Source organism: Salvelinus sp. IW2-2015, linkage group LG23 (assembly GCF_002910315.2).
Source record: "Salvelinus sp. IW2-2015 linkage group LG23, ASM291031v2, whole genome shotgun sequence".
Lineage (NCBI taxonomy): Eukaryota > Metazoa > Chordata > Actinopteri > Salmoniformes > Salmonidae > Salvelinus > Salvelinus sp. IW2-2015.
The window spans coordinates 10707346-10778633 of record NC_036863.1 but is presented as its reverse complement, the minus strand read 5'-3'; the positions used below and the strand labels follow the sequence as shown (position 1 = coordinate 10778633).

Here is a 71288-nt window from a genome sequence, read left to right as displayed (position 1 = left end):
TGCTTCACGGAAACATGGCTAACTCAAGGGACGCTAACGGAGTCGGTGCAGCCAGCTGGTTTCTTCATGCATCGCGCCGACAGAAACAAACATCTTTCCGGTAAGAAGAGGGGCGGGGGGTATGCCTTATGATTAACGGAAAGTGTTGATCATCATAACAACACACAGGAACTCAAGTCATCTGTTCACCTGATCTAGAACTCCTCACAATCAAATGTCGACCGCATTATCTACCAAGGGAATTCTCTTCAATCATAATCACAGCCGTATATATTCCCCCCAAGCAGACACATCGATGGCCCTGAACGAACTTTATCTGACTCTTTGTAAACTGAAACCACACACCCTGAGGCTGCATTCATCGTAGCTGGGGATTTTAACAAGGCTAATCTAAAACAAAACTCCCTAAATTCTATCAGCATATCGATTGTGCTACCAGGGCTGGAAAAACACTAGATCATTGTTATACTAATTTCCGCGACGCATATAAGGCCCTCCCCCGCCCCCCTTTCGGAAAAGCTGACCACGACTCCATTTGTTGATTCCAGCCTACAAACAGAAACTCAAACAAGCTCCCGCGCTCAGGTCTGTTCAACGCTGGTCCGACCAATCTGAATCCACGCTTCAAGACTGCTTCGATCACGCGGATTGGAATATGTTCCGCATCGCGTCCAACAACAATATTGACGAATATGCTGATTCGGTGAGCGAGTTCATTAGGAAGTGCATTGACGATGTCGTACCACAGCAACGATAAAAACATTCCCAAACCAGAAACCGTGGATTGACGGCAGCATTCGCGTGAAACTGAAAGCGCGAACCACTGCTTTTAACCAGGGCAAGGTGACCCGAAGCATGACCGAATACAAACAGTGTAGCTATCTCTCCGCAAGGCAATCAAACAGGCTAAGTCCCAGTACAGAGACAAAATCGAGTCGCAATTCAACAGCTCAGACACAAGAGGTATGTGGCAGGTCTACAGTCAATCACGGATTACAAAAGAAAACCAGCCCCGTCGCGGACCAGGATGTCTTGCTCCCAGACAGGCAAACAACTTTTTGCCCGCTTTGAGGACAATACAGTGCCACTGACACGCCCCCTACCAAAACCTGCGGGCTCTCCTTCACTGCAGCCGAGGTGAGTAAAACATTTAAACGTGTTAACCCTCGCAAGGCTGCAGGCCAGACGGCATTCCCAGCCGCGTCCTCAGAGCATGCGCAGACCAGCTGGCTGGTGGTTTACGGACATATTCAATCAATCCTTATCCCAGTCTGCTGTTCCCACATGCTTCAAGGGCCACCATTGTTCCTGTTCCCAAGAAAGCTAAGGTAACTGAGCTAAACGACTACCGCCCCGTAGCACTCACTTCCGTCATCATGAAGTGCTTTGAGAGACTAGTCAAGGACCATATCACCTCCACCCTACCGGACACCCTAGACCCACTCCAATTTGCTTACCGACCAATAGGTCCACAGACGACGCAATCGCAACCACATGCACACATGCCCTAACCCATCTGGACAAGAGGAATACCCATGTGAGAATGCTGTTCATCGATTACAGCTCAGCATTTAACACCATAGTACCCTCCAAACTCGTCATCAAGCTGAGACCCTGGGTCTCGACCCCGCCCTGTGCAACTGGGTACTGGACTTCCTGACGGCCGCCCCCAGGTGGTGAGGGTAGGTAACAACATCTCCACCCCGCTGATCCTCAACACTGGGCCCCACAAAGGTGCGTTCTGAGCCCTCTCCTGTACTCCCTGTTCACCCACGACTGCGTGCCATGCACGCCTCCAACTCAATCATCAAGTTTGCGGATGACACTACAGTGGTAGGCTTGATTACCAACAACGACGAGACGGCCTACAGGGAGGAGGTGAGGGCCCTCGGAGTGTGGTGTCAGGAAAATACCTCACACTCAACGTCAACAAAACAAAGGAAGTGATTGTGGACTTCAGGAAACAGCAGAGGGAGCACCCCCCTATCCACATCGACGGGTCAGTAGTGGAGAAGGTGGAAAGTTTTAAGTTCCTCGGTGTACACATCACGGACAAACTGAATTGGTCCACCCACACCAGACAGCGTTGTGAAGAAGGCGCAGCAGCGCCTCTTCAACCTCAGGAGGCTGAAGAAATTCGGCTTGTCACCAAAAGCACTCACAAACTTCTACAGATGCACAATCGAGAGCATCCTGTCGGGCTGTATCACCGCCTGGTACGGCAACTGCTCCGCCCACAACCGTAAGGCTCTCTAGAGGGTAGTGAGGTCTGCAGAACGCATCACCAGGGGCAAACTACCTGCCCTCCAGGACACCTACACCACCCGATGTCACAGGAAGCCATAAAGATCATCAAGGACAACAACCACCCAAGCCACTGCCTGTTCACCCCGCTATCATCCAGAAGGCGAGGTCAGTACAGGTGCATCAAAGCAGGACCGAGAGACTGAAAAACAGCTTCTATCTCAAGGCCATCAGACTGTTAAACAGCCACCACTAACATTTAGCGGCCGCTGCCAACATACTGACTCAACTCCAGCCACTTTAAAAATGGGAATGATGGAAATTATGTAAAAATGTACCACTAGCCACTTTAAACAATGCCACTTAATATAATGTTTACATACCCTACATTACCCATCTCATATGTATATACTGTACTCTATATCATCTACTGCATCTTGCCATCTTTATGTAATACATGTACCACTAGCCACTTTAAACTATGCCACTTTATGTTTACATACCCTACAGTACTCATCTCATATGTATATACCGTACTCTAACCATCTACTGCCATCTGCCATGCCGTTCTGCACCACCACTCATTCATATATCTTTATGTACATATTCTTTATCCCTTTACACTTGTGTGTGTGTGTAAGGTAGTAGTTGTGGAATTGTTAGGTTAGATTACTTGTTGGTTATTACTGCATTGTCGGAACTAGAAGCACAAGCATTTCGCTACACTCGCATTAACATCTGCTAACCATGTGTATGTGACTAATAAAATTTGATTTGATTTGTATAATACTGTACATGGTGTCCAGGTCAGGATAACGAAAAAAATTCTTTATTAAAGACCAACAGAAAAAAAGTTGGAAAGTTGGAGCCATGACCAATATATATTGTCCTGCTAATAACAGGGTTAATATCTGTGAGAATGTCCAAGGGGATTTTATGTAATTCTAAATTAATAAATCACTTTGTTAAAAAAACAAAAAAACATTTTGGAGATGATTTTGTTTTCAAATAATGTAAATTGAGCAAGGAAAAAGGCCATTCTTGAACATGGGGTGAGACATTGTTACTAATTTGTAAATAAAGCCAGTTTGTTATTTAGAATGAATTATTTCTGTTTTTAGAGGGAGAGAAACCAAAAACCTAGTTCTCATGGGTCTCCCAGTCAAGCCGGCACAGGTATTGAACCAGCATCTGTAGCAACACAGCTTGCACTGCTATGCAGTGTCTTAGACCGTTGCGCAACTCAGGCGCTGTACAACGTGACCGGTCGGGAGCAGGCTACAGTAAGAGCAAACAAAATAAAAACCTTAGTGTAACAGTTTTAGTAAGTAATACTGAAGTCGTGTACAATTATCAGTTTCTATTTAGGTTTATATCACCCATCAGTTAGAGACACAGTAAGACCCTAAAGCATAATCAGTGCTCTAACTCCCCCTTGCGCTGAACTGGAGCAATGAAGTGGTGACGCAGGGTACTAAACCACAAATTACCTCAAGTACCGCAGCATAATCACAAAACTTTAAGTGGAGCAACCACAGTAGGATGGGGTTTAGGGGTCGATTTGGGATTGGGTAATCGACAAACAGGAAGGGACTACCTGGACTTGTCCAATAAACAATTTTTTTGTTCACTGCTTCAAAACATTATGCTACGGTGTCCTACTGAACAAACCCCAGTATATCATTAGAACTACAGTACAATAACATTAACACCCTCTTATAGAAGGACAACACAACTTCTTACCTGGAAGCCTCATCCACTGAGTTGCAAGGGCCCTCTGTGTTCGATAGCTCCAGCTCTGCCTTAGGCTGAGGTTGATTCAGGAAAAGCCAACAGTGGTTCATACACCAGTCTCCAACAACATGACGTAACTTTACCTCATAGCTTTCAATAATGTGACCTTACATCAGAGCATCTATACTTAATAAAAATAAACGCAACATGTAACAATTTTACTGAGTTACTATAAGGAAATCAGTCAATCGAAATAAATGAATTAAGCACTAATCTATGGATTTCGCATGACTGGGAATACAGATACGCATCTGTTGGTCACAGATACCTTAAAAATGAGCCTCAGGATCTCATCACACCGATGCATTCATCGGTAAAATGCAATTGTGTTTGTTGTCCCTAGGTTATGCCTGCCCATACCATAACCCCACCACCACAGGGCACTCTTTTCACAACGTTGACATCAGCAAACCGCCCACCCATATGACGCCATACACGTGGTCTGTGGTTGTGAGGCCGGTTGGACGTACTGCCAAATTCTCAAAAACTATGTTGGATGCGGCTTATGGTAGAGAAATTAACAAAATAATCTGGCAACAGCTCTGGTATACATTCCTGCAGTCAGCATGTCAATTGCACACTCCCTCAAAACTTGAGACATCTGTGGCATTGTGCAGTTGTCACAACACAATTGGCCTTATTATTGTCCTAAGCACAAGGTGCACCCGTGTAATGGTCATGCTGTTTAATCAGCTTCTTGATATGCCACACCCATCATGTGGATGGATTATCTTGACAAAGGAGAAATGCTCACTAACAGGGTTTTAAACAAATTTGTGCACAACATTTTAGAGAAATAAGCTTTTTGTGCGTATGGAAAATGTCTGGGATCTTTGATTTCAACTCATGAAACATGGGACCAACTTTACATGTTGCGTTTATATTTTTGTTCAGTGTATGTACAAAACATTATTTAATATAAAAAGTGTATCAGATTGTGTCCCAAATGGTACCCTATACATATAGCGCTGGTCAAAAGTAGTGCACTATGAGCCCTAGTCAAAAGTAGTGCACCATGTAGGGAATACAGTGCAATTTTGATACCATCGCACTACAAATATCACACTTGATCAAACTAAGGAGGTCACAGCGATATGGATACTGTTGTTGCATCCTGGGTAAACAAACCTCTATGAGAGACTGAAGGACCTCCTGGCGATGCTGTTCCTGAGCTCGGATATGAGTGGCTTGCTAGGGGACAAACACCGACAGTCAGATGTCACCATGGCTAGAACAGAGTTCTCACATTCAGTCTGGACCAGTATTAATAACACATCTCAGAGTCACTAAAAGTGCTTTACATGTCTTCTATAGGAAAAGGTCAGGGCCCGTATTCACAAAGCGTCTCAGTCGGAGTGCCTTTCCAGGATCAGTTTGGCCTTTTAAATCAATGAATAAGAGGCGAGACCTGATCCTAGGTCATTATACCTACTTTGAGACGCTTTGTGAATGTGGCCCTTACTTTTTCCTCTAGAAAGTCATACAATGCAATTATATCACTCTTTAAAAGTAATTCATAGCTATTTCATGTCCTACCTGCTTGATAAGCTCATCCTCCTTCTCCTCAAATGAGCCTAAAGCTTTTGCCACCTCTGTTTTAAATCTAAAATGAAAACAAAAAGGTTGAGGCATATTACACATTTTCCAAGGCGAACTTGTAGGCTAAAACAACTTTTTAGCAAACGGTAGAGGAGTTCTTACCTCTCCATTTCATTTTCTGTGATTATAAACTTGTCCCTCAGTTTGGGGTCAGCTTTGTTCTCCCACCAGAATGTGTGGGTGCTTTTCCTGTGGTCAGGCCTGAAATGACAATTGACATTGATCCCTGAGAAATATGCCAAACCTCATTTTTACAAGCACATTGGTCAATAATAATGCCAGCCATCAGAAAAGTATGTTAGGCCATTAATTAATAGAGGAAAGCTAATAAACTGCGTGAAAGCGTTCCATCTTTATATTAACATGAAAATTAATTACATTAGTTAGTACTGTATCTTACCTGGCCATGTGTTCCAACAAGCCCCCGAACAACACAGTGATGTCGCCATCAGTGACGTCTCTCTCCACCTCGAGGCCGCAGCAGTAACACCAACATTTGCGTTTGTGCTGAGTGCAATCGAACCTCTCCACCTGGGGATTTTTTATCGTTCGACGCGCTTCTTTCACCTGTAAAACACAGGCATGTCTTTCAGGAATAGTTCATATGATTTGCATCTCATTGAGCAGGATACAAACATTTGTAGTAGCTAGGCGTAGCTAACGTTAGCTAGCTGGCTATGCTGGTATTGATGAGGCAGGCAGTTGCCAATTTTACCTTCTCAAGGAATTTAACAAGGACCACTTTGAGTTTGCTCTGGTGACTTTTCCCGAAGATGTGTGCTTTTCCGGAGAAAGATGTTTGCCTACATATCGCACAGTAAAATGCACCCATTTTCGACACGTCCCTTTGTTTTCTAGACGTTAGACCAACTCCATCCCCAAAATATGCATTGATCTGATGATGCAGGGTTGTTTATCTGGCTGGCTAGCTAGCTAGATTACGTTACCGTAGCTTATTTGCTAACCGAGTTCTCCCTGCACTGTCTCGTGCAAGATATTGCGTCTATTTATCATACATTGATCGATAAGGTTTAATTGCACACCATGCTCTTACTAAAATATCTAGTTACAATAGCTTTAGTAAGAACTAGTGTGTACACAAAATGCTAATTTAGACCGTTGTATCACTTCCGGGTCAAGTTGTCGTTGAACTTCATTCTTATTCGATAAGGTTTAACGGCGGTTGGCATGCATTACCGCCACTTACTAGACTGGAGTATACCTCCCTTTATACTTTGGAAAAAATTTAACAAACACCCTACCATCTAATCCTACACTCACAAAAAACCCACCACCCTACTCCACTTTTTAAATATATCTAGTCCTACCTGCATACGTTTCACACCTAGGAACCTCTCTTCTACACACTGCTGCCATATGCCCATAAGCTTGACACCTGTAACAACATAATGTATTCGTCACCAAAGCTTGTACAGTATAACTTATATACCCAAACATCACTTTCTTGGACAAAGACTCAACATCAAAAGAACAGATAATGACTCGTGTTTCACCACTCACGCCCATTGAACTTAAAAATAAAGGTCCCCCATGTTATAGCAGAAAATCATCAAAACACATTCATCATTATATGCAAAAAAAATCTTCATATTTCTGATTAAACAGCATGATCATTACACAGGTGCACCTTGTGCTGGAGAAAAAAAGGCCACTCTAAAATGTGCAGTTTCGTCACACAACATAATGCCACAGATGTCTCAAGTTTTGAGGGCGCGTGAAATTGGCATGCTGACTGCAGTAATGTCCACTAGACCTGTTGCCAGATAATTTAATGTTAGTTTCTCTACCATTAGACACCTTCAATGTGATTTTTAGAGAATTTTGCCAGTATGTCCAACCGGCCTCTCAACCGCAGACCATGTGTAACCACACTAGCTTAGGACCTCCACATCCGGCTTCTTCACCAGCGGGAGCATCTGAAACCAGCCACCCGGATAGCTGATGAAACTGAGGACTATTTCTGTATGAATAATGCACTTTTGTGGGGGAAAACGATTTCTGATTGTCTGGGCCTGGCTCCCAAGTGGGTGGGCCTATGCCCTGGCTGCACCCCTGCCCAGTCGTGAAATCCATAGATTAGGGCCTAATGAATTTATTTAAATTGGCTGATTTCCTTATATGAACTGTACCTCGTTAAAATCTTTGAAATAGTTGCATCTTGTGTTTATATTTTTGGTCAGTGTATATATTGTGTTTAATGTGCATTTTATATTTGTCACATATACTCCCACTCCTCCCCTCCGGCGTTCGACGTTGCCGGTATACTAACCACCATTCCTGGGATTCATCATTACACACACTTGGCATCTATCATTACGTGCACCTGCACATCATCATGAGGCACACCTGGACTCCATTACCTCACTTATTACCTCCCCTATATCTGGCACTCCCTTAGGTTCCTTCCCCAGTCAGTATTGATCCTGTGTTTATGGGAAGATGCTACTGTTATGTTGTTTCGGTCCATGTTTGTTGTTTTATTAAATGTTTCAGCTGCTTCTCGACACAGTGTCTTTGTTACAATATTGTGTTATACAGTGCACATTTGGAAAAGAGACTTAGGTCCTAATATGTCTTCCCTGTCAAAATAAAGGTTAAACAAGAAAATTATTTCAATTGTTTTACAACCAATATATTTGCTATGGCTTTGAGATATGGAGTGGCGGTCACACTGAATGACAACAATGATGTTTGTTTCCAACATTAGGGTTGTTTTCCTAAAGAAGTTCAATCTGCTTCATGTTTGTTTCCTTGCCAGGATACTAACGAGTACCGCAATACTGGTATTGTCCCGACCCAAACCAGCAGTGTGTATTATTTAGAGTTGGCGATCTAGTTAGTGTTTTGAGTTTCTACTTCCTCAGGTGTTGAACCACAAGTTAATTATGGGTTAGTGCACATAAATATTAGATAGTGAACATAAAGATGTATGAAAATGTTATGTCAGCACTGTTTCCTGTGTCTAAGAAGGGTGTGTAGTGTGTGTGTGGTGATGGGGTGTTGGCGGCGCGCGCAGTGATGTGAGCTGTTGTGGATAAAATACCAGGGCCAAATTCTTGTCCCAGTCTGTCCTTGTCAACAGTGTTGCCATATTTGTGGTTTTCCTGCCAAATTGGGCTACTTTGAAAACGATGTTGCAGGTGAACATGTATTGAACGACGGGATGCAGGTTTTTGAGCTACTTCTAAGTTAATAATAATTTGTTCTTAACTGACTTGCCTAGTTAAATAAAGGTTAAATAAAAATAAAAACAATAGCAAGGGAAGGCATTTACTTCAAGTACAGAGGAAAGTCATGGAGAGGACGACGGCAGGAAGGGACAGAAGAAAGGAGGCTATTTTTACAAGATTACGGGTGGGACACAGCCAGTAGTCCTTAAATGTGATAGGAAAGCATCCAACAGGAAAGTGTTATTATTGCCAGGAAACAGAGACCATGGAGATTGTATTGCTACAGAGTCGGCAGTATCAGAGGGAAAGAGAGAGGCTGAGATCTAGTATGAAGGAGGAGGGGATAGAGGAAATTAGTTTAAAGAGTATATTGAGTAGAACGTCATTAGATAAGCGCCATGGGGCTGGCAGGTAGGATTTAGTTTCTCCCTGTCTCTGGCCCTCACCCAGTACAGTAGGTGGCGGTAATGCACCATGGCATTTCTCGTAAATATATATGTCACTGTTACCTGCAGCGAGACAGGCTCTCTCTCTCTCTCTGTGTGTGTGTGTGTGTGTGTGTGTGTGTGTGTGTGTGTGTGTGTGTGTGTGTGTGTGTGGTGTGTGTGTGTGTGTGTGTGTGTGTGTGTGTTCTTCTTCGGTGGGGTTTATCTACGGTTGTAATCCAACCTTATGGTGCATTACCGCCACCTACTGTACTGGAAGGTAGAGACAACAATACATCACACAAAGCAGCCACAACTGTCAGTAAGAGTGTCCATGATTGAGTCTTTGAATGAAGAGATTGAGATAAAACTGTCGAGTTTGAGTATTTGTTGCAGCTCATTCCAGTCGCTAGCTGTAGCAAACTGAAAAGAGGAGCGACCCAGGGGCGTGTGTGCTTAGGGGACCTTTAACAGAATGTGACTGCAGAACGGGTGTTGTATGTGGAGAATGAGGGCTGCAGTAGATATCTCAGATAGGGGGGAGTGAGGCCTAAGAGGGTTTTTAAATAAGCATCAACCAGTGGTCTTGCGACGGGTATACAGAGATGACCAGTTTACATGCATGTTAACATTAGAAGCCTCCTCCCTAAGTTTGTTTGTTCACTGCTTAGCACACTCTACCAACCCGATGTTTTAGCCGTGTCTGAATCCTGGCTTAGAAAGACCACCAAAATTCTGACATTTTCATCCCCAACTACAAGATTTTCAGACAAGATAGAACGGCCAAAGGGGCGGTGTTGCAATCTACTGCAAAGATTGCCTGCAGAGTTGGTTTTACTATCCAGGTCTGTTCCCAAACAATTTGAACTTCTACTTTTAAAAATCCACCTCTCTAAAAACAAGTCTCTCACCGTTTCCGCCTGCTATAGACCACCCTCTGCCCCCAGCTGTGCTCTGGACACCATATGTGAACTGATTGCCCCCCATCTATCTTCAGAGCCCCGTGCTGCTAGGCGACCTAAATTTGAACATGCTTAACACCCCAGCCATCCTACAATCTAAGCTTGATGCCCTCAATCTCACACAATTTATCAATGAACCTACCAGGTACCACCCCAATTCCGTAAACACGGGTACCCTCATAGATATCATCCTAACCAACTTGCCCTCCAAATACACCTCTGCTGTTTTCAACCAAGATCTCAGCGATCACTGCCTCATTGCCTGCATCCGTAATGGGTCAGCGGTCAAACGACCTCCACTCATCACTGTCAAACGCTCCCTGAAACACTTCAGCGAGCAGGCCTTTCTAATCCACCTGGCCGAGGTATCCTGGAATGATATTGATCTCATCCCGTCAGTAGAGGATGCCTGGATATTTTTTTTAAATGCCTTCCTCACCATCTTGAATAAGCATGCCCCATTCAAGAAATTTAGAACCAGGAACAGATATAGCCCTTGGTTCTCTCCTGACTGACTGCCCTTAACCAACAGAAAAACATCCTATGGCGTTCTGCATTAGCATCGAACAGCCCCCGTGATATGCAACTTTTCAGGGAAGCTAGAAACCAATATACACAGGCAGTTAGAAAAGCCAAGGCTAGCTTTTTCAAGCAGAAATTTGCTTCCTGCAACACAAATTCAAAAAAGTTCTGGGACACTGTAAAGTCCATGGAGAATAAGAACACCTCCTCCCAGCTTCCAACTGCACTGAAGATAGGAAACACTGTCACCACCGACAAATCCACTATCATTGAGAATTTCAATAAGCATTTTTCTACGGCTGGCCATGCTTTCCACCTGGCTACCCCTACCCCGGTCAACAGCACTGCCCTCCCCTCTGCTACTCGCCCAAGCCTTCCCATTTCTCTTTCTCCCAAATACAGTCAGCTGATGTTCTGAAAGCTGCAAAATCTGGACCCTTACAAATCAGCCGGGCTAGACAATCTGGGCCCTTTCTTTCTAAAACTATCTGATGAAATTGTTGCCACCCCTATTACTAGCCTTTTCAACCTCTCTTTCGTGTCGTCTGAGATTCCCAAAGATTGAAAAGCAGCTGCGGTTATCCCCCTCTTCAAAGGGGGGGACACTCTTGACCCTAACAGCTACAGACCTATATCCTATCCTACCCTGCCTTTCTAAGGTCTTCGAAAGCCAAGTCAACAAACAGAATACCGACCATTTCGAATCCCACCATACCTTCTCCGCTATGCAATCTGGTTTCAGAGCTGGTCATGGGTGCACCTCAGCCACGCTCAAGGTCATAAACGATATCTTAACCGCCATCGATAGGAAACAATACTGTGCAGCCGTATTCATTGACCTGGCCAAGGCTTTTGACTCTGTCAATCACCACATCCTCATCGGCAGACTCGAACAGCCTTGGTTTCTCTAATGATTGCCTCGCCTGGTTCACCAACTACTTCTCTGATCGAGTTCAGTGTGTCAAATCGGAGGGTCTGTTGTCCGGGCCTCTGGCAGTCTCTATGGGGTGCCACAGGGTTCAATTCTTGGACACGACTCCTTCTCTGTATAGATCATGATGTCGCTCTTGCTGCTGGTGATTCTCTGATCCACCTCTACGCAGACGACACTATTCTGTATACTTCTGGCCCTTTCTTTTGACACTGTGTTAACAACCCTCCAGGCGAGCTTCAATGCCATACAACTCTCCTTCCGTGGCCTCCAATTGCTCTTAAATACAAGTAAACTAAATGCATGCTCTTCAACCGATCGCTGCCTGCACCTGGCCGCCTGTCCAACATCACTACTCTGGACGGCTCTGACTTAGAATATGTGGACAACTACAAATACCTAGGTGTCTGGTTAGACTGTAAACTCTCCTTCCAGACTCACATCAAAACATCTCCAATCCAAAGTTAATCTAGAATTGGCTTCCTATTCCGCAACAAAGCATCCTTCACTCATGCTGCCAAACATACCCTTGTAAAACTGACCATCCTACCAATCCTCGACTTCGGTGATGTCATTTACAAAATAGCCTCCAAAACCCTACTCAATAAATTGGATGCAGTCTATCACAGTCCATCCGTTTTGTCACCAAAGCCCCATATACTACCCACCACTGCGACCTGTACACTCTCGTTGGCTGGCCCTCGCTTCATACTCGTCGCCAAACCCACTGGCTCCAGGTCATCTACAAGACCCTGCTAGGTAAAGTCCCCCTTATCTCAGCTCGCTGCACCATAGCAGCACCTACCTGTAGCACGCGCTCCAGCAGGTATATCTCTCTTGTCACCCCCAAAACCAATTCTTCCTTTGCCCCTCTCCTTCCAGTTCTCTGCTGCCAATGACTGGAACGAACTACAAAATCTCTGAAACTGGAAACACTATCTCCCTCACTAGCTTTAAGCACCAAGCTGTCAGAGCAGCTCATAGATTACTGCACCTGTACATAGCCCATCTATAATTTAGCCCAAACAACTACCTCTTTTACCTACTGTATTATTTATTTATTTTGCTCCTTTGCACCCCATTATTCTATCTCTACTTTACACTTTCTTCCACTGCAAACCAACCATTCCAGTGTTTTTTTTTTTTACTTGCTATATTGTATTTACTTCGCCACCATGGACTTTTTATATTTTTATTTATATAATATAATTTGTTTGCCTTCACCTCCCTTATCTCACCTCACTTGCTCACATTGTATATAGACTTATTTTTCACTGTATTATTGACTGTATGTTTGTTTTACTCCATGTGTAACTATGTGTTGTTGTATGTGTCGAACTGCTTTGCTTTATTTTGGCCAGGTCGCAATTGTAAATGAGAACGTGTTCTCAATTTGCCTACCTGGTTAAATAAAGGTGAAATAAATCAATTTAAAAAACATAGGAGTATAGAGTGCAGTGATGTGTCCTATAAGGAGCATTGGTGGCAAATCCGAATGGTAAAGAACGTCTAGCCGCTCGAGAGCACCCTTACCTGCCGATCTATAAATTATGTCTCCGTAATCTAGCATGGGTAGGATGGTCATCTGAATCAGGGTTAGTTTGGCAGCTGGGGTGAAATAGGAGCGATTTCGATAGAGGAAACCAAGTCTAGATTTAACTTCAGCCTGCAGCTTTGATATGTGCTGAGAGAAGGACAGTGCACCGTCTAGCCATACTCCCAAGTGACTCTCAAGCTTCCATACAGTCCCATCTCCTTCGCCTGGGTATTACCCACCCACCCAAAGCTTGTGTTCTGTCTTCGCTCATGTTCCCAGCATGCCTGTAAAATCCCTTTTGCAGGATGAGACACCCCATGTCCCTGTAGGTTGACCCAATAATTCATTGCCAGCTGCTTTCTCCTAATCTGCAATTGCATATCCCCCATCTCCATGTATGTGTGTTGAGAGAGCACTACAGTTATTGGCTGAGTCACGTGAACGAGAGGTGAGAGAGCAGCACGTGTGTACGTTGTGACAACTTTTTACCAGTTGTATGTAGGCTATTTAGATTGTCATTATGGAGACACCTATTTCCAACCCCTTTTTCCATAAAGCATGATAATATGCTAGAACTGATGCACATCAAGAAAGAATGGATACAAAGCCCTGGAAAAACAACTTTGAGCGCACTAGAGCACATTACATAAATTCATTTGGAGGTGGTATAAACTGCATTCTAATATTTACTGCTTAAAGAAAACGGTATCAAGCAAAGTGTTCAGTTCTTGGGTCTCCGGGGCTGCCCGAGTGGACATTTGAAATGGAAGTAATGGAACTCCCTCTGCATGGTTCTTTTTATGGGGAAAAGTCCTCAATGAAACTGACATTAGGCTAAATGTGGAGGATTATACATTTGCCTCTGTTGGCCATCAGGTAGCCTATTAATGTGTATGCCAAATTGTGCCTGTCCTTGTGCTTGTCTCCACCCCCCAGGTGTCGCCCATCTTCCCCATTATCCCCTGTGTATTTATACCTGTGTTTTCTGTCTGTCTGTTGCCAGTTCGTCTTGTTTGTTCAAGCCTACCAGCGGGTTGGCTCAGCTCTTGGGTTTCCCCTAGTCTCGCTTTTCTCGACCTCCTGGTTTTTGACCTTTGCCTGTCCTGACCCTGTACCCACCCGCCTGACCACTGCCTGTCTCTGAGCCTGCCTGCCATCCTGTACCTTTGCTCCACCTCTGGATTACCGACCTCTGCCTGACCTGAGCCTGCCTGCCGTCCTGTACCTTGGCCTCTGCTCTGGATTATCGTCCCCTGCCTGCCTTGACCTGTTGTCTGCCTGCCCTGTGGTTACAATAAACATTGTTACTTCACACAGTCTGCACTTGGGTCTTACTTTGACTCATGATAGTTAATATTTAATTCAGTGATTTAAATTATGACCCCATCCTCAGTAGCCTATTTCAGCAGGCTATTGTAGGCCTATCAGGGGCTATAGGCTACATGCCTTTAGCTAAGCAAACTATGGCAAAATGTAATTACAATCACAAACCCAGATTTTAGTCTGTAGCCTATGCCTATTGACATGATAAATTAATGTCGCAAATGGGTTGTAGTCTTACCATCTGGCACATAATAACAGCACAATTGCCAGAAAATAGACCAACATTTGTTTTTTTATGTTCATCCAAGTGTTTCTTGTTCAGATATTTCGAGATCCTCAGTCCAACTTTCATCACTCAAACTCTACTGTCAGATTTATATATAGTTATGCACATGCGCAAAGGGGATTTAAAATGTATAAACCTGGTTTGATCCCTGAATGCTGATTGGCTGAAAGCTGTGATATACTTTTTACTGTTCTAATTACAGTGGTAACCAGTTTATAATAGCAACAAGGCACCCCAGGGGTATGTTGTATTTAAGTGATAATGCCCTCGAAGCCGGTGTTTGGAGGATATATTGGCACAGGTCGGCAAACCATGCCAATATATCCTCCAAACACCGGCTTCGAGGGCAACGGGTTACCAACATATTCAAAAAATGATTTGACATATTTGAATTAAAAACGTTATTTTTATTAATCTATTCATAGGACTACTATTTCATCCTTCCACAAGATATAGTCCCGAAACAAATCTAGGGTTGCTAGAGATGCGACCCAGTCGTTCAGTCTTTATCTATGGACGTGACCCAGTCGTTTGTTTGTTTTTTCCAATTTTTCCAATTTTTTAAAACTTTATTAGAGTAATATCTAAAGTAAGTCAAGCCTTTGTTTATAGGGAAAATACAAGCAGGCTATTATATTGCGGCAAACACAACATTACAGAACAGGAACTTAATTTGGCCAAAGAAAATGGCTCAACAGAATCTCAGAAACCTTCACAAAAGTTTTGAATAGGCAATTAACAACAAAGGCTAGTGCCTACCATACCCAACAAATGACAGCAATAGGCTAATGAAATTTATTTTACAACAGGCCTACTGATAAATCTTAAACTAAATACAGTGACAGTTCAAACTTAATTTATCCAACAAAAATGGCTGAACAGAATTAAACCAAACAAAATTAGCATATTTAAAGAACTGGTTTAGATTAATAAATGCCATACTTCCGTTCAAATATTTTTTTATCGTACACACACAAGAATGGTGTATAGGTATAAAAGACAAGTATACAATTCTTATCTAAACATAAGAGAGCAGACATAAACAACAAGACCCAGAGTTCTGGGTACAAAACAAATAATACAAAACACAACATACAAAACAAGGACAGGTAGAAAGAAAGAGGGTAGATGTCACCCCCCCACTTATTCCCCCCCCCTATTCCCCCCTATTCCCCTCCTGACTGCTCGGGTGGCGGGGCCAGCACATGCTGCCCAAAGGTAGATTCAAATATTACAATTGAGAGTGCGTTAAGATGTACAAATTCACAGCGCCGACTGGTCCAAGTAAGAGAGGAAAGGCTGCCAGATTTTATCAAATGTTGATCATTTATTGTTCAGAATATATCTAATTATTTCTAAGTGTACAGTGTTTGCTAATTCGCTGAGCCATAATTTGGTAGAGGGCGCTTCCCTCCTCTTCCAAAACAACAAGATTATTTTTTTGGCCGAAATGAAACTGTAAGAGATTAGTTGTTTTGGGGGGTTGGTTAATCCGTTTAGGGAATCAGACACTCCCAGGATTATCAGAAGCGGGTCTGGGTCTATTGAAGTCTACAGAACTTCAGAGAGGATCCTAAAAATTCCACACCAATAACCATACAAGCTAGAGCATAGGGCAAAGCAGTGGAGTAGTGTACCCTGCGCAGCCTGACATTTATCACACATAGGGGATGTATCAGGAAATATCCTATGCAGTTTGGTTTTGGAATAGTGTAATCCGTGTAATACCTTGAATTGTATGAAACGATGTCTGGAGTTAATGGAGCATGTGTGGATATACTCCAAGCTATCTTCCCAGTCTGCCACAGAAATGTCAGTCCCTAGTTCTTCCTCCCATTTTGCCTTAATGGCATCTGTAGAAGGTGTGCTAARAGATTGAAAAGCGTCATATAGACGAGATATCAGTTTGTCTGAGGTGGGGCATATTTTTATGCATCCGTCAAACATGGAAGGTTTAGCATTCCCAAATGTTGGGAGGTGTTTTCTAACATAGTCTCTATATTGTAGGTATCTGAAAAGGTTACTTATGGGAAGATTATAAGTTTCCCTCAGCAACTCAAAGGAAGCAAAGGTCCCTTCTATATATAAATCCCCTATGGTACTTATCCCTAACTCTCCCCATCGCTCAAAGGTTTTATCAAGGTTAGAGGGGGCAAAGGAGGGATTCCTGGCAACAGAGAGCATGAATGATATTGGTCTAAGCTCAAAGTGGACTTTAATTTGATTCCAGATCCGGATTGTGCTATGTATAATAGGATTGTTACGATAAAGTAACATCTCCAGATTGACAGGCGACAAAATCACAGTGCCAATAGAGAAGGGGTGACACTCCTCCCGCTCCAGACTAAGCCAGCTGGATGATGGAGGTGCGTCATCCAGCAAAAACGGCCCAATAGTAAAATCTAAAATTTGGGAGAGACAATCCTCCTTCCATCTTGGATTTACAGAGGTGTTTTTTACCTATCCTGTGTGTTTTATAATCCCAGATGAAAGGATTGATAATTGAGTCCAGTTGTTCATGAAAGGATTTAGGTATGAATACTGGGATGTTCTGGTATAGGTAGAGCAGTTGTGGGAGGAAGACCATTTTAATGGCATTAATTCTTCCGAGCAGAGAAATTGGGAGAGTTCTCCAAAATGTTATGTTTGCCTTGAGTATTTGAATCAGAGAGGGGAAATTCTCTTTAAATAATGAGGAGTATTGTTTGGTAACTACAATTCCTAGGTAGGTAAATTTTTCTGGAAGATGTTCTAGCCAAGAAGTGTTTTGCAACCGTATGGGCATTAATTCGCTCTTGCTCCAATTTATTCTGTATCCCGAGAAGGTACCAAACAAATTAATCACATCAAGAAAAGCTGGAATACTAGCCTGGGGTTCTGTTAAATAGAGGAGAATGTCATCTGCGTATAGGGAAATCTTATTTAGAGTATCTTTAGTATTATAGCCGTGTATTGCTGCATGAGATCTGATCGCCTGAGCGAGAGGTTCCATAATTAGGGCGAAGAGCATAGGCGACAGCGCACAACCGTGCCTTGTTCCTCTGTAAAGGTTAAATCGGGGCGACAATGATTGGTTAGTGAGTATTCTCGCACAGGGGTTCCTATATAAAAGCCGGATCCAATTTATGAACCCATCTCAACTTGGTCAAAGGCCTTTTCGGCGTCAAGAGATATAACGGCAAGGTTCACGTTAGGTAACCTCTGAGAATACATAATGTTGAAGAGGCGCCTGAGATTGAAGAATGAGTTTCTGTTAGGGATAAAGCCGGTCTGGTCCGAATGGACCAATTTGCCAATTAAAGTGCTAAGCCTGTTAGCCAGAGTTTTTGCTAAAATCTTTTTGTCTGTATTAAGGAGGGATATTGGTCTGTATGATCCTACCTCTTCCGGATCTTTACCCTTCTTATGTATAACTGTAATGAACGCCTCATCCAAAGTAGATGGGAGAGCACCATCCTCATTGGCCTGAACCAACATTTTGTGCAGGTAGGGAGAGAGCATGTTGCTGAATGTTTTATAGAATTCACCAGGGTATCCATCTGGGCCCAGGGTCTTGCCACTCTTTAGAGATTTAATTGTTTCTCGAATTTCTTCAAGAGATATTTCCTTATTCAGGAAGTTAGAATCTTCCTGGTTCAGGGCAGGAAGATTACAGTCCTCCAAAAAGTTTTGCATAATTAAGGGGTTAGGATCCGCTTTAGATGTATATAGAGTCTCATAAAACTGACGGAATCTGTCATTGATGTCTTTGGGGGGAAGAGAGTAATTCCCCCGATGCAGATTTAACTTTGTGAATCATTCGGTCACTCACATTTTTTCGAAGTTGTCTGGCGAGTAATTTGTGTGGTTTGTCACCAAACTCAAAATATTTTTGCTTGGCATAGAGAAAAGATTTGCAATTTTAGCTGAGAGAATCTGATTATATTCAAATTTTAAAGAGGTATTTTTAAAAATGTTTCTCCATAGATGGATGGCTAGCATTCTCCCTATCCAGTAAGTGAATTTGTCCCTCCAGTTCTGCCAATTTTCCTCTGTTTGGCTACTCCTGGCAGCCTGAAAGGAGATGATACAGCCTCTCAAATAAGCCTTCAGTGTTTCCCACAATAATGCTGGGGAAGTCTCTGTGTTGTCGTTGGTATCAAAGAAAAATGTAATTTGGTCTTTAAGATGTTCACAGAATGTTGGTTCTGTGAGGAGCTGATGATTCAAACTCCAGACGCTGCCGTTTGGTACGATGTCACCCAATCTCAGGGAGAAGGTGAGTGGACTGTGGTCAGAAATTAAAATGTCATGATACCTCACATTACAGGTATAGGGGAGTAATTTCGCATCAACCAAAAAGTAGTCAATTCGAGTATAAACATTGTGAACATGAGAGTAAAAGGAGTATTCCCTACCCGTAGGGTTAGAGATCCACCATATATCAAATAAGTTAGAATTTTTTATGTAGGTATTCAAGAATTCGCTTGAATAGGAGGTAGGGGTTCGCCGGGTAGAGGATCTATCCAAATATTGGTCTAGCACACAGTTAAGGTCCCCTCCAATGACCAGGTTAGTATGGGAGATATCTGGAATCAGGGCAAGGACTCTTTTGAAAAAAGAGGGGTTATCAATGTTTGGCCCATAGATATTTAGTAGAGTTACAGAAGTAGAGTGGATCTCTCCTATTACGATCACATAACGACCCACTTTATCCGCAAAAGTGGTTTTATGTAGAAAGGGAATTCCTTTCCGTACCAGAATCGCTGTGCCTCTCGTTTTGGCAGAGAAGTTAGAGTGATACACTTGCCCCACCCACCTACATTTAAGTTTGCTATGAGAATTGTTTTTCAGATGGGTTTCTTGCAAAAATATAATATCAGACGAGAGTGCTTTCAAGTGGGCTAGGACCTTGCCTCTCTTAATTGGTTTGTTTAAACCCTTGACATTCCAGGAAGTGAATGTAAGCCCCGCCCTCCTCTCGTTTGTAGTTCCTATGGTGGCCTGCATAACATGTAACTCAATAAAAAGGTAAGAAAGCGCACCAAACCATCACGATCAGCATATGTAGCACCTACACCCTAAGCACCTTTACTCTCCACCCTGTCCCCCTACTTTCCCCAACATTTACCCCCCCCATCAACAGGCATACACAAATAGGAAAGAAAAAAATAGAAAAATAAAAATAATAAACACATTGTCTGGCCGATGCCAAAAAAGCACAGCGCGACCTCGAACAAGAGGTAACACAAAAATAAAATCCCAACTATACGTTCACCTCTCACTATCCTAGAACTTCTACTAACATATGAACTGAGGAGGCTCCCACGAATAAAGTGTTCAATTAGCATCTAATAAACCTAAACAGAATAAGTTGCAACTTAAACATATTACGCACTTAAGCGTCATCTTGGGTCAATCCCTGAGATAAGCAAGATATAGCATCACAAGATTATATTGCTAAGCAATGCCAGTCTAAACATAAACCATCAGCAACCGATATAGACAGCAGTACATTTACATATTGTGGGATAGGAGATTGGAACAAGGATTTTGCTAAATTAAACGTACCCCCAATCAAAAAATATATAAATATATAAATATATAAATATATATATATATATATACAACTTTCCCTTAAATATATACATATATATAGATACATACGCACACACACACACACACACACACACACACACATGCACACACATGGCTGGATTGTGGCTCGGCTGCCGGTTGTTCGTTACCCTTGCCCACACACTGCCCATCACACACACACACACACACACACACACACACATCACACACACACACACACCACACGTGGCGACATAAATACACTGCCCAAAAAAATTAAAGGGAACACTAAAATAACACATCCTAGATCTGAAATGAATGAAATATTCTTATTATACTTTTTTCTTTACCATAGTTTGAATGTGCCTGAAACAAAAGTCACACAAAAATATCAATGGAAATCAAATTTATCAACCCAATGGAAGCGTCTTTGGATTTGGATCACACTCAAAATTAAAGTAGAAAACCAACGTACAGGCCTGATCCAACTTTGATTAATGTCCTTTACAACAAGTCCCCAAAATGAGGCTCAGTAGTGGTGTGTGGCCTACACGTGGCCTGTGATGACTCTCCTGACAACGCCTGGGCATGCGTCCTGACTGAGGTGGGGGATGGTTCCTGAGCGGATCTCCGTCCCAGACCTGGACTATAAAGCATCCACCAGCCAACTCTGGACAGTCTGTGCCGATCGCCAAACGTGCAGGCTCGTTGGGTGGGTACCTGAGACGAGCTACATGATGTTACCCAGAGTGTCTCTAATTCGGATTCTATGTGTAATATGCGCGCGAACCGGGTCGGCCAGTCCTACGGCTACCAATCGCCCCTTCCTCTTCAGGAACTCCGCTTTGACACACTCCAGCCACATTGAGACGTCATAGCATTGGTCTTTGCATTTATAAGGAAGGAACCCAGGGCCAACCGCACCAGCATAATGCGTTCTACACAAGGGTTTGAGGATCTCATCTCGCAGGTACCTAATGTGCAGTACTCAGGCTGCCTCTGGCCGAGCACATGGAGGGCTATGCGGGCCCCATCTAATAGATCACTAATTGAAAGTGCCACCGAATCCGACCAACCATGACTGACCATCCGCCCAAACCGTCATGCTGGAGGATGTTTGCACAGGCAGCATGCAGTAAGTCTCGGCCAAACGGCGTTCCAGCTCTGTCACGTCTGTCACGATGTGCTCAGTGTGTCAAGGGCTGCTTTCATCTGTGAAGAGCACAGGGCGCCAGTGGCGAATTTGCCAATCTTGTGTTTCTCTGGCAATGCCAACACGTCCTGGCACGGTGTTGGGCTGTAAGCACACCCTCACCTGTGGGACGTCGGGCCCTCATACCACCTCATCGCGATGTGACAGTCTGTTTCTGACGATTCCGTTTGAGCAGAAACATGCACATTTGTGGCCTGCTAGGGTCATTTGACAGGGCTTTGGCAGTGCCCTCCTTGCACAAAGGCGGAGGTAGCGGTCCCTGCTGCTGGGTTGTTGCCCCCTTCTACGGCTCCTCCAGTCTCCTGATGTACTGGCCTGTCTCCTGGTAGCGCCTCCATGCTCTGGACACTACGCTGAAGACAGCAGCAAACCTTCTTGCCACAAGCTCGCATTGATGTGCCATCCTGGATGAGCTGCACTACCTGAGCCACTTGTGTGGGGTTGTAGACTTCCGTCTACATGCTACCACTAGAGTGAAAGCACCACCAGCATTCAAAAGTGACCAAAACATCAGCCAGGAAGCATATATGAACTGAGAGATGGTTCTGTGGTCCACCTGCAGAACCACCCCTTTATTGGGGGTGTCTTGCTAATTGCCTATAATTTTCCACCTGTTGTCTATTCCATTTGCACAACAGCATGTGAAATTTATTGTCAATCAGTGTTGCTTCCTAAGTGGACAGTTTGATTTCAACAGAAGTGTGGATTGACTTGGAGTTAAATTGTGTTGTTTAAGTGTTCCCTTTATTTTTTGAGCAGTGTATATACACACTCCATAACAACACAAAATTCATTACCCCAGATAATAATCTACACTAATTTAAAATATATACATACATAAATAAATACAAAATGCTAAGAGATAAAATAATATAAAGTACAAATAATGAATTATATGCACGCACACCTACACAGAACACAAGCACCACAGAGGGCTGGTGGGAATCTACTCGGGGAGCGGCCCACGGCTATGACAAAGGCAGACGGCAGGACACACCACCACCTTGCTATCCACGCTGTGTCCGCCCCCTATCCAACCCAATGCCCTCAGATCCCTTCAAGCAATACAATAAATGGTATGGTAAGTTAAAAGAATAAATATTATCGAATAACGAATACAAAAATGGGGGGAATATAACAGTATAATCCAATACCGAAAGTGTCAATGATCAAACCTGGAAGGCCACCCAAACAGGCATCGCTCTGAACCCAGCCGGAATGAAAGTGAAACTAACGTTAAATGAGAGCTCTGACTGCCCTCCATTGGTCGGCTCAGCGTCTTACATGTTCGGTAGCCCTTGCTGAGACAGTTTAATAAGGTTTCACCCGTTATGGTATAGTATGGATTCGAGTCTATGAGCAGACCCTAACACACAATGACAAGGGACTCTAACCCGTATGGGGTATTGGTGTATGTTCCCGGATAAACTTCTCTGCGTCCAAAACCGAGGAGAGACAAATCTTCTCACCGGAAGGCAGGGTAATTCTGAGTCTTGCAGGGAAGAGCAAGGCTGGGCGAAGATGGAGTTTGTAGAGTTTGGTCATGACATCTCTGTAGCCGGCGCGATGCTTTGCCACATCGGGCGCATAATCCTCATAGACACGGAAGGGCTGCCCTTTATGTAACAGGTTACCCCTCATTCGAGCCTCACGCAGGATAAGATCCTTGGTCTTGAAACTGTGACAACAGATGATTACTGGACGAGGACGTTGGACCGTGCGATGTGCACGGTCCAGCTGGGGATCCGAAGCCAAAACATCCGATCCCATTACGTCCCTCAATAGCTTGGCGAAGAAGTCAGTGGGGCGAGAGCCAGCCTCCACCACCTCTGCCAGACCAACAACGCGAAGGTTATGACGTCTGGATCGGCCCTCCAGGTCGACCACTTTCACAGAAAGCCTCTGCACCCTATCCTGCAGTGACGTGCATAGCTTCTCTAGCTCGTCGATCCTACCAGCGTTGAACTCAGAAGCTTTCTCAAGGTCCACAATAATCTGGCCCTGCGAAGCAACCATTCGAATGGTTCTCTCGATTTTGGTGTCCTGCCGCCATGTCAGATTTCAAAAAGGCTTTACGGCGAAAGCACACCATGCGATTATCTGAGGACAGCCCCTCGCATACAAAAACATGAAAATAATTTTTCAACCAGGCAGGTGCGACACAAATGTCAGAAATAACGATATAATAAATGCCTTACCTTTGAAGATCTTCATCTTTTTGCAATCCCAAATGTTTCAGTGACACAATGAATGGTCGTTTTGTTCGATAAATTCTTTTTTTATATCCCCAAAATGTCAATTTATTTGGCGCGTTTGATTCAGAAATACACCGATTCCAACTCGCCTAACATGACTACAAAGTATCTAATAAGTTACCTGTAAACTTGGTCCAAACATTTCAATCAACATTTTTAATACAACCTCAGGAACCGTAAAATGTAAATAATCGATAACATTTAAGACGGGATAAACAGTTTCCAATACCGAAGAAAAACAACACGGAGCGCGCTTTTGTTCAAGCTCACCAAAAGACTAGAGACCTTCTGAGTGACACATAGAAAGAATAGGACTACTTCTTAATTTCTCAAAAGAAAAACATCAAACGATTTCTAAAGACTGTTGACATCTAGTGGAAGCTATAGGAACTGCAATCTGGGACCTAATAAATTAGGTTTCCCATAGAAACCATTGGAAAACACAATGACCTCAACAACAAAAAATTCCCTGGATGGATTGTGCTCGGGGTTTCACCTGCCAAATCAGTTCTGTTATACTCAGACATTATTTTAACAGTTTTAGAAACTTTAGAGTGTTTTCTATCCAATACTACCATGCATATGCATATCCTAGCTTCTGGGCCTGAGTAACAGGCAGTTTACTTTGGGCACGCTTTTCATCCGGATGTGAAAATACTGCCCCCTATCCCGAAGAAGTTTAAACTGTTTTCTAGTGACATTTATTTTAATACATCCATAACATTAAGCTGATGAGGCACGATTTCACCTGGCATAGAAAATGTGCTCACTCATCAGGACACTGTCATTCAGAGCAGCTAGCCAACAACACAGCTACAATAACACAATCACTTCAAATGACTGCAGAACTTCATCTTTTTGCAATCCCAAATGTCTCAGTGACACAATGAATGGTCGTTTTGTTCGATAAATTCCTTCTTTATATCCCCAAAATGTCCATTTATTTGGCGCGTTTGATTCAGAAATACACCGGTTCCAACTCGCCCAACATGACTACAAAGTATCTATTAAGTTACCTGTAAACTTGGTCCAAACATTTCAATCAACGTTTTTAATCCAACCTCAGGTACCCTAAAATGTAAATAATCGATAAAATTTAAGACGGGATAAACAGTTTCCAATACCGAAGAAAAACAACACGGAGAGCGCTCTTGTTCGAACCTACGTTTCGTTTGACCTTTTTTCAATTGGTTGGATTGTGCAGTCAGATGGAACAGAGTAAATATGCATTTTAACTTCATAGATTTAGCCGGTGGCAACTTGTGCAATAGACACCGGCTGGAATGCGGTTTTAACCAATCAGCATTCAGGATTAGACCCACCCGTTGTATAAACGGCCAATATACCACAGCTAATGGCTGTATTCAGGCGCTCTACGTTGAGTCGTGCAGAAGAACAGCCCTTAGCCGTGATATATTGGCCATATACTATACTGCCCTACCAAGAAAAAAGGCAGTAACTGCTCATAGCGTGGAAGTGAGAAAAATGGCTTTTATTTACCTTGGTTTCACAGTAACTTTATGCAGATACTTTTTGTACATTTCCACAAACTTCAAAGTGTTTCCTTTCAAATGGTATCAAGAATATGCATATCCTTGCTTCAGGTCCTGAGCTACTGGCAGTAGGATTTTGAAAAATTTTGCTAGTTTTCAGACATAAGGTTTTGAGTGGTCACCGGCCAAGAAYTTGTGCTTGACCTGGCAACCCTGCTTGCCAATGACTGTATAGAATGAGCTGTGCAATGGTGTATTGAGAAGCTTCCCACTGTTGCTGCGTCACATGTCGCTGGCGGTAGCTAACGTGCCAATTTGTTCCGTCCCACTTGATTATATTTTGAATAGGATAGCCGCCTACACGAGAAATAACTTGTAATATTGATAGTAGCCATCTGGATGTCACTGATACCACAGCAAGATATTTCACTGGATGTATAAATGTGAAGCATCCGTTTGGTGTTTCCACTCACTACCAAATATGGTGATGAGAGGAAGCCCAGTAGCAGGCAGTGTGATTTTCTCATCGATTAAACATTTGATCTCAATAATGTTTTCTGTTCCATATTTTTTTTAAAGTTACGAACAGAGTGGGCTAAGTTTTGTAGACTTTACCCTTTGCCAAAAATTGTGTTGTTTAGAAGGAGTGCACGCGCGAATTTAGTTATTGCACACGCTCACTTCACAGAGTAGGCGTTCCCTAACGGAAATATGCTTGGCTCTGCCAACCACCTTGCTTGTTCTGCCCACTATGATTAATTTGCTCCCATTGGAAAGGACAGGCTGTGGTCTATCTTGGGTTAGTTATACGAAGCTTTGACGAAAGTGTCTGTTCTGAATAGTAACTTATATTATAGCTATCCTTCGGTTTTTCGAAATCTATTTACGGTAAGACCTTCATGAGTAATAAGACATTTTTATTAAATGTAACAATTTCTGGACCAAAATACTTGCCATTGTTTAAACTTGTAATCTTTGGCATGCATAACAATGTTGTCTAAAAAAACACACAGCTTTACTTTACTGTATAATCTATGGAATTCATTAAAAGTATGGTAGGCTGCATTTCAGCATAACATTTTAACTAATGTACTATAATGTACCTTTTTTCTGCTCTGTCTCTGTGTGTTCAGAGAACAGGAATCGATCAGTTGTCCGATCTGTCTGGATCCACTAAGGGATCCGGTGACCATTCCTTGTGGACACAGCTATTGTATGGGCTGCATTATAGGCTACTGGGATCAGAATGATCTGAAGATGAGCCACAGCTGCCCCCAGTGCAGACAGAGCTTCATTCCACAGCCTATTTTGAGGAAAAGCACCATGCTAGCCGAATTGGTGGAGCAATTGAAGAAGACAGGACTTCAAGCTGTTCCTCTTGTTCACTGTTATGCTGGACCTGGAGATGTGGAGTGTGATGTCTGCACTGGTAGAAAATGTAAAGCTTTCAAGTCCTGTTTGGTGTGTCTGGCCTCTTACTGTGAGACACCTCCAGCCTCACTATGAATCTCCTGCTTTTAAGAAGCACAGGCTGGTCAAAGCCTCCACACAACTACAGGAGAGGATCTGCTCTCGTCATGACAAGCAGCTGGAGATTTACTGCCATTCCGATCAGCACTGTATCTGTCTGCTGTGTCTGATGGATGAACATAAAGGCCATGAGACAGTCTCAGCTGCATCAGAAAGTACTGAGAAACAGAAGCTGCTGGATCTGAAACAGACAACGTACCAGCAGATGATCCAGGAGAGAGAAAGGGAGCTGCGAGATATTAAACTGGGTGTGTTCCACATCACACACTTTACAGATGAAGCAGTGGAGAACAGTGAGAGGATCTTTACTGAGATGATCCATTGAGAGAAGGTGCTCTGAGGTGAAGGAGCTGATCAGACCCCAGGAGAGGGCAGCAGTGAGTGGGTCTGAAGGACTCCAGGAGCGACTGAAGCAGAAGGTTGCTGAGCTGGGGAGCAGAGGCGCTGAGCTGGAGCAGCTCTCACACACAGAGGATCACATCCACTTTCTCCAGATTGTCCAGTCTCTCATTGCCCAGCTGGACTCGAAGGGTGTACATAGCCCCTCCTGTTGCCCACGTCTATGGTTCAAGGATGTGACGAGGAGTGTGTCTGAGCTGAAGGAGAGACTGGAGAAAATCTGTCAGTCTCCGTCCTTGGGTCTTGACTCTGTGGACGTCACTATGAGCAGCAATCAGTACAAGCATCTGAAGGTGACCCTGTACAAGTCAGATACAGACACCTGCTTTGGATTTAGACTCTTAAGGCGAACTAACCAATTAGAACCTATGGTAATATCAACTATACTAGACAACTCACCAGCCCATGGGTGTTTGCAAGAAGGAGATGAGGTGGTGACTGTGAACAACGTGCCAGTGGGATATTATGATTTGTTTGAGCTCCAAGACGTGCTTGAAAGGGCTGATCATTGTGGTCTGCTGACCCTGACCGTGTGGAGAAAGGACTAGATAGCAAGTCCTGCTATAGTCTGTAGTCTCCACCTGGGCTGGCTCTATACTCTGACTCTTTTGACTATGTGGGAGCGTCTGCTCAGTGCACTTCGCAAGGCGATAGAGTTGAACAAGGGCTCGGATATGACAAATCATAAGAATTTGAAAGTTTGTTTATTTTTATCAAACGTTTTACAATGCTATGAAGTTGATGTAGGCTGACTAATGATGTTTGTTGCTATTAATAATAATGAAATGTTTTTGCTTCCACATAGATATCATATATAATTTGTCAAAACTAAGCGGCGCAGTAAAACAAAAACATTTCATATTCAACATGTGAATGGTGTTATAATAATCCATCAGCATTTGTAATTTCTGACAATCAATTAACAATTAAGTGGCATCCTTAGTATGATTAACAAAAATACAATTCACTTTAAAAAACATTTTAATTCAGTCATACTCCAAATAAGCGAACGCAATAGTCAGCAGTTGAAACTGCATTAAACACTATAATGCAAGGTTTTAAATGTAGTATAAAGTTCTGGAAACAGATTCCTCATAGAATATTGTTCAAATGTACTGTATCATTAAATCATGTGCAATGTGCAGTACTGATGCGTGTTTGCATGTGAAGTATAGATGTATCCATATAAAATCTATAGTAAATGTGAAATTCAGACTTTAGAAATGTGTTTTAATCCCCACCAAGGGAATGGGCAACAGTGACAATGAGGGCTACCAGCAAAATGAACATGGAAACAGACAGTATGACAGTGATGACCACCATGGCTCCACTGCGTGCTGGCAGGCCAGAGTCTATTTGGTTGTGGTCTTTGACTGAAATAAAGAGCATACAAAAACTACGTTTCAGGTTTTGTTTACTTGCAACTGGAGTCAGAAACCTGTATGTGACGGTGGTGAATATAGACTCCAGATATAAAGGTTAGTAGAATGACATAGAAAGACAATGGGTACTACTGTCTTCAAATACCTTGTCTTGTAGATACCTCCAGAATGTTGCTCTTCTCTGCCCCTACCACATACTGAAGCCTTGAAATAAATAGAACAGCTATTTAATTGTGGTCAAAAATCTTGAGAAAAAATAGATAAATACAGGACGATGAAAATGTAAGGGGAAAATAGCTCTATCTACCTGTATGTTGAGCCAGTGGTGAGATTTGTCACTTGATAACCCAGATTTCTGCTGGTAGTGAACTGGGCATTATTCTCAATGGTTGAGATGATGTCCCTTCTGAACCAACAGGGGAGCACTTTGAATATATTGACCAAAGTTTCTGTGGAAGGAGACATTCATACCCCGGTACTATAAATATTACTAATGACAACAATAAAAAATATCATTGGTTTAGTATTTTTGAAATTACAATTGTTACCATTGTCTTGTCAGAATAAAATTATTGGTTTTAGCAATTGAATGGAGAGTTATGCAAGATTCCTCCCATAATCACATTGATATTAGGAGACAAAAGGCCAAAAGGAACACTCACTGCTCTCATTGGTGTCAGTGTTGTTGTACTCCAAAGTCACACTCTGTGTTGCCAAAGCACATGGAGGCAGGCTCAAAAGTAAAGAGTCAGCAAACCTGCCTGTTACAACTCCATCTGACTCTTTCAGAAGGCTCACTTGGAATTCTAGAGTAAAGCAACAATTTGGAAAAGGAATAACCACATGTTATGAATAATGAATCATCAGTGTTACTTAAAAAAACGTATCTCAAAAGATACAGTAATGCACTGTGTTTTTCAAATGTTTAAGATGAGGATATGTTCGATCAAATTCTGACATAATTGTGACTTTGTGTGTTACAATTTCTAGATCAGAAAGGTTTTGACAAACTGAATATGCAATCTTATAGAAATGTAAATGTGTTTATTAGATCTGTGGCTCCCAAGTGGCGCAGTGGTCTAAGGCACTGCATCTCAGTGCTGGAGATGTCACTACAGACCCTGGTTCAATTCCAGGCTGTATCACAAACGGCTGTGATGGGGCGGCGCACAATTGGCCCACCATTGTTAGGGTTTGGTTGGGGTAGGTCGTCATTGTAAATAAGAAATTGTTTTTCACTGACTTGCCTAGTTAAATAAAGGTTAATTTAAAAAAATATCAAAATCATAACATACCTGCATTTGAAAGGGTGAAAAGCATTCCAAAGAAGATGAACATTGTCCTCATTGTTGTTGATAGATATTAAGCCGTGCTGAGTAGGTGAGACTCGTGTGAACACAACATTATATGGAATGGGAGCGCTGGAATAACTAGAATTGACCTGGATATCCGCGAATCAGGGACAAGGTGCTGCCTGGGAACAATAGAGGGAAACCAGTTTGACCAGGTTTATCTGTGTACTGTCACAACTATTGTTTATCCTATCGCATTTTCTTCAGCCTAATGGTCCACATAGTGTTAAACGTCCCAGTCTTATATATAGTATAGTCCACAGGAGATTGGTGGAACCTTAATTGGGGAGTTCATGGTAATGGCTGGAATGGTATCAAAAACATCAAACACATGGTTTCCATGTGTTTGATGCCATTCCATTGCCTCCAATTCAGTCATTATTATGAGCCGTCCTCCCCTCAGCAGCCTCCACTGGTATAGTCAGGTACTAATGAAGGGCCAATGGCTCCTGCCTTATTCCTATTAGATGAAGGTTGAATCTGACAATTTGTTGAATCTGTTGAATCTGACAATTAATCTTGATGGTTGTACAGTCGTCTCAAATAAAACTGTGAAGGACCTCGGCGTTACTCTGGACCCTGATCTCTCTTTTGATGAACACATCAAGACTGTTTCAAGGACAGCTTTTTTCCATCTACGTAACATTGCAAATATCAGAAACTTTCTGTCCAAAAATGACGCTGAAAAATTAATTCATGCTTTTGTCACTTCTAGGTTAGACTACTGCAATGCTCTACTTTCCGGCTACCCGGATAAAGCACTAAATAAACTTCAGTTAGTGCTAAACATGGCTGCTAGAATCTTGACTACAACCCAAAAATTTGATCATATTACTCCAGTGCTAGCCTCTCTACACCGGCTTCCTGTTAAGGCAAGGGCTGATTTCAAGGTTTTACTGCTAACCTAGAAAGCATTACATGGGCTTGCTCCTACCTATCTTTCCGATTTGGTCCTGCCGTACATAGCTACACGTACGCTACGGTCACAAGACGCAGGCCTCCTTATTGTCCCTAGAATTTCTAAGCAAACAGCTGGAGGCAGGGCTTTCTCCTAAAGAGCTCCATTATTATGGAATGGTCTGCCTACCCATGTGAGAGACGCAGACTCGGTCTCAACCTTTAAGTCTTTATTGAAGACTCATCTCTTCAGTAGGTCCTATGATTGAGTGTAGTCTGGCCCAGGAGTGTGAAGGTGAACGGAAAGGCACTGGCGCAACGAACCGCCCTTGCTGTCTCTGCCTGGCCGGTTCCCTCTCTCCACTGGATTCTCTGCCTCAACCCTATTACAGGGCTGAGTCACTGGCTTACTGGTGCTCTTCCATGCCGTCCCTAGGAGGGGTGCGTCACTTGAGTGGGTTGAGTCACTGACGTGGTCTTCCTGTCTGGGTTGCGCCCCCCCTTGGGTTGTGCCGTGGCGGAGATCTTTGTGGGCTATACTCTGCCTTGTCTCAGGATGGTAAGTTGGTGGTTGAAGAATCCCTCTAGTGGTGTGGGGGCTGTGCTTTGGCAAAGTGGGTGGGGTTATCCTGCCTGTTTGGCCCTGTCTGGGGTATCATCGGATGGGCACAGTGTTCTCCTGACCCCTCCTGTCTCAGCCTCCAGTATTTATGCTGCGGTAGTTTATGTGTCGGGGCTAGTCAGTCTGTTATATCTGTAGTATTTCCCTGTCTTATCCGGTGTCCTGTGTGAATTTAAGTATGCTCTCTCTAATTCTCTCTTTCTTTCTTTCTCTCTCTCTCGGAGGACCTGAGCCCTGGGACCATGCCTCAGGACTACCTGGCATGATGACTTCTTGCTGTCCCCAGTCCACCTGGCCGTGCTGCTGCTCCAGTTTCAACTGTTCTGCCTGCGGCTATGGAACCCTGACCTGTTCACCGGACGTGCTACCTGTCCCAGACATGCTGTTCTCAACTCTCTAGAGACAGCAGGAGTGGTAGAGATACTCTGAATGATCGGCTATGAAAAGCCAACTGACATTTACTCCTGAGGTGCTGACCTGTTGCACCCTTGACAACCACTGTGATTATTATTATTTGACCCTGCTGGTCATCTATGAACATTTGAACATCTTGGCCATGTTCTGTTATAATCTCCACCCGGCACAGCCAGAAGAGGACTGGCCACCCCTCATAGCCTGGTTCCTCTCTATGTTTCTTCCTAGGTTCTGGCCTTTCTATGGAGTTTTTCCTAGCCACCGTGCTTCTACACCTGCATTGCTTGCTGTTTGGGGTTTTAGGCTGGGTTTCTGTACAGCACTTTGAGATAACAGCTGATGTAAGAAGGGTTTTATAAATACATTTGATTTGATTTGATGCTTGATCCAACATGTTAGCCCAACACATGATACTGTACATTTCTGAAATCCTCAAGATGTTTCCTCATCAAACAAAAAACGAATGTGGCATCTTTCTAGAGCTCCGACTTTCCGACCTGGATATCACTGACATCATGATTTGACCTTGTTTAAAAAAAAAAAATCCCAGTTGTCTTGAAAGCACCATTAGTTACAATAGTTTAGATTTTCTCTTGTCAGACCAATAAATAAAAGTGTCAGGACATAGCCATGGGACATAGGGGTGCTGCGGGTCCTGCAGCACCCCCTAAAATAATTATTCACAAAAGTAGTGTGCTGGGCCTTTACTAGTTCTGTATTAGCAGACCGATATAGCTGTCTGTAGGGCACACAAAAAAACAACAACAAAAAAACACCCCTAAACATCTTCCGTGGCTATGCATCAGGATTAAGCTGTCCCAGTTTATATGATGTCCCACTCTTGCCGAATTCACGCTATAGTGACCTTAAACCAACTCCTAGTAACCTTGTAAAGTGGTTTGGCTATCTTGGCAAAACACCTACTGTTGAGCCAGTAACAAGGGGGCTCAGTCGGCCCCTGAGGTTGCTACAAGACATTGTTCACAAAAATTGTAGTAAAATATCCTTTCATTTTGGGTTATGATGGGGTTAGGTTAGTTGAACTAAGCACCGCAGTCATGGTTTAATATTCAATCAATGGGTAGGCCTATATTATTTAATATCAGAGTGGGTAATTATACAACACATCTTTATGCTCTTAAAAGTTTATTTGAATACCGTTAGCCAGTAATGATTAATTTAAGTTTCAATAATATTATCAGGACTTTTATTTTGACGTTCAGAAGAACATTTCGGACCGGAAGTTCTCCAACCAACACGGATACGGAACGGAAGCGGAATGTGCGGGTTTATGGAGGGTGTTGGTAGATGTTTAGGTTCTATTTAGACGTGCGATTGATTACTCATAGGTGTACCTAATTTTAATTTAACGTTGGTGAAACACGTTCACCTAGCTAGTATGCAAAACCCCGACAATGTATTATGTGAGTAACTAGGCAATCTGGCTAAATTAAACAACAAAATGACCGTTTAGCTAACATTAGCTAAACATATTTGTTAACGTACTGCTACAGAGTGATTTTCAAAGAATTAATCCCAAGCCCTTTAGGTACTTATGGAGATCTGAGTTGGTATAGTTATGGCAACAATTCCACCTGGCATAGTAGAGCAAGATGAAACTAGTTAGCTAGCTCCCACATTACATCGATCCAATCCACACAAAAGCAATGCTAGGCGTAACTGTAGGGGTTAGCTCGCTAACTAGGTAACGTTAGCTGGCGCAGAAATTATTATCGAAGTTAATTATCAGACTAGCATAATTTTCACACAGAGTGAGACATGCCTTGTTTGATTTTCATACCAGGTCAACTCCTGTGGTCCTGACAGCGACGGTGCAGCCCAGGGCGTACTGACGAAAGAATCTTTGACACTAGTGGACTGTTGCAAAATCCAAAGGGGGTGCATTGAGGCTCTGCATGCCCTTAACATGGGGACTGTGGGGCCGGAAGACTGCCCCCAAACAGAATCAACAAACATGACTGTCAAACAAGTGGAGACTATTGAACCAGTGCATGATGCGTTTATTGTCATATTTCCACGTAAGTGCCAGTTTTGAGAAAAACACTGCTGTACACTTTTCAACTCTTAAGTTACTTTGTCCAGTCAGTTGATGTGTTGTTCCATTTCTACTCGCTGTAGTTGTTGTGGAGGTTGGAGACACGGCCACTTTTGGTAAGTTACTACTGAGTGTTTCATCATCTATTGTTGTGCCACATCAAGGCTGTGTTTATTCCAGAAACCAATAATTGGACAACTTTGTGTATAGCTGTAGCCTACATGTTTTCTCTAGTGTCAGTGATAGCATGTTTGATTGTGTCTAAACAGCACAAATGATCAGTGGGTGCCAGGCTCCATTTTTGCATGAAGTTGGTTACACTTTGTCCAGTTAATTTGAACACAATCTTGTACTTCTTACACAGGAGAACACCTATCCAATATTTACATGGGGGATTATGCCTCAGCGTCAATTGACTTCATACAAGAGATTTCTGAAGAAGTTTCTGAAGCAACAATGTTAATATCTGATTGTGGAAAGTATTCTGTTCAGTCAAATGACTTGGAACCACAACAGGAAGAACAGACTGGAGAGGGCCCTTACTCAGACGGAAAGATTTCTTCTCAGCCTGTGGCACGGGGAAATTGTGGACGAGGAAGAGGTCGTCCAAATGGGCCTCCCGGCCCTCATCCGTGCATGAACTGTCCAATGACTTTCACTCAGTTGGCACACTTGAGGGCCCATGAGAGAACACACACTGGGGAGAGGCCTTATGACTGCTCTGAGTGTGGGAAGCGGTTCACTCAGATAGCTCACCTAAAAGTACACCAGAGAATCCATACCGGTGAGAAGCCGTACAGCTGCTCCACGTGTGGAAAAAGGTTTGCTCAATTGGCATCCTTGCAAGTTCACCAAAGGCGGCACACCGGAGAGAAACCTTTCCAGTGCAATCAATGTGACGCCAGTTTCTCTCAGTTAGCAAACTTACTAGCTCATAAGGCAAAACATATTGGCGGAGTGCCTTACCCGTGCTCTGACTGTGGGAAGGTTTTCTCTACTGCAGGGAGTCTGAAGGTGCACCGGAGAGTACACACTGGTGACAAACCTTTCCAGTGCGGTGTCTGTTGTAAATGTTTTACTCAATTGGGAAACTTGAAAGCTCACATAAAAAGACATGAAAGAAAGGGCGAGACTTTGGCTCAGTCTGACTGAGAAAGGAGTAGAAATCCTGAAAATACACCAGTAGAAAATACTAGATAGATACTTAAAAGCTTGTGTGGACAGAAGTCTGAATTAGGACACCTAAATTATGTCCATAGAAAAACATAAAGGGTCCCTTTAAATACTTGTGCGGCACTTATACATTTATTTGTAGATCATTTTGGATTGCAACAGTCACACAACTGATTAAGTCATCTTGTATCAGCAAATCGCTGCATTATCAAATCTGCATTCTATAAATGTAATACAAATAGATTTTGAAATAAATTCCACTTCAAATAACAGTATTCAAATATTTATTGGAGGCAAGATTGGACAGATCTTGGGAGAACCAGAACACGGCATAGTCCGTTATTGGAAAGATTAGAAAAGACATTAAGAAAAGGATTTGCAGTTTATTTTAGCAGCAGTGGAGCTCACGGTGATGTTGTTGGATGGCCACCAGGGGGCTCTTGTCGCTCTGGTCAAAGGGAATCCCAAGGCCCCAGAGCAGTGACAGGGACACTGCATTGTCTTAAGTTAGATATGGCTCCTGGAGACACTTATCACATTAGAATAACACCATCTGACGGAAGACAATGTGTTAAAGGGTTGTAATTAATTTTCTGCACTTCAATATTCATGCATCAATTTATAGACCCCTCAAACTCAACTCTGGACCTCGAAGCCAGTGCTCCCCCCGGGGACTGATTTAGACCTGGGACACCAGGTGTGTGCTTTTAAGTATCAGGTAGAACAGAAAACCAGCAGGCTCTGGTCCTCGTAGAGTAAGAGTTGAATACCCCTGCTATAGACTAAACACTGAGTGTAGAAAACAGAGGAACACTTTTCTGATATTGAGTTGCACCCTGTTTTTCCCTCAGAACAGCCTCAATTTGTCGGGGCATGGACTACAAGGTGTCGAAAGCGTTCCACAGGGATGCTGGCCAATGTTGACTCCAATACTTCCACAGTTGTGTCAAGTTGGCTGGATGTCCTTTGGATGGTGGACCATTCTTGATACACACAGGAAACTGTTGAGTGTGAAAAACCCAGCAGGGTTGAAGTTCTTGACACTCAAACTGGTGCCCCTGGCACCTACTACCAAGGCTCTTAAATCTTTTGTCTTGCACATTCACCCTCTGAATGGCATACAAACCGTGTCGCAAGGCTTAAAAATCCTTCTTTAACCTGCCTCATTCCCATCATCTATGCTGATTTGAAGTGGATTTAACAGGTGACGTCAATAAATAAAGGATTTAAAGCATTCACCTGTGTCAAACTCGTTCCACGGAGGGCCGACTGTGTTTTTTCCCCTGCCACCCTTTTACTTGATTGATTGAAATAAGGTCACTGATTAGTAAGGAACTCCCCTCACCTGGTTGTCTGTTTTAATTCAAAGGAAAAAACTAAAACTAGCAGATACTAGGCCCTCCATGGAATGCGTTTGACACCCCTTGTTTAGGTCAAGGAAAGAGCAGGTGTTCCTAATGTTTTGTATACTCAGTGTAGATTAGATGTTTCACATTTTACTTAACTCTAAACTGGCACACCTGATTCAATTAGTCAACTAATCATCAAGACTTTGAGTAATTGCATCAGGTGTGCCTGTTCAGGGTTAAAACCAAAATGTTAAACGTCTCTGGGGGGTGCCCAAAGAGAGTATTGGGAAACCCTGGATTAGACCAGGGATCGGCAACTCCAGTCCTCGGGGGCCTGATTGACACACTTTTGCCAAAGCTAACACACCTGACTCCAATAATCAACTAATCATGCTATTTAGTTTAGAATGCAATTAGTTTAATCAAATGTGTTTGCTCGGAATATGGAAAAAGTGTCACCATTCCGGTCCACGAGGACTGGAATTGCCCATCCCTGGATTAGACAATATATTCAATGATATAGAGCAGTGGTTCCCAAACTTTTTGTAGTCCCGTACCTCTTCAAACATTCAACCTCCAGCTGCGTACCACCTCTAGCACCAGGGTCAGCGCACTCTCAAATGTTGTTTTTTGTCATCATTGTAAGCCTGCCACACACACACACACTATACAATATATTTATTAAACATAAGAATGAGTGAGAGTTTGTCACAACCCGGCTCGTGGGAAGTGACAGAGCTCTTATAGGACCAGGGCACAAATAATATAAACAATCATTCTGCTCTTTTATTTAGCCATCTTACATATAAAACTTTATTTGTTCATTGAAAATTGTGAATAACTCACCACAGGTTAATGAGAAGGGTGTGCTTGAAATGGTGCACATAACTGCAATGTTGGGTTGTATTGGAGAGAGTCTTAAATAATTTTCCACACAGTCTGTGCCTGTATTTAGTTTTCATGCTAGTGAGGGCCGAGAATCCGCTCTCACATAGGTATGTGGTTGCAAAGGGCATCAGCGTCTTAACAGCGCGATTGGCCAAGCCAGGATACTCTGAGCGCAGCCCAATAAAGAAATCAGGTAGTGGCTTCTGATTTAAATTCAATTTTCACAGAACCGCTTGTTGCAATTTCAACGAGGCTCTCTTGTTCAGATATCGATAATTGGACTGGAGGCAGGGCATGAAAGGGATAACGAATCCAGTTGTTTGTGTCATCCGTTTTGGGAAAGTACCTGCGTAATGGCGCACCCAACTCACACAGGTGCTTCGCTATATCACATTTGACATTGTCCGTAAGCTTGAGTTCATTGGCACACAAGAAAAGCATACAATGATGGAAAGACCTGTGTGTTGTCCTTGATAATGGTCGTGAAGAGGACACGATAATGCCTATTCCTCAGGAGACTGAAAAGATTTGGCATGGGTCGTCAGATCCTCAAAAGGTTCAACAGCTGCACTATCGGCAGACAGAGAAGAGCTCCAACTTCTTAATCATAGTCTCAATTTTGTTCCACACATTGAATATTGTTGCGGAGAGTCCCTGTAATCCTAGATTCAGATCATTCAGGCGAGAAAACACATCACCCAGATAGGCCAGTCGTGTGAGAAACTCGGCATCATGCAAGCGGTCAGACAAGTGAAAATTATGGTCAGTAAAGAACCTTAAGCTCGTCTCTCAATTCAAGAAAACGTGTCAATACTTTGCCCCTTGATAACCAGCGCACTTCTGTATGTTGTAAAAGCGTTACATTGTCGCTGCCCATATTGCATAGTGCAGAAAATACATGAGTTCAGGGGCCTTACATTAACAAAGTTAACCGTTTTCACTGTAGTGTCCAAAACGTCTTTCAAGCGGTCAGGCATTCCTTTGGCAGCAAGAGCCTCTCGGTGGATGCTGCAGTGTACCCAACTGGCATCGGGAGCAACTGCTTGCACGCGCGTTACCACTCCACTATGTCTCCCTGTTTTGGCTTTTGCGCCATCAGTACAGATACCAACACATCTTGACCACCAAAGACCATTTGATGTCACAAAGCTGTCCAGTACTTTAAAAATATAATCTCCTGTTGTCCTGGTTTGCAGAAGAGGATGTCTTCCTTAATTGACATCCCCCATAAACTTAATGGACATATACCAGGAGCTGTGCCAGGCCCGCCACATCTGTTGACTCATCCAGCTATAACACATAAAATTCACTGGCTTGTATGCATAGCAGTAATTGTTTCAAAACATCTCCTGCCATGTCACTGATGCATCGTGAAACAGTGTTGTTTGATGAAGGCGTTGTCTGTACAGTTTTATTGGCTTTTTCCCCCAGCATTGTCCGAGCCATATCCGTATCAGCAGAAATAATTAAGTCCTCCACAATAGTATGGGGCTTGCCTGTCCTAGCCACTCGGTAGCTCATCATATAAGCCCCTTCTTATTAATGGAATCTGTTTCTTTTATACATGTCTTACTACTCGCTCCACAAACTCCTGTGGTTTATTTTTCAAATTGGCATGTTTTGTTTCTAAATGTCTGCGCAAGACATTGTGTCATCGACAGGTGTAGTCCTGCTGGTAGTAGCAGACATTTAGAAACAAACATCCCAATTTGAAAAATAAGCCACAAGTTTTTTTGAGCAAGAATTAAGACCGACTTTCGAGTAGTAGCATTACTACTAGTAGAGCTGGTATGTGTCTTTATGGACGCGGGCCTTACTTTTTTAACCATTGATCCATTTTCGAGCAAACGGAATGAGCAGCAGCTATGTTTGGCTACATACGGACCATTAGTGGAATTCCCGCGAGAGAGTAACGGTTAATGTGATTGGATGTTAATTATTTGACTAGGCTACCTGTATTTGACATTGTGTTGTTATTTCGCTGAACACTAGATGGTTTAATTGTATTTTTAGCAGTGAAACGAGGCTGGCTACTCAGGCGAGGGGGGGAAAAAACTCACCCAAATGTATAGCCCCGTTGGAAAATATAAATGGACTGTTTGAAAATGTGAAGATTTTTTATTTAAAAAAAAATGTGAATCACATTTTTATTTGGCGTACCCCAGATGGGCAATTTTGATGGGGGTCACAAAAAATCTGAACTCATAAGGGGCCAGTGGCTCGCGGGACTGCCGGCTACCGTTTGTCTGCCGGCCCTAGCCTTTTGTGAGGAAAATATTTTACCCCCCTATTGACAGTGGAGAGATACTTTTTCAGAGTATATTTCCTGCATTTGTACACATTCTGCAATGGGGTGTATAGATTTAGCAATTTTCTAAATAAAAAAATATATGATATCTGAGTGAGCGTGACTAACAAAATCAATAGGACCACTTCGGTCAATCATTTGGCCATGATTACTACAAGTTTAGATTGCTGGCTGGACTAATTTACTAATCACATTTTCTTTCTCCCTGACATGGGCTAATTGAGTGACTGTCAGTGATTGGCATAACAAGAGAGAAACTGCTGATGCATAACCACGTTTCAAAATTGCACCTTGTGTGTAAACCGTTTTTGTTTAAAGTTACTCTCTACAGAATCCAGCCTAGGCTATCATTAACTGAACAATAAAACTATTATTGGAAAGAGGAAGCACACACAGCCAATATGAATTTGTTCGGGTTTCTAAACCGTTTTTTGTTCCTTTTTACCAAATTATGAAACTTTTTGAAATCACAAACCTTGCTGACGTTCAGCGTTGCAAAAGTCCCGGTGAAACCCAACATTTGTGTGGCAGCAAGGTTGCTGTGAACAACACTGAGGAAAATTAAATTAAAGTATGTGCTACTATGACCCGCTGATTCATTCATCCTTGTTATATCTTCCTCTGCATTTGGTTCAATGATCTGAATTGGATTCCCCCTAGCCTCTCCTATGGCGTAGTCAGCTATGATCTATGGATGCTGTATTAACTGTTATTTTTAGATTGAATGTTATTTTAACATTGATCAGAAGCACATATATTAGTTTAGCTCCAAGAGTCAATCACCCCTTTGTATACACTTGCCATGTTTCTATATCATGAAAATCCTTGTTAGTGTTAAATGTATGTACATTACCCCAATAAGTGAGGCATATAACTTAATTTCTACTGAGTAGATCTATAACAACAACAATATCTTCAGAGATCTGATCTGTTTATTTCTTTGAATCAACATTTGTTATCTCTGTGAGATAAATCAATAAAAAGCTGTTGTGAAATGCACTGTATTTTTGACTATAACAGCTTTATAACTTAAATAAAATATATTTGAGAATATGGCCTTGAATGAACTCTGAAATCTCACGCATGACGCATAGAAAACCCCCCTGAAATTATGGATTGACCCAATGAACTCATGGATGATGGCAATAAATAGGATCTATGCAATCAAAGTTATTACCGTTTCTCAGTAAAAGACCAGAGTGATAGCTACGTGAGGATCCCAAGGTATCTGTTGAGGGATGACCTCCTACAGGGGGTGGCTGCTTTCTGAGCTCACTCTGTTGCTATAAAGCCATCTTCCCTTTTCACCCAGCACTCTTGATTATCACTCTTCTGCATCTCACAATGGAGGAAATCTATGTCAGGCATGTGGAGTTGCTGGGCTTTGAGAAACGCTTCTTCCCCAGCCAGCACTATGTGAGTTTGAGACTACCATTGTTGACCAAAATACACAATGGTTCATTGGAGGTTCATGCAATACTTGTGGTTGTTTCCCAGACACAGATTAAGCCTGGTCATAGACTAAAAAAGAATGCTCAATGGGGATTCTCAAAAGAGAAATGCTTAAAAATATTTAATGACCAGGTATATTTGTTAACATTAAATTGCTTTGATGACATTTTTCATTCAGCAAAAGCCATTTCTGATGAGCATTTGATTGCAGTTCTTCACTTATGTTTTTGACTACTTTCTCTGAAGGTCTACATGCTGATGGTGAAATGGAATGACCTGTCTGAGAAATTGATCTATAGAGGGTATCCGGAGATCTACACCTTTCACGTGAGTAGCTGCCTCACACAACTTAATAACCTGAAGGCAAAAAGTAGGAAAGATGGACAGCTGTCTAAATGCTTTTGAATGCCTGCCTTCCTACTACCCCCACTGATCTGCAGTCAGTTGATAATGTGTCTGGGTTATAGAAATCCCTGAAGGAGATGTTCCCCATTGAGGCGGGTGACATCAATAAGAAAGACAGGATCATCCCTGCACTACCAGGTGAGGACATGTATCTGCTCTAAGGCTTACCCCTCCACCATGAGAGCTGATGTGTGGTTAGCGTTCTGGCACTGGTTGCCTGCAACACATAAGTGGTGGATGAGGTGAATTTCCACCTTACTATGTCAAGCGCTTTGAGCACCTAGGTGGAAAATCATGGTTAAAGAAAGTATTGATGTCTCGGCAATTTACTATAGAAGTGATGTTGTAATCCTTGTGTCCTTTGAGTGATTCCTCACGAAACCCAGACAAAAAAAATCATGATTTTCACAATGTAATCCGTAGAATAGGGATTTGGAGAAAGGATTGTTGACATGTATTTGACATTTGTATCTAAAAGCATAATTGAGAATATTTATGACATTATTGGCCTTACCCAGGCCTCATTTAAGATTCCCTAGTGTTTCATAAATAGGTGCTACAATGCAAACATTGGTGTCATATGAAGTTTTACTGCTTGCTCTGTAATATAAGTAGTATTTAAATTTCAATAAAAAATTTATACATTTTGACAAATATTAACAATTTTGGGGGGAATGATTTTTCAATATATTGTTGAAAATTATACTATGCCAATTTCTCTGGAAAAAAATGGGCCATAACTTTAAAACTAGCAGAGATCCCACTCTGGAACTTTGATATGCCCGTATGTTATGTTCAACAATATATTGACAAATTAGCCAAATCAAAAAAATATATATTTTCAATATTCATGTTTTATATTTTAATATTCATACATTTATTTAAAAATACAAAAATTTACTGTAATCAAAATACTACTCATGTTACAGAGCAAGCGTGGTTAAGCTTCATATGACACCCGTTTTTGTTTTGTAGCATTATGGAGTCTTAAAGTAGGCCTGGGTAAGGCCAAAATGTCATAAATATGCCGACTTTGATTAAATGTTATTAATTATTTCTCAGTTATGCTTTTAGAATCTAATGTCAAATATATGTCAACAATCCTTCCTCCAAAAGGACTATTCTATGGGTTACATTTTGTGAAGATCCCCAAAATCATGGTCCATATTTTTATCTGGGTTTTATGAGGAATCACTCCTTTGCCTTTTTGCTTCATTTGAAAACATTAAAAAGTATACAGGTAAGTGATGAATGCACTTGGGTGAACAGACAAAAAATAGGTAGCGTGTTTGTGTTTTTTCTCAGTCAATGCTTTGTATAAGGAAACACCTGCTGCTGCAATCCAGATGTGACAAATGTACTTCTCGTTTTTTAAACAATGCTAATCAGTAAACCATAATTCTAAATTAAATCATGGTTCTGGGTCGGATCTGATAGTGCGAGTCGGCTTGGTTGGTTTTGGTCTTTACCTCCCTGCTCCAAATGTCACTCGCTCATAGTACGGCCCCTCCCCCGCCTGCTAGAGCGGCACCTCTCTCCATCCTCTCGTGCTTTATCAGCTCCAGTTAATAAAAGAGCTTAAATTAATTTTCTGCTGCTTCCCACATTCGGATCACTGGGTCTAGATCTGACCAGGTCTATACGGAACGGGTCTCGTTGTCCTCGTGTCCGTTTGGAAATGGATCTGTATTTACATTTTTTATTTATGCATGTGGGAAAGCCCCAGGTCCATTTTGGAACAGGTCCAACTTTTTGGACCATGAAGACCTCTACTTTACACTTAAAAACTGATGGGTAGTGATTCTGTATGTTTAACACAGGCATATTACATATTTTACACTTTGGATTTTTATCAAACATTTTCATTTCTCCCTAAAGGCAGCATGTTTTTAATCCAAAGGCTGTGACCACTTGTGGTCAAAACTAACTAACACAAGGACTTTCCCTCAACAGGGCTCAAGTGGTTATTAAGGTTGTGTTGATGCAACATGGGAAAGCAGAAGTTGCAGACAAACCTGATAAATTGCAGACAAACCGCATGAGATTTGTTTGGAACTTCTGCTTCCCCATGTTGCATTAACACAACGTTAAACTTGAGCCCTGTTGAGGGAAAGTCCTTATGTTAGTTTTGTTTTCGTGCTAAATAATGTTTTTCACAGATAAACATGTAACATCTATATCCACCATTGTAGTATTCAATTTTGAATATTCCATTTGAAGGAATTGAGGTTCTCTGTTTTCTCCCTTTCCTTTGGTCCCTCATTCCCTTTGGTCCCTCCTTTCCTCAGCGCCAAAGTGGTTGGACAACCAAAAGAGCACAGAGACCAGGCAGAGCACTCTGACTGAATATTGCGGTTCTCTTATCAACCTGCCCCCCAAGATCTCCCGCAGCCAGCTGGTACGCAGCCTCTTCAAGGTCCGACCGGAGGACGAGAACCCACCCGCTCAACACCCGTCAGTACAACTACAAGCAGTCTCACTACTGATCTGTAAACACTGTAGCTACATTCTGATTCTCTACCCTTCTCCATACATTTACATTTTAACGACACTCTTATTCAGAGCGAATTACAGTAATGCATACATTTTAATATTTTTTTTGTACTGGTCCCCCATGGGAATCAAACCCACAAACCTGGCACTGCAAGCGCCATGCTCTACCAACTGAGCTACACGAGAAATATGTACTCGTACACTCGCCATTATGGATTTAAAAATAATTGACTGGTATGAGGAATATGGTGGCAACTCCCTCCAGCCATGTATGCACCAATCCATTGCTTTTAAATGCATGTGGGGGAGTGAACCAGAGGAGGCTGGTGGACGGAGCTATATGAGGATGGGCTAATTGTAATAGCTGGAATGGAATAAATGCAATAGTATCAAACACATTTACAATGAGCCGGTCCTCCTATAGCTCCTCCCACCAGCTTTCCATTGAATTAAACATTGTACACCGTTCTGTCATACTGAACACACCCCTGAAGAAGGGTAAGGAATCGGAACGCAGCCTGTTTCATTCCAGGAAGATTTTCTAGGAAGATGTTCCCTTTCCTCTTCTCTCGTTCACCCCCTTCCCAGATCTGATAGGACTGGATGGGTGAAAAGCAATATGGCGGAAACTCAGTGGAGTTATTGCTTACGCCTACTCTGTTGTATCAGATCCATGAATGGAAGTGGACAGCTTCCTGGAATGAAACTCAGCCTGTATTAATTTTTACTTCTGGATTGATAAGTGAGTTCTCAATGTTTCCCATGTAGATTAAAAAGAAATGAGACCTTTGTGGTGTCCAATGACAAGACGAGAGACAACACTTCTGGTAAGAGCCTGTCTCTTCAAATCAAATGTATTTATATAGCCCTTCTTACATCAGATGATATCTCAAAGTGCTGTACAGAAACCCAGCCTAAAACCCCAAACAGCAAGCAATGCAGGTGTAGAAGCACGGTGGCTAGGAAAAACTCCCTAGAAAGGCCAAAACCTAGGAAGAAACCTAGTGAGGAACCAGGCTATGAGGGGTGGCCAGTCCTCTTCTGGCTGTGCCGGGTGGAGATTAAAACAGAACATGGCCAAGATGTTCAAATGTTCATAAATGACCAGCATGGTCAAATAATAATAATCACAGTGGTTGTTGAGGGTGCAGCAAGTCAGCACCTCAGGAGAAAATGTCAGTTGGCTTTTCATAGCCGAGCATTCAGAGTTAGAGACAGCAGGTCCGGTGAACAGGTCAGAGTTCCATAGCCGCAGGCAGAACAGTTGAAACTGGAGCAGCAGCACGGCCAGGTGGACTGGGGACAGCAAGGAGCAGACGGAGTCATCATGCCAGGTAGTCCTGAGGCATGGTTCTAGGGCTCAGGTCCTCCGAGAGAGAGAAAGAGAGAATTAGAGAGAGGACACCGGATAAGACAGGAGAAGTACTCCAGATATAACAAACTGACCCTAGCCCCCCGACACATAAACTACCGCAGCATAAATACTGGAGGCTGAGACAGGAGGGGTCAGGAGACACTGTGGCCCCATCCGATGATACCCCCAGACAGGGCCAAACAGGAAGGATATAACCCCACCCACTTTGCCAAAGCACAGCCCCCACACCACTAGAGGGATATCTTCAACCACCAACTTACCATCCTGAGACAAGGCCGAGTATAGCCCACTCTTGTCTTTACCCTTTTTATTAACCCACTAATAGACACACTTTTCTAGCCAAACTTGAGGGAATACGGGCTCTAGTGTGCTATAGTCCTGCTATAAAGAGATCTACCGTAAAGATTTAAGAGTGTAATTTTTGTCTTCTGTTCAGAGATCTCTGGCCCCATCATATTGGAAAGCTACAGGGTGATTGCTGACTACAGCCACACCTCCAAGTATGAGATCACCCTGCATATTGGAGACTTGGTGGAGATTGTGGAGAAAAGCCCAAATGGTGAGTGTCGATAAAACATAAGATCACTGACTCAAAGAATGGTCCCAGTCAGAGAGCAAAGCCATCTGAAAATTGAGTTGTAATATCAGGGTGTTGTATTCGGTGTACACTAGATGACAGCACCAAGCATGAACATTTTGCATGAAATGATAGGCACAAAAGTGTGCATGTGACAATGTGCACTAAATGCAACATACATGGTGATCCCTAAGGTGATCAACCTATTGCTGCTCCTGGGTGATGTTCAGTAGGCACAAAACAGAAAACAACAGACTGAAACAGGGAGAGTACCTGGACCTACCCCCAAAAACATTTAACATTGCATGCCCTACTGAACATGACCTTAGTGTTCACTTGACCTTTGACCCCTCTACCATGGCAGGTTGGTGGTTCTGCCAGTGTGATACCAAGCGGGGCTGGGTGCCCGCCTCTTACCTAGAGCCCCTGGATGGACCAGAGGAGTCGGAAGAAGCCGATCCCAACTACGCAGGCAAGTCTCCCCACTTGCCAGGGCTCCAGCTAAAATAAGAGCCAGGGAGGATAATGGTGTCACTATCTACTAGTGATGGGGGGGATCGATAGTTACATATCGGGATATTATTTTTGACGATACATCGTATAGTTTTGACAATATCACAATATTATTTTTGCGCTAGTTGGCTGTACCTGCACCAAAACTCGTTTTTCTTTCATAGCCTGTTCTCCATTTTCTTTTCAAATAGGGGGCCAATATGTTTTCAGCACTTTTATTTCCATGATTGAGCAAAACTTATTTTCTCATGGCTCTCTCTTGTCCCTCTGCAGCAGACATATGGTGAGAATATGTTTGGAACTTTGAATCGCAATGAAATCACATTATTGAATCACAATACATATAGAATTGTGAGAATTTGAATACATATTGTATCTGCACCTAAGTATCGTGGTAATAGCTTATCATGAGGTCCCTGGCAATTACCAGCCTTACTATCTACATTTTAGTCATTTACATTTTTATCTAATATCTGTTGATTCGTGACACTGTTTTCAGTGAGGTCTCAGGAGATTTGTTAAGTTTTGTGTTGGCAGTGTACAGTGTATAATATTATATATTATTAGTACAACCTTATCCGAAACAAACTTTAAGAAGTTAGGGAAGTCTTTCCTCTAGGTGGTAGACAAGCATTGACTTCGAGCTCATAATTCCAATGTGTGTTTGTCCCCACAGGAGAACTCTACATAACCACCAAAGCCTACAAGGCAGCACAAGATGATGAGCTGACTCTTGAGACGGGGGAAACTATTGAGGTCATTCACAAGCTCCTGGATGGATGGTGGGTGGTCAGGTATGTAGGCTGACTCTGTACTCTTCTACTCTTCCCTCTATCTATTCATCTCTATGAAAGTCAGTCCACAGTCAGGCAGCTGTTTGGATCAGTAGTAACTTACATATTTTCTACTGTTGTATCATGTAGCCACAAACACACAGTGTTTCTAAGTGCTTGTTGGGTGCATATTGTCTTGGATAGGAAAGGAGAGGAGACGGGACACTTCCCCTCAATGTTTCTCTACAGAACTGGAGAGAAGAAGGAGATGGTGTCGGAAGAGCATGTGATGAGAAGACAGACACCCCCACCCAGACGGTAGGACTACAAACTTCAGGAAATTACTTCCTCTTTGGATAAAGAAAGTTATGAGAGCATAAAAACTCAGACAAAGACGAGTATCTAGTCTTTTCTCTACTGATACTTCTCTTTTTACCGTTTTCTCTTAACTTCTCATTTCCTCTTTACACATTTCCTTTTGGCTTTCAGTTCAACAATCCGCAATGCACAAAGTATTCACAGTAAAGGGCGGCAGCGCATCAGCCAGGACACGTACCGCAGGAACAGTCGCCGCTTCCTGCAGCAGAAGGGCGGCCGGCCCAATCAGCCCAGGAAGACGTCCAAGGCCTCCACACAGTCCCCGCTGCAGGACTGGAATAACAGAGGTATACCTAGGGTTGCAAAGGGAGGGTATATTACTGAAAACTTTCCAAGTTTACCAGTAAACTACTAGAATTTTGGTATCAGTTCAAGGATTTTATGTAATCTATAACAAGACATCTAGTGGCCCTTTTGGGTACTTCAGATTATCACAGGTGTCTAATAATCTCTGTCCCTCTGTGTGCCTTTATCACATGCAAAATATATTAAATAATTGAATAAGATTTAAAAATAGAATGACAAAGTTGTAAAACATTATCCTAAATAAAAAAAATCAACATAGTCAATAGCAGTGGTGCTTAATATGAGGGTTTCAGCATGAAACACTAAACAAGAATATAAACGCAACATGTTAAGTGTTGGTCCAGTATTTCATGAGCTAAAATAAAACATCCCAGAAATGTTGCATATGCACAAAAAGCTTATTTCTCTCAAATTGTGTGCATAAATGTGTTTACATCCCTGTTAGTGAGCGCACATCTCCTTTGCCAAGATAATCCATTCACCTGACGGGTGTGGCATATCAAGTAGCAGATTGAAGAGCATGATCAGTACACAGGTGCACTTTGTGCTGGGGACAAAAGGCCACTCTAACATGTGCAGTTGTCACACAACACAATGCCACAGATGTCTCAAGTTCTGAGGGAGCGTGCGATTGGCATGCTGACTGCAGGAATGTCCACTAGACCTGTTGCCAGATAATTTAATGTTCATTTCTCTACCATAAGCTGCCTCAAACGTTGTTTTAGAGAATTTAGCAGTACGTCTAACCAGGTTGGGCTTAAATTGGATTGAGCTCAATCTAATAATCCTAAATGTTTGAAAGATAGATACTACCCCGCTGGAGACCCTGCTTCAAACAGTATCGGCAATGGCTTGCTCCCAGAGATGTACACTGAGTATACCAAACATTAGGAACACCTTCCTAATACTGAGTTACACCCCTCCCACGCCCTTTTGCCTTCAAAACAGCCTCAATCCGTCGGGGCATGGACTCTACAGGGTGCCGAAAGCGTTCCACAGGAATGCTGGCCATGTTGACTCCAATGCTTCCCACAGTTATGTCAAGCTGGCTGGATGTCCTTTGGGTGGTGGACCATTCTTGATACACACGGGAAACTGTTGAATGTGAAAAACCCAGCAGTGTTGCAGTTCTTGACACAATAACCTGGCACCTACTACCATACCCTGTTCAAAGGCACTAAAATCTTTAGTCTTGCCCATTCACCCTCTGAATGGCACACATACACAATCCATGTCTCAATTATCTCAAGGCTTAAAAATCCTCCTTTACCCTGTCTCCTTCCCTTCATCTACACTGATTGAAGTGGATTTAACAAGTGACATCAATAAGGGATCATAGCTTTCAAATGAAATTACCTGGTCAGTCTATGTCATGGAAAGAGCAGGTGTTCTTATTGTTTTGTATACCCTGTGTATATTGCAGTCTCCATAAAAGTAGCAATGCGTATGCCAAGACCACCTGAGGATTTAGCTTTTCCTGTGTTTTGAGGGGTGCAAATTCTACTCACTTAAATATCACTGGATTGATTGCTTTCATTTTACTCTTGTGACTATTTCCAACTCTTGCGTGCCATTTGCTTTTTTCCCACTAACATTATGACCGCAGAAATGTTTGTAATGACCTGTCACACACTCCGGTTATGGCTGAAATGCATCTAAAGGGACACTACTCATCCACGGTTTTCTATCCTCCTTTAAAACATTTTAACTTTACCTGAATTCAAGAAATAACGACACAGGTGATTTTTGGGGGCGATGTTATAACCGGATTATAGCTCCCATCCAAATGACATGATGAATATATATATATATATTCATGTCATAGTAACCAGTCAACTCCATTACACTCAAAAGTTACTTAAACATCAGCCAGTGAATGCTAGCCATCGTTAGCTATGCTATCAGTCTATCTTAATGAGTGTTAGCATGCTAACAGCATACCCTGCTCACAATAATTATTATTTCTAAGGGGTATGCAGTGGGTTAACAATATCAGTCAAATAATGTTGTATTGGATATTTCAAACAACATTCCCAGCTAATGAGAAAACAGTCATGGTATTTAGTTTAAGAGAATTAACGTTGGGATAATTTGAATGGCCGCCAACGGCAGATATTTACATCCGTACTCCAGTGGACCCCATGTGAACGCCACGCTGTGTATCCCTGTAAGAACTCCAACTCTTAGTCGGGTACTTAACGTACCGTCTCGACACTTACATTACAAAAAATAGACGAAAGATAACTTTATTTTGGTGAGTGTTCATTTTTTGTACAGTTGAAAAAAGTTAATTTATTACAGTTGAAATGTTAACAAATTAGATGTGCTGAAATGAAAACCACTTCCGTAAAATTGAACACTCAGATTATAGTGATATTATCTCTGACCCCGCAAATACTGTAAAGGATGTATAGATAAGTACAGTATAACCTAGAGCAAGTTTGTTGAGTTTAAATTGGGTGTATCCTTCTCTTTAAACAATTGTTGAATTATGCAAGCGAATGTGACAACAGTAATGATTCATTAATGAGGCAGTTTAGACTAGCCATACTCTACAGGTAGACCACGGTCCACATCCGGACCCATTAAGGGGTCAATACAGACCGCGGGTCCTGAATAATTTTCTAGAAATAAAAAAACTTTTTGTTTTGGGGAACTCAGTCAGGCTTTCAACTTACTGCTGTTGAGAGTTGTAATAGTAGAATGCACAAGGTGAAATTTCAAAATTTGGTAGTGCATGGGCAGTTTTCCTCTTATGTCATTCGCTGACCAACGTAGAGCTATTTATTACCTGTCAGAAATGTCCAGTTGATCAACTACTAGCCCATGTTAGCTAGATAGGTAAATTGAGCTAACCAGATATCTAAATATTCTATATATATATTGGCCAGATGCCCAAGGGCCCCCATTGATTTTGTTGAGTCACTCGGGTATCTTATGAACACACATTGTGAACAGTTTGGGGTTGCGAGGTGGTAGTGTATTACTACTACGCCGATAAATTACAATATCCATTCAGATCTTTGCAACCTAGGAAATTGGTGTGATGGGACCTTCTCAAATAAACACAGCAAAAAATGAAACGTCCCTTTTTCAGGACCCTGTCTTTCAAAGATAATTCGTAAAAATCCAAATAACTTCACAGATCTTCATTGTGAAGGGTTTAAATACTGTTTTCCATGCTTGTTCAATGAACCATAAACAATTAATGAACATGCACCTGTGGAACGGTCGTTAAGACACTAACAGCTTACAGGCGGTAGGCAATTAAAGTCACAGTTATGAAAACTTAGGACACTAAAGAGGCCTTTCTACTGACTCTAAAAAACACCAAAAGAAAGATGCCCAGGGTCCCTGCTCATCTGCGTGAACGTGCCTTAGGCATGCTGCAAGGAGGCATGAGGACTGCAGGTGTGGCCAGGGCAATAAATTGCAATGTCTGTACTGTGAGACGCCTAAGACAGCACTACAGGGAGATAGGACGGACAGCTGATCATCCTCACAGTGGCAGACCACGTGTAACAACACCTGCACAGGATCGGTACATCCAAGTATCACACCTGCGGGACAGGTACAGGATGGCAACAACAACTGCCCGAGTTACACCAGGAACGCACAATCCCTCCATCAGTGCTCAGACTGTCCGCAATAGGCTGAGAGAGGCTGGACTGAGGGCTTGTAGGCCTGTTGTAAGGCAGGTCCTCACCAGACATCACCGGCAACAGCGTCGCCTATGGGCACAAACCCACCGTCGCTGAACCAGACAGGATAGGCAAAAAGTGCTCTTCACTGATGAGTCGCGGTTTTGTCTCACCAGGGGGGATGGTCAGATTCGCGTTTATCGTCAAAGGAATGAGCGTGACACCGAGGCCTGTACTCTGGAGTGGGATCGATTTGGAGGTGGAGGGTCCATCAGGCTCTGGGGCGGTGTTTCACAGCATCATCGGACTGAGCTTGTTGTCATTGCAGGCAATCTCAACACTGTGCATTACAGGGAAGACATCCTCCCTCATGTGGTACCCTTCCTGCAGGCTCATCCTGACATGACCGTCCAGCATGACATACTGCTCGTTCTGTGCGTGATTTCCAGCAAGACAGGAATGTCAGTGTTCTGCCAAGGCCAGCGAAGAGCTCAGATCTCAATCCCATTGAGCACGTCTGGGAACTGTTGGATCTGAGGGTGGAGATCATTTCCTCCCGGAAATGTCCGGAAACTTGCAGGTGCCTTGGTAACATCTCACAGCAAGAACTGGCAAATCTGGTGCAGTTCATGGGGAGATGCACTGCAGTACTTAATGCAGCTGGTGGTCATTCCAGATACTGACTGTTACTTTTGATTTTGACCCCCCCTTTGTTCAGTGACACATGTCTGTGGAACTTGTTCAGTTTATGTCTGTTGTTTAATCTTGTTTTGTTCATACAAATATTTACACATTTGCTGAAGTTTGCTGAAAATAAACGCAGTTGACAGTGAGAGGACATTTCTTTATTTGCTGAGTTTAGTATCCCTGGTCTAAGAGTGCAGTTGAGCGCAGTTTTATAATTAAAGGTAGCCTAGACAGAGGAACGTGGGTGGTTGCAGCCCTGTTCCACCGCTTTATGTTAATTTATTCATGTGGCCAAACAGTATATTCAAATGACGCACAACTTTAAAAAATTTAATCTCAGAATATTTAAAACTACCTCATACTAAGAAAATGTATACATGAGTGCATTAAAAGAAAAAGTGAAATGTTACAATTAATTGAATACCTGAATTCCCACATGCCTGAACTTCATTAATTATTTGTCTCTCCCAGTACAATGTCTTGTGTGCTATAATTCAGTCAATATCTGATGGATTAAAACAATTCTAAAAGTTTGGAGTCTCTTCATCCAATGTCCAATTTTTTGATTTATCAGTATTGTATTTTTAAAATTTTAATAATTTAGATGACCATTGCTAATAAAAGACCTTCATAATTCCCTAACCTCTATAGATTGACTTTCATGAATTTAGGCCTAGTTTATTGTGTTGTTTTTCAGACAACATCCCAAAGACAGCGGGCTCTAGTCCAGGGGGTGAGCTGAAAGGGGCTCCCATTATCCCCCCTCGGCCCAGTCCTGAACTCATCATGGAGCGCTGTACAGAGAACACCCGCAAGAAAGTCAGTGTCCGCAAATCGAGCTAAGCTTTAAACTGTGTGGATCTGGACTCCTGTCAGCAATGCAATCAGAGATGGGTTAATGTGCGCATTACAAGCTAAACAGCCGATAAAGCCAACCATGTGTGCCATAGAGGGCATTTTACATTTTGTTCTGAATGTTACCACTTAGCACTAGCTAACTGCTTATGGAGAAAGTAAAACAATAGTGAAAAGTGAATGTATGTACAAAAGCAAAGGTGTATTTGTTTTTCTAGGGTCATTTTTCTTATTGTTACTTTTACGTATGCAATGTTTTTAATGTTTTTTGATCAAGTGTGTGGTTGTTAAATGTGTTTGACTCAGTATGCGGTTTTTGGAATATAAGATTAGTTATTTATTTGTTGAATTTAGCCATTTGTAACCTACAAAATAAATAATATATTCAGAAAATGTTCTGCAGTCTCTGCATTTTTATCTTCTCTGCTCATGCTCCTTGTCCTTATGTATGTATGTATGTATGATTCCAGCCTGGTCGCTCCGACTAGAGGTAGCATAGTACACATTTTTTGGGGTACCTCAAATTCATGATGTTACAAATGGTATGGTTACTTAAGACAGAATGTTAGTTAAGACGGAAACTAAAGTAGGGAGGTGAGTTCGGGAGGATGGGTGTTCGAATCACGCTGGGGGTAACTTTAGCGAACCACAACTATAACATCTTGCAACTATACTGAACAAAAATATAAACGCAACCTGTAAAGTGTTGGTACCATGTTTCATGAGCTGAAATAAAAGATCACAAATGTTCCATACGCACAAAAAGCATATCTCATATTTTGTGCACAAATTTGTTTACTTCCATGTTCGTGAGTATTTGTCCTTTGCCAAGATAGCCCATCCACCTGACAGGTTTGGCATATCAAGAAGCTGATTAAACAGGTGCACCTTTGTACTGGGGACAATCTAAAGTGTGCAGTTTTGTCACAACACAATGCCACAGATGTCTACATTTTGGGGTGGGATATCCAATTACGATCTTGTCTCATTGCTGCAACTCCCCCACTGGCTCAGGTCGAGTCATGCGTCCTCAATAAACATGACCCAGCCTAACCACAGCAACGACCTGGGGAATAGTTACAGGGGAGAGGAGGGGGATGAAAGAGCCAATTGTAAACTGGGGATTATTAGGTGACCGTGATGGTTTGAGGGCCAGATTGGGAGTTTAGCCAGGACACCGGGGTTAACACCCCTACTCTTACAATAAGTGCCATGGGATCTTTAATGACCTCAGAGAGTCAGGACACCCATGTAACGTCCCAGCTAAAAGACAGCACCCTACACAGGGCAGTGTCCCCAATCACTGCTCTGGGGCATTGGGATACTTTTTAGACCAGAGGAAAGAGTGTAAAAAAGCCCCTACTTGCTGTTTATTATCTACGCATAGTCACTTTACCCCTACCTACATTACATGTGCAAATGACCTCGACTAACTTGTACCCCCGCACATTGACTCGGTACCACTACCCCCTCCCTGTACATAGCCTCGTTATTATTTTATTATGTAACTTTATTTTTTATTTTTTTACTTTAGTTTATTTAGTCAATATTTTCTTTACTCTATTTCTTGAACTGTATTGTTGGTTAAGGGCTTGTAAGTAAGCATTTCACGGTAAGGTTGTATTTGGCGCATGTGACAAATAACATTTGATTTGATGAGCAGTTGATTAGCTAAATTAAGTGAGTAAGTACTGGGCTGGAGCAAAAGCCTTGCACTCCCAGGTCTCAAGGACCAGGGTTGGTGACCTGACCACTGCCTAACCACTACTACTTGACTGCACTTAGTTTTGGCCTCATATGTCTTCGCTCACTGTGAAATGCAACTGTATCCGTGGCAGGTACGCAGACCCTGAGGAAGGTACAGTGATGCCAAATCGTTGGTAAATACCCATTCAATTGCTGGGAGATTATACATGGAGTGTGTGACTCTCTTTATTTTTATAGTTTATTCGCCGTTAGTTAGCACCTCCACACAAACTATTATTCTGGGTGTGCGTCAGCTCATGTTTTTTAGGAACGCATACTTGCCATGCATGCCGTTTTTAAAATGATATGCGACCTGCTGAATACACAAATACTTTTTAGACCAGAGGAAAGAGTGCCTCCTATTGGCCCTCCAACACCACTTCCAGCAGCATCTGGTCTCCCATCCAGAGACTGACCAGGACCAACCCTGCTTAGCTTCAGAAGCAAGCCAGCAGTGGTATGCAGGGTGGTATCTCCACTTCCTGCTTTTTTACCTGCGGAATGTCTGAGACCCGGACAGCTGATAAAACTGAAGGGTATTTCTGTCTGTAAAAAAGCCCTTTTGTGGAGAAAAACTCCTGATTGGCTGGGCCTGGCTCCCAAGTGGTTGGGCCTATGCCCACACATGGCTGCGCCACTGCCCAGTCATGTGAAATCCATAGATTAGGTCCAAATGAATTTATTTCAATTGACTGATTTCCTTATATGAATTGTAACTCAGTAAAATCTTTGAAATTGTTGCATGTCGAACCCTTACGCTAACTCGAACCTATGACGCAAACGACTAGCAACCTAAAGGTTGCATGTTGTGAGTGGCGCAGCGGTCTAAGGCCAGTGCTAGAGGCATCACTACAGACCCGGGTTTGATACTGGGCTGTATTGTGATAGCGAGTCCCATAGGACGGCGCACAATTGGCCCAGCATCGTCCGGGTTAGGGAGGGTTTGGCCGGGGTAGGCCGTCATTGTAAATAATAATTTGTTCTTAACTGACTTGCCTAGTTAAATGAAGGTTAAATTAAAAAAAAGAAGAAGTTGGGAACAACTTTAGATCCTTAGCTAATTAGCAACTTTAGCTACAGTAAGCACAACCATAGCATTTAGCAACTACCAAATAAATTAAAATCATACGAAATGGAGGATTCCCCCAAAAACGTATTAATATATTGCGAATGGGCGTGAGACAGCCTTGATGATTCATACAACATTTAAAGTTGCTCAGGTATTAAACTGGGATTCAGAATTTACACTCCAGCCCTGCAGGTGGCGTACTGTTACCTGCGTTGTTAGGGATTTGGCCCAGTTGCTTCCTTTTTGAACCGGGTCAAAGTTGAAAGTGCAGTTAGGAGTTGAAAGTGCAGTTAGGGATGGCTCATGGTTGCCTCTGCGGTAACACGCCTGTCAGAATAAATTGCTTTGAATAAAACCACAACCTATGCCACCCAAAATAATGTAGCTATGAATATTACGAAGATGAAATCAGTATGTGGGTGACACATTGAAGCTCGTTTCGTGAATATTACAAATAACCATAACAGGTAAGACCATTCCCATAAGTAGCTACCCCCATTCATAGACACTAACTGCTTTAGCGCCTATTGAAGATAGTATCTTCTGAACGGGGATATTTTGTTATGAGCCCCGACGCTTGCTCTCAACAGTAACACACATCGCTTGCGGAACACCTGTAAGCATAACTGGGGAAGAAGTGTAACGATAGCTAGTTCATCAACTGGAGGCACACACTGCTGGTGGATCTGAGCAAAACTGCTACAGTAAGTGTATATTTTCATTTGAAATATGATTTCTTGCTGATATGAAAGAGGCATATCAGCATATGTTTAGAAACCCGGTTTGAAAGCGATTGCCTTTTTCTAAACGTTAAAACACACCATTGGAATTGTATTTCACATGGAGCCAAATGTGGGAAAAATGTAACCGCTGAATAAAGTGTTGCTTAGCGACTTCCCTGTTTTTGTGTTCCTGTACGGCTGAGCACAGCTGTTCTGCTCGGCAGACTGCTTCTGCTCGGCAGACTGCTCCCGCTCGGCCGGCAGGCTGCTGCATGTGTGCACGCATCACTTGCGCACTCTCCCCCGCCGTCTCTCTCTGCTCTAGCCTATTGATGCTTTCCCTGCTGCTGCAGCGCCTGAAGTGAATGTATTAAATCGGTAAAAACGTACTTTTTTTAGAAAATATTATCTACTTTACTGCGTTTTTCTGTGCTGTTTAAATATTTAATCTGTTCCTTTTTGTTCTCCTTCAAACTTCTCCTTCAAACATTATTTTAAGTTTTGCTTTGGAGAAGTTCTCATTGATTGAGAGACTGGGGGAGAGCATAAGCAAAGATTTTTGTATCTAAAATATACCACATCTTGTCGTTTCCAATGGGAACAAATTAGTCATAGTCGGCAGAACAAGCAAAGTGGGCAGAGCCAAGCACGAGCTAGCAAGATCCTATTGGTGCGTTCTAACGTGTATTTGCATATTTCCTTTGGGGAACGCCTACTCTGAGGTGTGCATGTGCAATAACTCAATAGCTCAGTTTTTTTAAACTTTGGCAAAGGGTGAAGTCTACAACACTTTGTCCACATAGTTCGTAACAGATTGCAGTTTTGGTACCAGAACTCTATTGAGATCAAATGTTCCATTGATGACAAAATTTGCAGAATGTTGGCCAAAATCCATCTCCTTCCACTGCCGGCCACTGGGCTTCCTTTCACTATCATAAATGCTTCACATTTATACGTCCAGTGAAATATCTGTCTCATTGTTCTATCTGTGGCATATGCGAAAACAAAAATATTATTTCTTAATGTGCATGTCCAAATTAACGTTATGTCACTATTAAGTCATTAAGTCATCTAGAGACTTCTAGTGACAATTGAAGCAACCAGCTACTGTACTTTCCTTGAAAAATAGTTGGCAACACTGCTGAAAAACCCTTCTCTGTGTGTAGGGATTTGAGAGCTAGCTAAAGTGACACTTTTTATGTGATGATGCGTGACTAGCTAAAGGACGTTACACAACTCTGACTGACTCTAACCAAACCTCTTTCAGTCCTCTCTGTCAAACTGCCAATGACAACCTAATATCTAGCTCATTATGTTTTCTGTTTCATGATTTCTCAGGGGTGGAGATGTCATTGGCGTACCTTCGATTGTGTACCCAACACAGGTTAGCACTTGGAGCTCGGGGATATGCGACCCGCACCAGTGACCGCAGGTCTCGGGAGCTAAAGGATGAGGGTCCAGTGTTTCAGTATGTTGGGAAGCAGAGAAAGCCCAACCACAAGGTGTTTGTATGGGGGTTTAGCTACACTGGAGCCCTGGGCATCCCCAGCTTTGTGGTTCCAGACAGTGGCAGGAAAAAGCCTAGGAAATACCAGCTCACTCCTTACCGTCTGGAGACAGAGCAGCAGGTAATGTCTGTTTAACCACAGAAACACTTAACTGTCACAATAGACATATTTCTATACAATTTATGACAACTGCTTTTGTTCAATGCCAGTTGGTTTACACAGCCAGGCCGTGTTTGTTTGGTAGGGCTGGGGCATGACGTTATGCAACTGAAAACGAAAATATGGGTTCTTATTGGACAAGTTCAGACAAGGTAGTTGGCTACTTCTGTTTCATAGCGTTACTCTCTTGTTTGGTATCTACTAAAACAAAACCGATTCCGCTAATCAAGGTCTTTTTGACTGCTGAACAATTAATCAAATGACCACCCAGACTATTTACTTTTACACACCCCCCCCCCAAACCACAGTTTTTACACTGCTGCTACTTGCTGTTTATTATCTATGCATAGTCACTTTACCCCTACCTACATTACATGTGCAAATGACCTCGACTAACTTGTACCCCCGCACATTGACTCGGTAGCACTACCCCCTCCCTGTACATAGCCTCGTTATTATTTTATTATGTAACTTTATTTTTTATTTTTTTACTTTAGTTTATTTAGTCAATATTTTCTTTACTCTATTTCTTGAACTGTATTGTTGGTTAAGGGCTTGTAAGTAAGCATTTCACGGTAAGGTTGTATTTGGCGCATGTGACAAATAACATTTGATTTGATGAGCAGTTGATTAGCTAAATTAAGTGAGTAAGTACTGGGCTGGAGCAAAAGCCTTGCACTCCCAGGTCTCAAGGACCAGGGTTGGTGACCTGACCACTGCCTAACCACTACTACTTGACTGCACTTAGTTTTGGCCTCATATGTCTTCGCTCACTGTGAAATGCAACTGTATCCGTGGCAGGTACGCAGACCCTGAGGAAGGTACAGTGATGCCAAATTGTTGGTAAATACCCATTCAATTGCTGGGAGATTATACATGGAGTGTGTGACTCTCTTTATTGTTATAGTTTATTCGCCGTTAGTTAGCACCTCCACACAAACTATTATTCTGGGTGTGCGCCAGCTCATGTTTTTTAGGAACGCATACTTGCCATGCATGCCGTTTTTAAAATGATATGCGACCTGTTGAATACACAAGTGCTGTACTTGACAGTGAGTGACTGACTCCTGAGCTGGTCTCTCTCCTCAGATCTCCTCTGCAGCCTGTGGGTACGGCTTTACCCTCCTCTCCTCTTCCACCAAGGACCTCACCAAGGTGTGGGGCATGGGCCTCAACAGAGACTCACAGCTGGGCTTCCAACGCACCCAACAAGACCGCCGTAAGACACTCATTCATTCTATCGCTCCCCCATCCTCCATGACGAGCACTCCTCCTTTCTTTTTTTTTTTACACACAATCTGGGATCTTGCACTTTCAATTAATGACCAATTGATTGATGAAGAATATAACTTATAGATGTCTAATGAGTTGAGTACAACTGCCTTTCCCAAAAAGATTGTTTAACTCAATTGCTTGTTAACAATGTCCATCCCTCCGCTTTATAACAAACCATGTGGCTGGGGCTGCAGTTTGTTGTTTTTCGCATTAAGGATTGCAGCTTTAACCTATTCAACCATAAAAGTGCACCAGCTTGTCAACCGAGAAAGATTGGAGGATGTGCATAATTTGCTCGATGGTGGGTGTGTGTTTTCAACAACTGCTGCACACTTTCACCAATCTTTAGTGTATATGAAATGGATATTCAGATGAATTTGTGCAGCGCCTGCCCTGAGCTGATGCCTGTGATCGAGCATGTGTCAGACTAGTCTGGGTGCCAGTCTGTTTCTGCTCTCTTGCCAAGGCTTGACAAAGACAGCAATGGAGTTTGCAAGAGCACAAACAGATCTGCGACCAGGGTAGTGTCAGACCATCCCAGTGATGTTTATAATCACCTAGTATTCCCTCTCTAGATAAGAGCTATGACTATGTGCTGGAGCCCTCTCCGGTGCCTCTCCCCCTGGCCAGGCCCCAGCAGACCAGGGTGGTGCAGGTGGCATGTGGTCGTGCCCATTCCCTGGTGCTCACCGACTCAGAGGGAGGTAAGAGGCATCACAGAGGGTGACGATTTGTTCTCCTCACGTAAAACGACACTGAGCTGTTACAAAAATTCCCATATAACTCCCAGTACTGTGAGCAATGTGATTTGTGTTACACCTTTTATGATATCCCTGAGAAGGCGACTTTTATTTAACAGTCTAAGTAAAGAGCATGAAAGTGTGAAACCTGTCTTGGATAAGCTCTTGTGACAGACATTCACATACTTGTAAGGAAATGCAATGGAAATCAAGTAAAATAGCTAGCTCAAGATTCTGAGATGATAATTTTTACCTTGGATAATATGCCTTCCTGTCTGTTTAGGGCTATTTTGCTCACTGTGTGTGCTTCTTTGAGGAAAATGTCACACACAAACTAGGGAAAATAGGGGGGGAATTGATCTGGGAATTATTGGGCTGATGGGTTCACATCCTAAAGACATTTCCCTACCGTTGTGCCCATGAACAAGCCCTTAACCTACTACATGGAACTGTATTCCACATCAGGTAACTGATGCAAGCAGTAGACTCAGATTTAAAAAGCAGGTAAAAATACACCTTATGGAACAGCGGGGACTGTGAAGCAACACAAACATAGGCACAGACACATGCATACACACACATGATAACATACACACTATACACACACTTACACATGGATTTTGTGTTGTAGATATGTGTTTGAGAAATATGATCCTGAGGGCATACACACTTAGTGTGTTGTGAATGTATTGTAGTGTTTTTAAAATTGTATAACTGCCTTAATTCTGCAGGACCTCAGGAAGAGTATCCATAATAAATACAAATACTACACATGGATGCAAGCCAGGGCACTCCCATAACTGAGTGGGTCAACTCCGTAGGGTTAAGATATCAATATGTGGTCCCTTACATGTTGAAAATATTGATGTTGATCCTTCCTACTATTTTTAGTAGATGTGTAATTTGAATCCTGACCTTTGCTTATGCACTTTGCAGAAATACATTTGAGCTGATGATCGTCGAAGAGTGCGTCATAGTTGTGTAACGATTGTTCATTTGGCGGCACTTTATTATACGGTACTCTTTCCGCTGGTATTTCCCTGGAATTTACTAGGAAGTGATGTGGTAACAATCTGTACTTTGAGGTACTTACCTAAAAGAATATAACAATTGGTAACTACCTGGTGACCGGTTATTCTTGTTTTATTTAATCCCAAATAAACAAACATGTCATTTATAGTTTAATACTGTGTTAATGACATTTTATTTACATTTTTACAATGTACTTAATAAGAAAATACCTGGTAATTTTTGTACTTCAAAATAAAGTGCTACTGTTCGTTTTACAGACACAGCTCCATTTTCCACATTGTTAACAATGTTGTTAATCTAATCATACCCCTGGATCATCCTCCCACATGTTTTTTGTGTGTGTGTCGCTCTCCTTTCCCTCATTCCCTCTTTCCCACATCAAAGTGTTCAGTCTGGGAAACAATGCCTATGGCCAGTGTGGGAGGAAGATGGTTGAAGATGAAGTCTACAGGTATGACACCACACACACACCGCTATGAATTGTTTACTCAACATATTACCTTATTACTGACGCAGTTGATCAGGCTGAAACCATGCTCAAAATGCAAAGAAAAGTCTGCCTCTGCCGTTGTCATGCAACACGACCGGGTGTATGTTGAGTCATACTAGTGATGACTCATAGTGTCAAATCAATGCAGGCTGGAAATGTATTCACTCTCCAGGAATTTGACTGTGCTTTTCTGCCCAATGACTGTCTTAAGTGCTCAGGTTGAACAACAATCCTATTATAAATGTGTGTTCAGGGGTCGTATGTATCAGAGTTAGAGTGCTGATTTAGGATCAGTTTAACCTTTTGATCACAATGATTAAGATTATAGGAACTGGGGGGAGCTGATTCTAGATCATCATGCCTACTCTGATACATATGGCCCCCGGTCTTTAGAGGCCTACTAAGAGTGAGCAGAGGAGAGGCCGACAGGGAGTGGGCAGAGGGGACCTTTTCTGGACAGACGGGGCTCCTTGAGTAATTGATTGATGACTTCTCTCTCTCTCTCCCCCCAGTCCCTGCTGATGACAAACATACCCATAACATGCTGCCTCCAAAATATTTGAAAATACAGAGGGTTTCACTCTGTGTTCTTTTGGAATTCACCCAACCCTGTAGTTTAAAATTTGGGTCTAAAAGTACATTTATTTGTCTTGCAGTATTACTTAACAGCTTTCTTACAAACAGAAAGGATAACTTGGAGCTGATTTTTTTTAAACACGGGCTTCTTTCTTTTCATTTTGTCATACAGGCTAGTAATATGGAGTGAATGCAATGTTTGTATTTTGTTTTTTCAAGTATTGTGGTGGCAGCATCATGGTATGGGTATGCTTGTCACCGGCAGGGACTGGGGAGTTTGTTAGGATCAAAATAAATATGAAAGGAGCAAAGCCCAGGTAAAATAAAAAGTTAGAGGAAAACCCACCTCAGTCTTCTGAAAACCTAACCCTAGGATAGGGTTTTATTTTTCTGCGGGACAGTTACACAATGATTTATGCAACAGACACATCAGAATGGCTTTTCAAGAGGTGTTGAGTGTTTATGAGTGGTCTAGTCTCAGTCCTGGCTTAAATCTACTTAGAAAATCAGAGACGAGGTTTAAATATTGCTGTCCATTATTGATCCCTAGCCAAATTTACTGAGCCTGAGCAATTTTGACAAAAACGATGGATACAGTTGAAGTCAGAAGTTTACATACACTTAGGTTGGAGTCATTAACTTGTTTTTCAAGCACTCCACAAATTTGTTGTTAACAAACTAGTTTTGATAAGTTGGTTAGGACATCTACTTTGTGCATGACACAAGTAATTTTGTTGTAAAATTGTTGACAGACAGATTATTTCACTTATAATTCGCTGTATCACAATTCCAGTCGGTCAGAAGTTTACATACACTAAGTTGACTGTGCCTTTAAACAGCTTGGAAAATTCCCAAAAATTGTCATGGCTTTAGAAGCTTCTGATAGGCTAACTGACATAATTTGAGTCAATTGGAGGTGTCCCTGTGGATGTATTTCAAGGCCTACCTTCAAACTCAGTGCCTCATTGCTTGACATCATGGGAAAATCAAAAGAAATCAGCCAAGACCTCAGAAAAATAATTGTAGACCTCCACAAGTCTGGTTCATCCTTGGGAGCAATTTCCAAACGCCTGAAGGTACCACATTCATCTGTACAAACAATAGTACACAAGTATAAACACCATGGGACCACGCGGCCGTCATACCTCTCAGGAAGGAGACGTGTTCTGTATCCTAGAGATGAACGTACTTTGGTGCGAAAAGTGCAAATCAATCCCAGAACAACAGCAAGGGACCTTGTGAAAATGCTGGAGGAAACGGGTACAAAAGTATCTATATCCACTGTAAAACGAGTCCTATATCGACATAACCTGAAAGGCTGCTCAGCAAGGAAGAATCCACTGCTCCAAAACAGCCATAAAAAAGCCAGACTACGGTTTGCAACTGCACATGGGGACAAAGATTGTACTTTTTGGAGAAATGTCCTCTGGTCTGATGAAACAAAAATCAAACTGTTTGGCCATAATAACCATGGTTATGTTTGGAGGAAAAAGGGAGAGGCATGCAATCTGAAGAACACCATCCCAACTGTGAAGCACGGGGGTGGCAGCATCATATTGTGGGGGTGCTTTGCTGCAGGAGGGACTGGTGCACTTCACAAAATAGATGGCATCATGAGGATGGAAAATTATGTGGATATATTGAAGCCACATCTCAAGACGTCAGTCAGGAAGTTAAAGCTTGGTCGCAAATGGTACCAAATACTAATTGCTACCAAATACTAATTGAGTGTATGTAAACTTCTGACCCACTGGGAATGTGATGAAAGAAATAAAAGCTGAAATAAATCATTCTCTCTACTATTATTCTGACATTTTACATTCTTAAATTAAAGTGGTGATACTAACTGAACTAAGACAGGGAATATTTACTACGATTAAATGTCAGGAATTTTGAAAAACTGAGTTTAAATGTATTTGGCTAAGGTGTATGTAAACTTCCGACTTCAACTGTGTATGTTGCTCTAAGAGTTGTGCGAAGTTGGTAGAAAATCTTAATGAAAATGATTCACAGCTGTAATGGCTGCCAAAGGTTCTTCCACCAAGTATTAACTCTGGGGTTGAGACTTATCCAATTATGATATTTCTGTGTTTTTTCTTCTTCATTTGGAAAATGTTCTATAACTTTCTTTCACTTTTGAAAATGTGGAGTAGGTTGTGTAGATCTGGAGGAAAACAATCTCACGTAATCCCTTTTTATGTTACATTTTAAGCCAGCAAAATGTGAATAAAGTTCAAAGGGCTGTTGACTGTCTATAGGCACTGTATGTATGTATGTATCTATCTGTCTATGTAATATATATATATAGTCTCTCTCCGTTGCAGTGCCAGTCACATCATTCACAAGATGGAAGGCTTTGACAGCCCAGTGACTCAGGTGTGTTCTGTGTAACGGGGACAGAAAGACACTTCAGCCATTACTGCTCCTTGGTCATTATTGTAAAGGAAAATGTGTTCTACATGACTCACCTTGGTAAATAAAGGCTAAATAAACAAATAATAGGGTGGGGGGAGGGAAAGCTGATCCTACATCTGAACATAGGGGAAACTGCACCCCAGAGTGAAAATATGTTGTGTGCAGATGTTATGTGTGACTGAACCCTGTGGATGCCATGTTTGTCCTGTAGGCGGTGTGTGGGCAGGACCACAGTCTGTTCCTGACTGAGACGGGCAAGGTATATGCCTGTGGCTGGGGTGCAGACGGACAGACAGGTTAGAAGCCCCCCCCCCACACACACACACACACACTGGGAAAATGCCAAGGGGTCCCTATAAAGATAAACTGAGTCTCTATGGTTTATCACTGTCTCCACCTTTTTTTGTACATTTCTCTCCAATATCAGTTTATTTTTATGCAGAATTTCCCAAATTTACTTAACCAATTAATGACCTTGTGCAAATATAGTGTTTCACTCCTGCTGTGTGAGCTTTACACATTTTTATCCACAAAGTACCTGAGTAGAAAATTGGTTGTAAGCGCCGAGAATAGAGCCATTTTACTCCTAAAAATAAAATCAATGCATGAAGCCTCTGTAGTCATAAGAGTCCAACTTACTCGGCAGATATTTAGGACACTTCATGAGCTGTCCTAACCAGTTAAGAGTTACCGGCAGGTGTCTTGATAATAGGAAAGGTCAGCAAGTCAGTGCTTCCTGAGCCATATGCAATTGCTTTGGAGTTTGGAGTATGTTGATGTAATCAATTCAAAAATAATCTACCTACATAAAACAGTATCTCTTGCACTTTTGACAATTATTTCACGAGGCCTGTTGTACATGATATGCCAAAATACTGGATCCGTACCCAGGTCAATATGGACCGCGGGTCCCAACTACCAATTTATTTAACATTTTGGGGTTGGGTTTGGGAACCCTGTCAGGCTTCGATCCCTTGTATCATATAAAAACAAATGTGTAGAATTGCAGGAAATTAGCTTTAAAACAGAAAAACATTTCTCTATCCCATGCAAAATGGGTAGAATTGTGGGAAATTGGCTTTAAAAATGCAACATTTTCTCTCCGCCAACAAGAGGGGTGTGAACAGTTTGGGGTCGCATGGGTTGTGAGTTGGGGTTTGTTACTACGCCAATAAATGACCATATCAATCTGGACCTTTGCCACCTAGGAAATTTTTGTGACCTGACCTTCTCAAATAGTGCTTGAGTACCCCTGCACTAGGCTAACAAATAATTACTTTTTTGATTATTTAATTAACATGCGTGTTATTTCAAGTTATCCCTTCAGAGTGCAATATCATATTGTTAAAAAATATATCCTAAATTGGGTTTGGCTGTGAATTGGACGATTGAAGGCATCAAGGGCTTCATGTTAACTTGGATTGTGTTCGAGGAAAATTATAGACCTTTCACCCGTTTTATGAAACATTGGCAAGTGACTTGATGCCTGCTGTGCCAAAGCGATAGAGTTATTAAATGGGAGTGATGAGTGTGTTGATAAACAATAATTTTTTAACAACCATTGGAATTGGTTAAAAAGGTTATGTATGCCAACATATTAGGAAAGAATTAAGAGTAGGCAAAGTGATTGTGTCAGGTGAAAATTATATCAAACGTTTTAGCATTGCAACATTTGTACAGTCACATTCACCTTTTTTGTCTGAAGCATGGAATAGAGTTCACAGCTGGCGATGCCTCCTCGGGATTGGTTATTCCCCATCATTTACAACAATGTCAATGAGCGTCATCACCATCTTTCTTTTGCGGTACCTGTGGTGGCATATTTTCCACAACATACCTCAAACTGTTGTAATTACCAACTGAGATACTCAGTTTGTCCGAGCAGTGTCTTAACATCATCCTAAAACCTACTCTGAGCTGGAAGTTTAAAACAGGATTCCTAGGACCTTTTCTGAGAAGCTTTGTGGACATGGGCCCAAGTCTCTTAGTGCATAAAGAAAGAGCATAATTGTTTCTGAGAAGCTTTGTGGACATGGGCCCAAGTCTCTTAGTGCATAAAGAAAGAGCATAATTGTTTCATTAAGACACATGCATAGTTACACACATGCATAGTCTCCCACACACTTAACTGTTTTCTAAAGACTAAGCAATAATTTTTTTTGCAGGTCTGGGCCACCACAACATGTGTGCCAGGCCGGTGGCTGTAGGAGGGGACCTGGCTGGTGTGAGGGTGCAGCAGGTGACCACCTACGGAGACTGCAGCATGGCCGTGTCCCAGGACGGCCAGCTCTATGGCTGGGGCAACTCTGAGTACCTCCAACTCTCCTCGGTCACTGAGGCCACCCAGGTGAGGAGCCAACGTAGTGCCCATCACAATCTCAAATCAAGTTTGCCAAACTTTGTGACTCTTGCTTTTCACAAGGCTATACTACAGTATATGTTAGCCTGGTGGAACCAGCTGCATTGACTGTTCTATTTCACTTCATGTATCAGTCTGGACTTTCTCCAATAGATGGGTGTTTGCAAATAAGAGAAAATGGCTGTGCTTTGAATTAAGCCATCCTCTGATTGGTTGAAGGGGATCCAATTGCTGAAGATAGTTTTGAATAATACCGCTCAAGTAGTTTCAATGAGCAGGAATGGTAGACTGAATGGCGAATGTATCGTTCAGGCTGGTTCCACCAGGCTAAACTATAGGTACCACTATGTGTTCTTATTCTATTTCAATGTGTGACCTTTTGTCCAGCTACTGACTTTGTTCTCCCTCTCCTCAGATTAACTCCCCTCGACTCCTTCCTTTTGAAGGGGTGGGCAAAGTGACCCAGGTGGCCTGTGGAGGCACACAGGTGGCCATTCTGAACGGTGAGTACCGGGGCCCTGTTCCATTTCGGCCACTTCCATTGTTCCTACCTCTTCCATCTCTGGCGGGTTGATTTGCATCTAAAAGTGGGCGTGCCACCAGGATCACCTTGGATGGCCGCCTGCCTGCCGAGTGCTCGTTGCTAACTGGGATATTTACCAATCTGAGAATGTGAAAGCAATATGGTGGAAGCTCCAATTACACTATAGGAAGGTTAGGCGTCACCATATTGCTAAAAATGATTGAGTCCTTTCAGATCTGTCAATATTGAGGGGGGTGGCTGCCAAAATGGAACTTGGCAGTGAAATAATAGAAGATCAAAACGAACATTGCTGGACTGTATAGCATAGCTTCCCATTCAATAGACTTGTTTATCATATCTTTTCAATAAATAATATGTAGTGTGTCAGTAAAGGCATGTTTGTCTTTACAGAGAGAGGGGAGGTGTTTGTATGGGGCTATGGCATTCTTGGAAAGGGCCCTAATCTCTCTGAATCCCAAACCCCTGAGCTGGTCCCTCCTACACTGTTCGGCCGCTCAGAGTTTAACCCTGCGGTGACCGTGAGCCGCATCCACTGTGGGCTGAACCATTTCGCTGCCGTCACAGGTGGGTTAAGTCACGATTTTCAGTATGTGGAATGAGTTATGTTGGACAAAAAAACAACAATACATCTTTAGAGTCACAAACTCACAATGTTACAGTTTAAGATGAATATGTTGGCATACGGGAAGTAGGACTTACCCAATAACTAGTAATGTGGTGCTATACCATTCAGTGGATGATACAAGTACATGGAAGCATTCATATTTACATATGGTTAGCATTTTATTAACCCATTCCCATTTCAAGCCATTGGATGAAATAATATTAAATATGTAGAATGTCTACCTATTGCTTGCTGTTCCAGATCGTGGGGAGCTCTTTGTTTGGGGGAAGAATGTGAGAGGTTGTCTTGGTATTGGAAAGAAAGAGGACCAGTACTTCCCATGGCGGGTGAGACAAGACTTAGATTACTTATCAATTTTTTTGCTGATCATTGACATTTTTGATTTATTCAAATGACTTAGTGATAGTCCACTACAACATTAACAGGCGTATCAACGTAGCAGGCGTAAAAGAAAACGCCTGAGCGGAGTTCCCACATTCGGTTTTCAGTGGAAAAGGAGGCTAGTTTGATTGACATGTATCCCTGAAAACTGGATGCATCCGGTTATTGGCAACTCCGCTAAGGCTACAACAACGTTTGTCCAATGTTTTCAGACATTAATTAAGTGATGTTCCATAGACCCAGCTATATGCCTGAATCTCATTCAAATGGAAAAGATGGGCACTGTCTAATATGATAAACTCAGATGGTGCCCATCTTTATCATTCATTTGGGATTGAGGCATCTAGCTGGACCTACCCAACAGATGGTATGGGAGGTGGACTCACCTGGATATTAGGCCACTTTGATTTTGGAGTGAATCAGACCTTTTTTAGCATACTTTTTAAAGGATGCATAACTAGTCCATGTATGTTTTAATGCTACATAACTGCATCTTATGGTAATATTTTGATGGTGTACTGTTTTCAGGTGACTGTGCCAGGTCATGTGGTGGATGTAGCGTGTGGGGTGGACCACATGGTGGCGCTGGTCAAGTCTGTCATCTGAGCGTCCCCAGCCGGAAGGGCACTGCCAGTAAGCCCTTCTCTTCCCTGTGACCCCCTCCCCCCCTCTATTACTGAGGGGTATCCGGCCCTGTTCAGACGCCCTGTTAGCCTCACATCCTCTGGCCGCCAATGGAGGCCTGAACCCCAGAGCCAGCTGTCCTCCATGGGTGGTAGAGATCCTCCGTTCCCGGCAATCTGGTGACTGTGTCCGCCATCGAACGCTTCAGTCTGCTCCCTGTGTCTCTGGCTAGCACCGCTGGGATAACATGGAGGCTGGGTTCACAGGCAACAGTCACTGCACCACTACATTAATCTCTATACATTATTGATCTGACACTAGTCATTGGGCACCCTTGTTGGATGATGTGGAGATCAGTGGAGCAGAACTGATGCGGTGGAGCCATGGATTCTTTTTCTTCCTGCAGAGAAGTGCTGAAACTTGACTGTCAGACCTCCAGAATAATGTCCTTATGGCATTTTACCTTCACTGTTGATTTTTTTATACACATGTTTCATGAGCTGAAATAAAATGTCCATATGCACAAAAAGCGTATTTCTCTCAAATTTGTTTACATCCCTGTTAGTGAGAATTTCTCCTTTGCCAAGATAATCCATCCACCTGACAGGAGTGGTATATAAGTAGCTGATTAAACAGCATGATTATTACACAAGTGCATGTTGTTCTGGGGACAATAAAAGGCCACTAAAATGTTGAGTTTTGTCACACAACACAATGCCACAGATGTCAAGGGAGTGTGCAATTGGAATGCTGACTGCAGGAATGTCCACCAGAGCTGTTGCCAGATAATTTAATGTTAATTTCTCCACCATAAGCCACCTTAGACGTTTTAGAGAATTTGGCAGTATGTCAACAGGCCTCATTGTGCCCAGCTTCGCGCGTTGATCAACGAGGTAGGTGGCCTGTTACTTTTTCCCCAATCTGCGCAGCGCATTCAAATGCTAAAATGGCTTGTGTGATATTAGGTTTTAGTAATTTGCTAGGTTATTGTTATCTGTGTTTTACCAAAACAAAGGTAAGCTACCGGAGACAATTTATCTGGCTATACTTGCTGAACGGGGCTTACAATAGATTTGATTGATTGTTCAGGTTCACCATCAGCAATAGTTTTGCTTTAAACTATCAGTATATGTGGTCATTTGTAGCTGTACAGGGTCATGTTGATCATAACTAGGACAGCAGTCACTTTTGTGAGGTGCACTGCATGGCCAAAGAGAGATCACTCAAAAACATGATGGGGTGAAATCCAATGTTACGCTATATATACAGTACCAGTCAAAAGTTTGGACACGCCTCATTCAAGGGTTTATTTTTACATTGTAGAATAATAGTGAAGACAAACTATGAATTAACACACATGGAATCATGTAGTAAGCAAATAAGTTTAATCAAAATATATTTGAGATTCTTCAAAGTAACCACCCTTCACCTTTGACAGCTTTGCACATACTTGGCATTCTCTCTACCAGCTTCACCTAGAATGCTTTTCCAACAGTCTTGAAGGAGTCCCCACATATGCTGAGCACTTGCAGGCTGCTTTTCCTTCACTCTGCAGTCCTACTCATTCCAAACCATCTCAATTGGGTTAAGGTCAGGTGATTGTGAAGGCCAGGTCCTCTGATGCAGCACTTCATCACTCTCCTTCTTGGTCAAATAGCCCTTACACAGCCCATAGGTGTGCTGGGTCATTGTCTTGTTGAAAAACAACTGATAATCCCACTAAGCGCAAACCAGATGGGATGGCTGCAGAATGTTGTGGTGGCCATGCTGGTTAAGTGTGCCTTGAATTCTAAATAAATCATTGTCACCAGCAAAGCAAAGCACACCCACACCATCACACCTCCATGCTTCACGGTGGGAATTACAC

General features: G+C 42.5%; 4 protein-coding genes and 1 pseudogene across 14 annotated transcripts in view; 3 read left to right on the top strand and 2 right to left on the bottom strand.

Annotated features, from left to right (window-relative positions):
* The window catches only part of cenatac (centrosomal AT-AC splicing factor), a 12577-nt gene extending 5766 nt beyond the window's left edge, over positions 1-6811 (bottom strand). For both annotated transcript variants that reach the window (XM_023968353.2, XM_023968354.2), the window contains exons 1-6: positions 6353-6811; positions 6038-6204; positions 5740-5838; positions 5575-5641; positions 5167-5229; positions 3988-4052 (exon numbers count right to left, since the gene is read on the bottom strand). In XM_023968353.2, coding sequence (XP_023824121.1) covers positions 3988-4052; positions 5167-5229; positions 5575-5641; positions 5740-5838; positions 6038-6204; positions 6353-6469 — 578 coding nt within the window. In that variant the 5' untranslated portion in view covers positions 6470-6811. The remainder of the gene's footprint in view (positions 1-3987; positions 4053-5166; positions 5230-5574; positions 5642-5739; positions 5839-6037; positions 6205-6352) is intronic.
* Positions 6812-26095: 19284 nt separating this feature from the next.
* LOC111950248 (tripartite motif-containing protein 29-like) lies at positions 26096-27996 on the top strand (annotated as a pseudogene).
* upk2 (uroplakin 2) lies at positions 27946-33816 on the bottom strand. 2 transcript variants are annotated; one of them, XM_023967673.2, is made up of 6 exons: positions 33729-33816; positions 29938-30116; positions 29305-29448; positions 28950-29091; positions 28788-28846; positions 27946-28633 (listed from the first exon to the last, which is right to left on the bottom strand). In XM_023967673.2, the coding sequence occupies exons 2-6, from the start codon at positions 29987-29989 to the stop codon at positions 28491-28493; spliced, it is 540 nt and encodes a 179-aa protein (XP_023823441.1). In that variant the 5' UTR covers positions 29990-30116; positions 33729-33816; the 3' UTR covers positions 27946-28490. The 2 variants fall into 2 exon arrangements, with proteins under 2 accessions (XP_023823441.1, XP_070290452.1); XM_070434351.1 differs by having other exon boundaries at positions 29938-30112; positions 33707-33794.
* On the top strand, positions 33183-53551 carry ncf1 (neutrophil cytosolic factor 1). 4 transcript variants are annotated; one of them, XM_023967669.2, is made up of 14 exons: positions 33183-33351; positions 33732-33966; positions 34067-34099; positions 41014-41117; positions 41400-41480; positions 41621-41696; positions 43847-44012; positions 44820-44878; positions 45863-45985; positions 46368-46475; positions 47193-47310; positions 47494-47607; positions 47779-47954; positions 52999-53551. In XM_023967669.2, the coding sequence occupies exons 1-14, from the start codon at positions 33343-33345 to the stop codon at positions 53142-53144; spliced, it is 1548 nt and encodes a 515-aa protein (XP_023823437.1). In that variant the 5' UTR covers positions 33183-33342; the 3' UTR covers positions 53145-53551. The 4 variants fall into 4 exon arrangements, with proteins under 4 accessions (XP_023823437.1, XP_023823438.1, XP_023823439.1 ...); XM_023967670.2 differs by lacking the exon at positions 34067-34099; XM_023967671.2 differs by lacking the exons at positions 33183-33351; positions 41014-41117 and having other exon boundaries at positions 33842-33966.
* A 2684-nt stretch (positions 53552-56235) lies between these two features.
* Positions 56236-69944, top strand: rcc1l (RCC1 like). 6 transcript variants are annotated; one of them, XM_023968112.2, is made up of 13 exons: positions 56236-56438; positions 56562-56675; positions 58032-58321; positions 59450-59579; positions 60211-60339; positions 61792-61858; positions 64798-64849; positions 65100-65184; positions 67054-67235; positions 67663-67750; positions 68182-68355; positions 68657-68742; positions 69326-69944. In XM_023968112.2, the coding sequence occupies exons 3-13, from the start codon at positions 58040-58042 to the stop codon at positions 69401-69403; spliced, it is 1353 nt and encodes a 450-aa protein (XP_023823880.1). In that variant the 5' UTR covers positions 56236-56438; positions 56562-56675; positions 58032-58039; the 3' UTR covers positions 69404-69944. The 6 variants fall into 6 exon arrangements, with proteins under 6 accessions (XP_023823880.1, XP_070290463.1, XP_023823881.1 ...); XM_070434362.1 differs by having other exon boundaries at positions 64782-64849; XM_023968113.2 differs by lacking the exon at positions 56562-56675.
* The last annotated feature ends 1344 nt before the right edge of the window (positions 69945-71288 follow it).

Bases quoted from the DNA above. Each gene is read 5' to 3' on its own strand.
- rcc1l (XM_023968113.2), top strand. From the start codon at position 58,040: ATGTCATTGGCGTACCTTCGATTGTGTACCCAACACAGGTTAGCACTT. The intron at 60,340-61,791 runs GTAAGAGGCATC...CCCACATCAAAG, and splicing joins GCTCACCGACTCAGAGGGAG to TGTTCAGTCTGGGAAACAAT. The intron at 67,236-67,662 runs GTGAGGAGCCAA...CCCTCTCCTCAG, and splicing joins CGGTCACTGAGGCCACCCAG to ATTAACTCCCCTCGACTCCT.
- upk2 (XM_023967673.2), bottom strand. From the start codon at position 29,989: ATGAGGACAATGTTCATCTTCTTTGGAATGCTTTTCACCCTTTCAAAT. The intron at 29,449-29,937 runs GTATGTTATGAT...GCTTTACTCTAG, and splicing joins TTTCACCCTTTCAAATGCAG to AATTCCAAGTGAGCCTTCTG. The intron at 29,092-29,304 runs GTGAGTGTTCCT...CTCCTTCCACAG, and splicing joins CACTGACACCAATGAGAGCA to AAACTTTGGTCAATATATTC.
- ncf1 (XM_023967669.2), top strand. The intron at 34,100-41,013 runs GTAAGTTACTAC...CTTTTCACCCAG, and splicing joins TGGAGACACGGCCACTTTTG to CACTCTTGATTATCACTCTT. The intron at 46,476-47,192 runs GCAAGTCTCCCC...TTGTCCCCACAG, and splicing joins AGCCGATCCCAACTACGCAG to GAGAACTCTACATAACCACC.